The 72,089-nt window shown below is 35.4% G+C and overlaps 3 protein-coding genes and 1 pseudogene across 3 annotated transcripts; 3 read left to right on the forward strand and 1 right to left on the reverse strand.

Moving 5' to 3' along the window:
- Positions 1-6,935: 6,935 nt before the first annotated feature.
- Positions 6,936-28,787, forward strand: GLIPR1L1 (GLIPR1 like 1). Its single transcript, XM_054580236.1, has 4 exons — positions 6,936-7,112; positions 17,002-17,247; positions 21,147-21,247; positions 28,736-28,787. Exons 1-4 carry the CDS (start codon positions 6,936-6,938, stop codon positions 28,785-28,787), a joined length of 576 nt encoding a protein of 191 aa, XP_054436211.1.
- Positions 28,788-37,156: 8,369 nt separating this feature from the next.
- GLIPR1L2 (GLIPR1 like 2) lies at positions 37,157-59,554 on the forward strand. Its single transcript, XM_054580296.1, has 4 exons — positions 37,157-37,390; positions 44,159-44,404; positions 46,203-46,306; positions 59,440-59,554. Exons 1-4 carry the CDS (start codon positions 37,157-37,159, stop codon positions 59,552-59,554), a joined length of 699 nt encoding a protein of 232 aa, XP_054436271.1.
- Positions 48,727-49,444, forward strand: LOC129075968 (RWD domain-containing protein 1-like; annotated as a pseudogene).
- LOC129075969 (mitotic-spindle organizing protein 1-like) lies at positions 50,611-50,901 on the reverse strand. The gene has a single exon (XM_054580225.1). It carries the CDS (start codon positions 50,899-50,901, stop codon positions 50,611-50,613), a length of 291 nt encoding a protein of 96 aa, XP_054436200.1.
- Positions 59,555-72,089: the final 12,535 nt, after the last annotated feature.

Genomic DNA, 72,089 nt, shown 5'->3' on the forward strand with positions numbered 1-72,089 from the left:
GGGCCTCTACCCTTCCTCTCACTTCCAAGGTGAACAAAGTGGGCGGCCCAAGTCCCTAGCTGCATCCACGCCACCTGCTGCAGCCCACGCTCTCCTCCCCAAGTACGCGCGGCAAGACGCTGCCGCCCACTCACCGGTACTCACCGAAAAAAGGAAATCCTAGTAGGAGACTCGGAGGCTCGTCCCGGGTCTAGCTCTGCGACGCCTCTAAACCCCGGGGAAGATTGGAGCGGACTCACTCCGGAGAGCAGGGGAGGGCCAAAACCCGGCCCGGATCAATGGCAGCTGCATGATTCTTCCTTTAAGTGAATTCTACTGTAACATATTTTCTAGGGAATCTACCAGGTGTCAGGTCCCAGAATGTTTTTTCCTTTGTTTTTAGGACATATTCTTGGTCTTTTTTTATTGTTCAAATACATTTGTCTCCATTTTCCAGCCACCACTTTTCCCTGCCCCACCCACTCCCACCTCCCACCCGCCACTCTCCACCCTCAATCCTTCCCCACTTTGGCTTTGTCCATGGGTCATTAATAAAGGTTCCTTGATTTGACTCTTCCCCTTCTTTTCCCCATTACCCCTCTCCCTCCTTCCCTCTAGTTACTTTCAGTTTGCTTTTTCTTTCAGTGTTGCTGGTTATGTTTTTCTTGCTTGTTTGTTTTGTTGATTAGGTTCCACTTACAGGTGAGATCATATGGTATTTGTCTTTTTTTATTTATTGTTTTTTTAGGTTTTACAATATCATTCTTTTTTATTGTTGTTCAGTTACAATTGCTCCCAACTGTTTTGAAGGGAAAAAAATTTAAGCATGAACTCTCAAGCAATTTGCAATTATTTAAAAAGACAAGATTGCAGCATGGTATTATGTAGAGAGATATATAGACAGACATAAATATTACTTTAAATACGTGTGCACATATACACAAATATCTACGATCACTTACATATATGAATACAAATTAAAATACTGACGTAATAGGAACTTACCTAGGAATCAGGAAACCTCCATTTCATTCTTTGCTCTGCACACAGTGTCTTTAGGAGTCAACTGCTCTTCAGCAGCAAGAAAGGTCTGGTTTGAGGTATTTCTAAGGTTCCATTCCACACTGAGATGCCTAACTTTCCTGAACTGCACAAGCGTCAACTATTCAAACTAGAACTAAGAACTTCTGAAGCCTAGTCCAGTTCTCTTCCCACAAAATCAAGTCATTTACTTCTCTGCAGCCCCTTCCCCTTGCCATTGTGGCTCAGCTGGTTGGAACACCTCTCGTAAACTGAAAGGTTGCCCATTCAACCCCAGTCAGGGCCCATACCTGGATTGCGCGTTTATCCCCGGTCAGGATGCCTATGAGAGGCAACCAGTTGATGTTTTGCCGTCACACTGATGTCTCTCCCTCCCTCTCTCTCTCTCTTTCTTTCTCTCTCCACTCCACTTATTCTTTCTCTCTAAAAACAATGGAAAAATGTCCTCCGGTGAGAATTAAAACAAGTTTTTTTAAATAGCTCCCTTCAAAATGAATGTATTTAAATTTCCAGTTGGAGCCAGTTTAAGAATAAAAAGACAAATACATTTTTAAAGGATAAAAACAATAAAGTTAATGGGTATAAAGTAATGACTCCTGTTGCTTCCCTGCACACCATAAAATTCATCTACTCATTATCCCCACACAGGAAGAAAAGCAAAAATAAACTGAAAAGTAATAATGAAACAAAAATTAAACTTCAATTTTTAAAAATTTATCAGAGGCCTTAAAAATTCTAGTGCCCAATCAGTGTTGCCCATTCCACAAAAAGATATCCAAGAAAATAAAATATCCTACTCTATTTCTGGCACTTAGGTTTAGTACACATAAATTGCTTCAGTATTTCTGAATATGGTTCTCTAAGCCATTAGGAACATGGTCTAAATGAATCAAATCTACCTAAGCCAGATATTGTGTTCAAACATCTATATAAAAGCAATAATCTTGGACTATGTGTTGATTATATAAATTACACTTTTTTGCCACAATTCATTACTTTACAAAAGTTAAGCCAATTAATTTCTCTATACACAAAATGAAACTAAATTAACCAGTTAACCTATATATTTTCAGTATCAGAATAATTTGCATTTGAAGCTCAACAAACATCCATTGAACATCTACTATCTGAAAATATGTCCACGACTATAAAAAGTAAAAATACATAAGCCTGCTTAATAGTGTCTTTTATATTAAATCTAAAATATTTATTGAGTTACTAGCACATAACAAATGTATACAACAAATAAGACATAGTTTCTAAAGAAGCTTACATTTGTATACAACATCACTGGAAAGTTAAAGAGTGCTCATTTCCTCAGTAACTCATTCAACAAATTTTATTGCGGGCATAAGGGATCAGTACCTGATCTAGGTGCTACAGATATAACAGTGAAGCAAACAAAGCCAGTGTTTTAATGAAGGTTACAACCTAACAGATGTGACAAACATTAAATAAATAAACAACATGATGTCAGGTAGCAATAGGTAGGGAATGTAGTATAATCAGGTATGGCTTTACTGAGGGGAATTCTGAAAGCAAAGGAATAGCAGGGGTAAAAGTCCTGAGGAGAGAACATCCTTGTCAAGCTGGTGCATGTGGCTAAAACAAAGTGAGCCAGGGAAGAATGTAGGATAAGGGCCAGAGGTAAGCCATGGTCAGGTTATTTAGCGTCTGGTAGACTATAACTAGGATTTTGGATTTATAAGTATGATAGGAAGTCATTAGAGGGTTTAGAAAAGAGGGAACCTTATGTTTTCAAGGAATAATCTGGCTGTTCTATAGAAAACAAATTGCAATGAAGAAACGAAGAATACAGAAAAACTTGTTTGTTCAAACACCAGTCTAGATGTTTCATGAAGATAAATTTTAGATGCGATTAACATTTAAATCAATAAACTTTGAATACAGCAGATTATTCTCCATAGTATTGGTAGGCCTCATCCAATCAGTTGAAGAATTTAAGCTCAAAGTGCCGGTTGGTGTGGCTCAATGGATTGAGTGCTGGCTTGGGAACCAAAGGGTTGCCAGCTTGATTCCCAGTCAGGGCACATGCTGGACTTGAAGGCCAGGTCCCCAGTAGGAGGCGTGTGAGAGGCAACCACACATTGAGGTCTCCCTCTCTGTCTCCCTCCGTTCCCTTTTCTCTAAAAATAAATAATTAAAATCTTCTTAAAAAATAAACTCATTTTAAAACAATTTTTTTAAAAAAGAACTTAAGAGCAAAGTTTCCCAAAGAAAATGCACTTCTGCCTCCACAATGCAATATAAAAATTCTGCCTAAGTGTCTGGTTTTCAACTCAAATCCTCAACATCAACTCTTACCTGAACTTTCAGCCTGTCAGCTTGCGGTAGAGATTTTGGACTAGCCAGCCTCTCTAATTGCCTGAGCCAATTTCTTCAAAATCACTGTGTGTGTGTGTGTGTGTGCACGCGCAGGAATACATGTTCTATTGTTCCTGTTTCTCCGGATAACCCTAACTAATACAAGAGGAAAAAGATATAGGAATAAGATATAGGGACATGAATTGATTTAATCACAGGTATTCCTTCTAATTGGAGGACTTCATAAAAAGAAATAACATTTGATTAGAATCTTAAAGGATTTGTTTATTGATTAGTTCATCAAATATTGAACTCTGCTGAGTGCTGGGGATATGGTAGTAAAAAAAATTAATAAATAATAAGGAATCTGTGACTTATGGGTCTTGCATTCAATTGAGGGGAGAGGTGCTAACAATGTAAATAAGTAAATTACATTATATGTGAAGATGACAGTTATAGAGAAATATAAAGCAGAGAAAGGCCAATGGGAAGTGATAGGTGTATGATGTGTAATATAAAATACCACTGTCACATATTTTGAAAAGGTGTAACTTAAATAAATATTTAAAAGATGTTAGAAATGAGGTTATAAAAACATTGTAGCCAAAAGAAATAGCTAATGTCCTGAGACAGGAACATCTGGTTTTTTCAATAAACGTAAGTAGGAAAGAGAAAAAGGAAAGGAAAACAAGCGAAAGACAGGATCAGAGCGAGGCCCTGTTGTTTGGGGCCAGAAGGCTATTGTGAGGGTTTGGGATTTTGTTTGGAGCGCTACGGGAAGCCATCAATCGGAAGGTTTTGAGCAGAAGAGAACATGATCTGATTTACATTGAACAGAATCACTCTGGATGTTGTGTGGGGAACAGTATTTAAATATTTGAAAATGAAGGTAAAGATACATAGAGGCAACAGGTATGAGGTTTTAGAAATACCTTTATTTTCCACTAGATTTTTTTTCACATTTAAGTCTTAATTTGATATTTTATGTTAGTGTAAGGAAAAGCAAGAGATTAAATCTTACATTTTTCCATAGGAATTATCTGAGAATGTTATTTAAAAAGTCCAGGATGCCTAACTCATCAAAAATGCCATCTCTGTTGTATACAAGACCAGGGATGTAAACATGGATACTTTTTGACTTTTTATTCTCTTCATTTTATCTATTTCTTCATCAGTGGTCTAGTAGCAAAGACTTCATATCACATAGTTCATATTCTCTGATCACAAATGTAATGAAATTTAATCAATAACAACAAAACACATTTGGAGAAACTTAACAACATACTCAATAAGTCAAAGAAAAAGCCATAATGGAAATTATGAAATATTTTAAGTAAATAACAATAAAAGCAGTATCCTCTTGAACCTTATGAGTTACAGATAGCATCACAATTCAAGGGACATTAATAACTTTAAAAACATATATGAAGAAAGAAAAAGAAACCTCTTTCTGATTTCTTGACTTCTCTTGGATTAAGTATCCTTCATTTGTCATTTTTCCCTTTACTGGTTTTGTATCCCTCCTTCTTTTAATAGCTTTTCTTAAATCTTTAACAGTTGTGCATCACTTAACGAAGTCAAAGGTACTCAATATTTTACTCTTCTCCCTGCAACACAAGCACCTTAGAATAATTCGCCTATAATCAATAAGTTCTCCCATCTTCCACATGATGTTTGCCTGGTATTATGTTCTACCTTGCATTTAATCTCCTCTTTCCTTGAAGACTCTTCCTCTGGTATCCACATGCTTCCCTCTTGCATCCCCTTCAAGTATTTGCTTAGAAGTCACCTTCTTAAAGTTACCCACACTGATCACCCCGTTCGAAATCACAATCAGCAACCCCCACCTCTACACACACCCAGTGTTCCAAAACTCCTTAGCGTGAATTTATTTTGTCCATAGATATTTTCACCTTTTTATCATACTATAGAAGTTATTTATTATGTTTGCCATGTATCATCTGTTTCCTTAGGATTCTAATTCTAAGCACCAAAAAAAAAAAAAAGAAAGAAAGAAAAAAAAAAAAAAAGCCTGGTCCAGAGAAGACACTCGAAATATTTAAGTATACTAAAGACTATATACAATCACTCTGACTGCTGTCTTGTGACTAGAATACAGGATGGTCAGAGTGGGCGCAGGAAGTCCCTCTAGGGAACTATTGTAATTATCCATGAAATCAAGGAGGAGCCATTTCAAATGGGAAGCAGTAACCAAGGTCTGAAAATATAAAGCCAGCAGAATTTGCTAAAGGACCAAATCCTCCAAAGTTTGGGACCTGATAAGAGAATCAAAAGGATGGAGCTGCTATTAACTGAGGTAGGGAAGATTGGGGGAGGGCCAGGGTTGGGGTGTAGGTATCAGAAGTTCACTCTGCACAATGTACGCAATGTTAAAGTCACATACATTGCAATTCTCCATTAGCAGAGAGTAAGCCAGAAATATTTTCTCTGTTGTTCAGTAGAATTTCCACTAGGAAACGTACTTTTTCCCATTGCATAATTTAATTTTCCAGTTTCTACTAAAAAAAAATGATGAGTAGTTGCATCGAAGTCACCCCCTCCTGCCCCCATGTGGAGGTTAATTCCCTACAGTAGTCAGTACTTGTAAATATGTTTCCACTTGAATTATATGGCACTGTCAACAACCTCATTATCAAATAAGAAAAAATATATTTGAAATAGAAATACTGAAAAATTTCATTTAATGTCACAGAAAAATACTGATTTTGTAGTAAACAATATAAGTGATACCATGGATTTAAAACATTCAGCCAAATAAAATTGATTTGTATTACAATGTAAGCAAAATCAGCAATTAAATGCTCTCTGTCCTAGATTTTAGCCCAATTAAAGCAGTCTTTTATTTGAACTAAATAAACCAAAACCTAGTCACCAAAACCATAAGTCTGTTTCAAACTTAAATATCAAGGAGATTTTTGGCCAGAAGAATTAATTGGCTACATTTTCCACATGTATATTTTTATCTTTTTAGACACTCTCTTTAGATAAGAAAACAAGCAGCAAATTATTAAATTATTAAGTGTTTGACAAAATAGTAAGTTATGATGACACTGTGTCATAGAGTATATTCTAACTATATCCACAATCTTTGAGGAAAAAGGCAATCTTTGAAGTTTTTTTTTTAAACAATAAAAATAAAAACAATACACAGAGTCTGGGTCTATGAAACTAACAGCGGGTTTTGCACAGGCCTGGTCCACTGTCAGCATCTTCTGCTATATGATCCCTTTTATATAACACAGTGCTGCCTGCGTGTTGCAGTCTAGGTTGCCATCCAGACACCCTTCCCAGTGATTCCAGATTAGATCCACAGAAAGTGCATTCAAGGCGGTTTAATCTCTGCATCAGAGAGCCATTCGCAGCTTCCTCCTGTAGCCCATGGCTTTCTGGACGGCTACTCCTGCAGCTTGTTCTACCTCGGTTCTGGCCCCGCCTGCTGCACATCCTGGGCACTAGGCTCGAGGCTGTGCCGGAGGCTGGAGCCAGCAGAGAGCGTGGTCCCCAGGGGCCAGGAAGATTGGCCTAGCCGTTAGGGGTCCGTGCAGCCAGGGAATCCTTTGCGTTCCGCCATGGTTCTAAGGAATGAATTAAGTTGCTTTTGGACTTTAGGTTTCTGTCTGGTAGCCAGTAAATCGTCTCTCAATGTCCCATCCATCAAAGACCGGAGTTTCATAGACGCCTGTGTCGCTGCTCACAATGAAATGCGCAGCCAAGTTCAGCCCCCCGCGGCCAACATGAAATACATGGTGAGAAAAACCGGGCTGGGATCTTTTCAGGTTCATCCTAAGGTGTCTTGGTGATTCATTTTATGGACGCATTTGTATGAATTCACTCAGCATTCCCTTAAAAATCACACCTTGGCTGACCTGTCTCCTGCAGGGTGGCGATAGAAAGGAATGAGAAAGAAAATCTTGATGCTGATCCTTGCCTAGACTTAAATATGTGTGTGATTACATACAGGATAGGAATTTCTTTTTTTCTGGCATGGATTTATGTTACTTGGCTTTTTGATCCATTTGAGTCTTGTTTTTAAAATTTGTAAGGCAGGACAAAAGTAGTGGTTGAGGATAAGAATAATTATCTCCCTCTGTTAAGGAAAGATTCTTCTGAGTACTCTACACAATTCCCGAGATTCTGAGGTTTTCCAATATTGCTAGTGGGAAGAGGCAATATTCCCAGTATTGTGTAAGTATTAGGTCATATGCTTTTATCCTTTTGAATGGTTCATTCCTTGGCCTTGGGTATGTTCTTCATATGTGTGTGCTAATCCATAGTCTGTGAAATACTCATCTTTGAGCTTTGCCTTGGTGCAGGTCTCTCCTTTCTGGTGTTCTGGTACGGCCTGGGCAATCCCAGGGCTCACCGTGTTGGTTTCCCTCCTCTCAAAGATCACTGGTCTTTATTGCCTGATGTCATATGTCTTGACAACTGCTTTTTCAAACATGGATTTAATTTTTATTATTTCAAGTAAGAAAGTAAATTTAGTCCTGTTACTCCATCTTGGCCAAAATTGGAGGGCTAAGTCTTCAACTGTCACGAACTACTGAATCTTACAGGAAAACCAGGCACCTCATTTTATATCAACTTCTAAAATAGAAAAGATAGACCACAATGTGTTAACAAATAAACTTTGAAATCATGCGAGCTTTTTATTTTTGTTAACATATAACATTTTATTAAAGTATAGAACATAAAGATTTAATATGTGTGTATTGCAAAATGTTTACAGTAAGTAGTTAAGGTCCATTATCTCACATAGTTATATCTTTTTCTGCTTATAAGAACTTTTAAGATCCAATCTCCTAGCAACTAGTAAGTTTCAAATGTACAACACAGAATGGTGAGCTATACTAGCAATGCTATATTCTACTGCCATAAACTTGTTTACCTTATAACCAGAACTTTGTACATTTTGAACACCTTTACCCTTTCACCTACTCGTCACCCCCAGATTCTGACAAGCACCAATCTGTTCTTTGTATCATGAATTTTATTTTTTAATATTCCACAAAAAGGTGAGATCATACAGTATGTGTCTTTTACTGACTGACTTATTTCATTTAGCATACAGATAATTTTTAAAACAACACAGGTTTAGCATCTCACTCACATTACTCTCCACATCACCTGTTCTCTATGCAGTGCCTTTGGTTTGTTTACATCTTGGTTCCATCGTGTCAGCATTTGTTCTTCAAAGGCACCACTGAGAAAGCTAGAGGGCTGCACAGCAATTTTATGATCAGACTCAGAGGTGATTATGCCATTCCCACCTGTATCTCTCGGGCCAGAACTAGTCTCGTGACCCTAGCATGCTTACCTTAAATGCCTCTACCACGGACTGCTTTTGTGGTCATCAAATATTGTTTTATTCCTTTCCTTCCATAGAAAGAACAAATTCAAGGCCTCCGTCAAAGGATAAAACACAATATTGTTCAGTTACTAAATCAGAGTCTGATAACATTGAGTGGTATGCAACGATCTCTTCAGCAGGGTTGGTTGCAGATACCCTTGACCATGTGACCGTGTGTGCCCTTCACATAAAGAACATTTAATGCTAGCACAAAGACAAGACAACTACAACAAACATTTCTATTCAGGACGTAGAGGAATAGGACCCACACAGCACTCATTGTTTAAGAGCAATTTTGAAATCTTTAGAGTAGGCATTATGAAGATCTGCTAACCTGGATGTCAGGAAAGTTCTTTCATTAAAGGTGACAGGAGTTCTCTTGCCCCTTGCCTTTTTGTGGTCCCTATCTTCTCCTTCTAAAATGTTCGTCCTTTTCCATCATCCTCCTTGGCCCAATTTTCAACTGAAAAATTTAATAAAAACTTAAAACTCACTGGATGGGCTCAATAGCAGAACCAATATGACAAGGGGAAAAAAAAATCAGTGAATGGAAAATAGAACAATAGGATACCAAATCTGAACAACAAACAATGTGGATTGAAAAAAAAAAAAGGTGAGCAGAACTTCGGAGATCTATGAGACGATAACAGAATATGTAACATTCATGGCATTGGAGTTCCAGAAGGAATGGAGAAAGATGGGGAGAGGGCAGAAAAATATTTTAAGAAATAGAGAGACCATCCAAAATTTGGGAAAAGACAAACAATAAATTTGAGAAATAACCAAATATGATGAGCTCAAAGAATTTCATGACAAGATACATCATAATAAAACTTCATAAACTTAAGACAAAAAATATCTTAAAAGCAACTGAAGAGATAAAACACATTAGCTAAAAGAGAACAAATTTAATGTCATCAAACTTCTCATCGAAATCCATGGATGCCAGAAGGAAGTGACACAACATTTTGTATTTTGATTTCAGTGTCGATTTCAAAGAAGACTCATCTAAGAATTCTACATAGAGAAAGTATACTTCAGGAATGAAGGTGGAATTAAGATAAACTCATACTCAGGAACTAAGATAATTTGTCATAAGCATAACTCTAAAAGAATAGCTAAGGAAAGATCTTCAAAGAGTAAAATAATGATAAAACAAGGACTCTTACAACATCAGGAATGAACAAAAGGGCAAAGAGTAAAAATATGAGTAAATACAATAAACTATTCTCTTATGTTTTCTAAATTATGTTTGACTCTTAAAGCAAAAATTACACCATTGTCTTACATGGTTCTTATATTTGTAGATATTTCAGACATTTTTTTCTATTTTGTTCATTTATTTTGTTCTTTACATTCCACATATAAGTGAAATCATATGGTATTTGTCTTTTTCTGTCTGACATATTTCACTTAGTATAATACTCTTTAGGTACATCCACAAATGATAAAATTTCAAGTAATATTTCATTGTATATATGCACAACCTTTTCTTTATCCAATTGTCTATTGATGATTGTCTATTACAGATTGCTTCCATATCTTGGCAATTGTAAATAATGCTTCAATTAACATAGGAAGGCATATATATTTTCAAATTAGTGTTTTGAATTTTTTTGGATAAATACCCAGAAGTGGAATTCTGGGTAATAAGGTAGCTGTATTTTTAATTCTTTGAGGAACCTCTATACTGTTTTCCCCAGTGGCTGCACCAATTTACAATCCCAACTACAGTACTTGAGGGTTCCCTTTCTCCACATCCTCTCAAAAACTTGTTTGTTAATTTACTGTTGATAGTCATTCTGACAGGTATGACATGACATCTTATTGTAGTTTTAATTTGTATTTTTCTGATGATTAGTAATGTTAGCATCTATTCATATGTTTATTGACTAGCTGTATGTCCTCTTTGGAGAAGTGTCTACTCAGGTTCTCTGCCCAGTTTTTAATTAGATTGGGGTTTTGTTGTGGTTGATGTATGGGTTCTTTTTAAATTTTTGATATTATTCCCTTATCAGATGTATCATTGGTGAATATCTTCTCCCATTCAGTAAATTGTCTTCATTTTGTTGATGGTTTCCTTTGCTGATCAAAATCTTGTTAGTTTGATGTAGTTTCATTTGTTTATTTTGTTCTTTCCTTTGTCTAAGAAGATATTGTATGTCAGAAAAAAATTATTACTAAGTGAAATGTCAGAAAGTTTACTGCCTATGATTTTTTCTAGGAGTTTTATGGTTTTGAGTTTTACATTTAAGTCTTTAATCCATCTTAAGTGTATTCTTACATATATTATAAGAAGGTGATCTACTTCGAGGTTTGTGGGGGAGGGTTTGTTTTTTGTTTTATTGCATGTATCTGTCCAATTTTCCCAACACTGTTTATTGAATAGGCTGTCTTTACCCCATTGTACATTCTTGCCTCCTCTGTTATTGGTTAATTGGCCGTATATGCCTGGGTTTATTCCTAGGCTCTCTACTTTGTTCCACTGAGCTATGTGTCTGTTTTTATGCCAGTACTATACCATTATTCCTAGGCTCTCTACTTTGTTCCATTGATCTATATGTCTGTTCTTATGCCAGTACTATACTGTTTTGACTATTATAGCCTTGTAGTGTATGTAGTTTGATAACAAGTAGCATGATACCACCAACTTTGTTTTTCTTTCTCTAGATTGCTGTGGCTATTTAGGTCTTTTATGGTTCCCTATAAATTTTAGAATTATTTGTTCTAGTTTTGTGAAAAAATGTCATTGGTATTTTGATAGGGATTGCATTAAATCTATAGATATCTTTGGGTAGCATAAACATATTTTTAAGGAGTATATTTAAGAAAATTGTATTTTTGGTGGAGTGAATGGTAAAAGGGCCTAAATAGAAGTATAGTGGTCCCCCTTTATCTGTGAGAGATACATGCCAAGACCCCAAGTGGGGGTCTGAAACCAGGGATAGTACCAAACCCTTTATATTGAAACTGTGGATAGTATTGACCCACGATACACACACACACACATTTTCTGTTCATGTCTTCCATCCACAAATTTATTGCCTTTTGCATCTTAACTAAGCACTCATTACACACTGTGGCCATAACTTCAGAGTTTGATGTGCAGCAGAAAAATTAGCAAAAATTTCTAATTCTTTCTTCATAATTTCATAAACAGAAGATTGATTTTTACCACAGGTTTTAGCAACTTCAACATACAAATTTAAAGGAAACATTTTAGAGCTTCTCTTTGGTGCAGCCAATTGCCAGCATTACTACCCTTGCACTTGCACTTTAGGGCTATTAAGTAAAACAAAAGTTGCTTGAAACAAGCACAGCAATTTTGCAACAGTAGATCTGAAAACCAAGACAGCCACTGAGTGAGTCATGGGCAGGTAGCATAAACAGTATGAATATGCTTGACAAAGAAATGATCCACATCTCAGGATGACATAAGTTTCCATCAAGCTACTCAGAACATCATGCAATTTAAAACTTATGAATTGTTTATTTCTGGAATTTTTTATTTAATACTTTTGGACAATGTTTGACCAAGTAACCAAAAAAAGTGAAAGCAAAACCACAGATAAGATGTTCTACTGCAATATTTCTACACTCAGTCAAATTGGTGAAATGCTAACACTAGTAATTTGTGACTAGTTACATATATTATGTAATACCTACAGCTAACCTATATACTAGGTTTATACACTAAAACACCTATATAAAAATATATACCTAAAAACAACTATGAATGAGTCAAAGTGAAATTCTAAATAATAGTCAAGTAATTCACAGGAAGGCAGGAAACTGAAACAGGGATAAAAAATAGAGGGATTAAATAAAATGTTAGACTTACACACTAACTTATCAAAAGTTAAACAAATAAACACACAAAGATGAGCAAAAAAAATGCTATGACCTAGAAATTCACTTTAAATATGATACAATAGGTTAAAAGTAAATAGATGAAGAAAAACATGTTACGCAAACAATCAAAAGAAAGCAGATGTGGCTTTATTAATATCAGATAAATAGAATTCAGAGCAAAGAAAATTACTAGAAACTGAGAATGTCATTACATAATAATAAATTAATCATTCTATCACAAAGAAATTATAATAACATTTTATGTGCCCCACACAACACATCTTAAAAATATAGGAAAGCAAGCTGATATAACTAAAAGAAGAAATAGGAAAGTTCTCAAATATGTTTGAAGATTTCAAGACTCTTATCTCAACAACCAGACAGAAAATCAACCAGGATATAGAGGAACTTAATACTATTAACCAATAAGAATCTAATTGACTTTCATAGAATGCTCCATTCAATGTCCATAGACTACACAATCTTATCAAGTGAGTATTGAATAGCAACTAAGATTGACCATATTTTGAACTAAGAAATGAAAACTCAACAAATTTCAGAGAATTAAAATTATATAGAATATGTTCTTAGGTCAAAATGAAATCAAAACAGTTATCTACAGCAAAATAACAGAAACTTTTTAAGTACTTGTAAATTAAACACATTTGTCAAAGAGGAAGTCTCAAAGAAAATTTAAAATTATATATATATTAAACAACATATTAAAACATGCAATGCAGCTAAAGCAGTGGTGAGAGGAAAATGTGAAGCACTATGTGGTTACATTAGAAAAGAGGAAAGCTCTTAAGTGGATAATCTAAACTCTACCTAAAGAAAAAGAGAAAAAAATATATATGCAGAAGAAAGAAAATAATGAAAAGGAGAAGAAATCAATGAAGTTGCAAACAGAAAAAATTATGGAATAAAAGCTGATTCTTTAAAAAGACCAATAACATAGACAATGGCACGAATTACCAATATAAGGAATGAACTGAGGATACCATTAAAGACCCTGCATATGTATACTATGAATAACTCTACACATACTTGACATCAATAGGAAAAAAAAAGTGAAGTTTAACCTAAACTTTATCCTTAAACAAAAATTAACACAAAACAAATCACATATTTAAATTCAAAATATTACACTATAAAACTTTTAGAAGAAAAGGAGGAGGAAAGTCCTTAGGTTCTGCAGGTCAATCACCTTGAATAGACATGACCCCACAGCCACAAGCAACAAAAGAAAAAGTGAACATACTGACCCTCATCAAAATTAAAAACTTCTGCTTTCTAAAATACCTTGTTAAAAGATGAAAAGACAAGCTAGACACTAGGCAAAAATATATGCAAACCACTTATCTCAGAAAGAACTCCTGTCTAAAACATATAAAGAATTCTCAAAACTCAACAATAAAACAAAAATTTGATTTTAAAGTGAATGAAAGACTGAATAGACATTTCACCATGAGGATAGCGAGATGAAAAATAATCACATAAAAATAGGTTTAACATCCTTAGCCATAAGAGAAATGCAAATAAAAGAACACAAAGTGATATTACTACACACCAGTTAGAAAAGCTAAAATAACAAAATAGTGCAATACCAAACACTGGAAACTTTGTGGAGAAACCACATCTGTCATACTTTGCTAGTGAGAATGAAAAATGGTACAGCCACCTGAGAAAATAGTTTGGCACTTTTGTTCCAAAAAACTAAATGTACACTTACAATATGATCCAGCAATCACTCTCCTTGGCACCTTTTTCTTTTTTCCTAGAAAAAAGAAAACTTATTGTTGCACAAAGACCTGATCGCATATGCTCAATACAATTTACTTGTGTGCTAGTGTGCTAGGAAACATCCAAATTTCCATCAGTAGGCAAAGGATAAACAAACAGTGGTACATCCATACCATGGCATACAATTCAGCAAGAAACAGGAATGAACTAACAACACATCAAAGTGTGTATGGATCTCAAGGGAATTATGCCAAGCAAACAAAAAGCCAGTATCAAAATAGTTGCATACTGTGAGGTTCTATTTATATAAAATTCTTAAATTTATAAAATAATAGAAACGGAGAACAAATGAATGAATGCCAAGGTTTGGGAACAGGGTGGTAGAGTGAGTATGACTTTAAAGGATTAGCAAGAGGAATCATTTAGGTGATGGAAGAGTTATATGTATCTTGATTTCAGCAGTGGCAACTTCAATTTACACATGTAATCAAACTACATACACAAAAATATATGCATGTAAAACTATTGAAATCTTATGACCTGTTGATTGTATCAATGTCAATTTCTTGTTTTTGATTCTATTATGTTAATAGTTACATAAAACATAACCAACTGGGAATCTAGGTGACATTTATACAGAACTTCTCTGTACTATTTTTGTGATCTGCTGTAAATCTACAATTAGTTTAATATAAAAATATTTTTTAAACCACCTTGCCAATAATTGCTACATTAATAGCTACAATTATTAATAGCTATGATTTTTGTCAAAAATTGTTTCTGGTCTCTACACTCTTCTATTGAGCTATTCCTTGTGTTAATACTATAATTCTTAATACAGCTTTATGATGCCTTGATATTTGGTCAGGTCTTTTAACTTCATTTTACTCTTTAAAGGTTGTCCTAGCTATTGTTGGGTCTTTGAGTTGAATTTCCATATAAATTTTATAATCAATTTGCAAAAAAAAACCTCTACTTGAATTTTTATTAAAAGTGAATTAAAGAGCAAGGTTAATATTCTTTGCAATATTGAGTCTTTCAGACCATGAAAATTATTTATCTTTAGATTTATTTAAGTCTTTTACATTTTCTCTTAGTGATGTTTTATAGTTTTCAGTATAGGGATCTTTTTATATAATTCATTTATTTTATTTATAAATTTCATATTTTTGATGCTATCTGCTTCCAGAGTAACATGGAAATACAGTTTTGTATATCTTCCTGGTGTCTGGCAACCTTGGTAATTTTACTTCTTACAATCTAGTTTGTGTATTCATTTGAATTTTCTGTTATGCAGTTTTGTCATCTGGGAATAATCGTAAATCCCAATCAATCATTATGTTGCCATCACTAGTGAATTATTAATAAAGCAAAAGGGTGCAAAGGGAATAAATTGGGGAGCATGCATCTGTTTGCTTCCCCAGGAAGATACAGTTTCACACTCCAGGGGATTACAGCATTTCTATGCCAAGGAGATTAACACTCCTCCCTTCCCATCTCCCATACACCACTGCCTGGGCGGAGAAGGGGGAGGCAGAGACATGCACATTGAATTCAAAATGGTGCAAGGAAGGTGCATGACCAAAGAGAACTGTCAGTCTAACTAGAAGGTGTGAACACATCCAATGCCCACAAAAACTTGGGAAGTTGATTGGTGATTTTGAAAAAACACCCAGTCCATCTCAAACCCAAGCTAATTATCACCTCAGGGAGCTAAGAAGCTCTGTCTCTCCCTTGCTTATGACTGCCTCTTGCCCTGTGCATTTGCATCCTCTCTTGCTCTGAAGCGTGCAACCATGTGGGTATAGCATCTACTGGAGCCCACAGCAGATGGCATGGGCTCCAAAAGGACTAAGTTTTAATATGAAACAGAAACACTGGCTTTTGCTTTGCCCTTGTTGAGGACAGGGTTGGACTCTTCCCATAGCAGGAGAGACAAACATGGAAAATTGGAAACTCAGGGGGCAGCTTCTATGTCCACCTAAATAAACCATGCCACACCATAACCTCTCACATGTGGCTCCTTAGAATGCTTTCCTCACGGTTTCGTGGAAAACTAATTTCCACTGACAACAGCTAGACATTTTATATCTCTTGTCCTATATATTTATAACTCACATATTTTATATTACCTAAACTCCAATAAAATTTTAAATAGAAATAATTAGACATCTTCACTCCCAGTTTTTGGTGAAAGCTTTCAATATTTCACCGTTTTTTGTATTAATGCTTCCTCTAAGGCTGGATTTACCTATATATAGCTACTCTTGATCAAATTAAGGGAATTCTATTCCTAGTGTGCTAGGAAGATTTTCCCTTTTTAATTATAAGTGGGTACTCATCCTTTACTTATGATATGTTTGCATGTCTTCTGAATTACTAGGCTGTGAACTTTGACTTATTTAAATCACATTCAAATATTCGCTAACTGCCTAGACTGTACCAGGCCAAAAACGGACTGTCATGGAGTGGGTCACCAAGGGTTTCTGAAGTACAACTAAGAAGGAATAACTAATGGCGAACATAACAAATGACAAAGGAAAACTGTACTTTATTAAAGTGAAAATTTATACAAAATTTAATTGATTACAATAATTAGAATAACTTTAATGCAAAAAATGCACAATTATTTAAGGTTATCGTGCAATTATTTAATGCACAATTCAATTTAAATTATTTTTGTCTTTCAGACTTGGGATGAAGGTTTAGCAAAAGTGGCAAAAGCATGGGCAAACAAGTGCAAATATGAACACAACAGCTGTTTAAAAAAATCATATCAATGTCTTCCAGCTTTTGAATTTGTTGGAGAAAATATCTGGTTAGGTGGATTACCCATATTTACACCGAAATTTGCTGTTGCTTCTTGGTATAGTGAAAATAAATTTTACAATTATAGTAATCTACATTGTTCTAAAGTTTGTGGCCATTATACGCAGGTAAGTATTTGACATTTTATTCATTATTTCTTGTTTATGTACATTTCAATCACAAGACATGATTTTAGCATTTTCTTTTGAGTTTCTGTTGTATATCCTAAAAATTCACCTTTGTTTGAAGGATAGTTTTACTGGGTGTAGGATTCTGTGGACCTTTTGTTTTTTGAACTTTAAAGATTACTTTACTGTCATCTCAATTCATTAATTCCAATAAGTAATCTACTGTCAACCTTTCATTTATTCCTGTGTACATAATGTGTTTTTTTCTCCTCATTAACTTTAAAATTGTTTCTTTATAACAAGTCTTGAACAATTTCATAATGTACTGAAGTTTTCTTCATATTTTTGTGCTGCAGTTTACTGAGTTTCTTTGCACTGTAGGTCTATAAATCAAATTTTGAAAAATGTTGGATATTGTTTCTTTTTTTATAAATGCAAGCTTAAGTTTCTTTTTTTAAAGATTGTATTTATTTATTTTTAGAGAGGGGAAGGGAAAGAGAAAGAGAGGGAGAGAGAAACATCAATGTGTGGTTGCATCTTGTGCACCCCCTGCTGGGGACCTGGCCTGCAACCCAGGCATATGCCCTACACTGGAAATAGAACTGGCGACTCTTTGGTTCTCAGGCCAGCGCTCAATCCACTGAGCCATACCAGATAGGGCTGGATATTGTTTTTTGAAATATTTCTGAATAATCTGAATTTAAAAATCTCTCACTTCTCTCTTTCCAGAGTGCAGTCACCAATGTAGAAGGCCACTTGAATTTTCCTATGGTTAATTGATGTTCTCTTTTCTTTTTCCTTAAATTTTTTAAACTCTGTGATTAACTTCAGATAACCTTATTTCTTACCTAAGTTCTTATCTAAGCTCACTAATATTTTCTTTTCTATTGTTTAATATACAGTTAATGACATTTAGTTTATCTTTCATCTTAGATGTTAAAGTTTGCATCTCTAGAAGTTCGATTTTTGTCATCTTCATGTTATCAGTAATTACATGTAGAATATTTGATCTTTCATCTAGCTTTTTAACCACATGAGCTAGTTACAGTAATTATTTTAACATTTCCTCTGTTAACACTAACATCTATTTTAGTTCTGGGGTAGTTTCAATAGATTAATTTTCCCTCTTCATTTTAAGTCAAATTTTTCTGCTTATCATATTGGGTATGTTTTATTTCCCAATTTTGTAAATTTTGCCTTTTTGGAGGCTAGATTTATTTATATACCTATAATATTCTTAAATTCTCCTCTGGGATATAGTTAAGTTACCTGGAATTTGTTAGATCCTTTTCATTCCTGCTTTTAAAATGTTAAGTGGAATCAAGGCAATGTTTAGTTTGGGCTAATTATCTCTCACCAGTGAGGCAAAACTCTTCTGCATACTCTACCCAGTGCCCCAGAAATTATGAAACTTGCCAGACTAGACAGCAGGAAAGGCTCCATCCCTGGCCCAGTGTAAACCCTGGTACTCCTTCCTGCAGTTTTTATAAGTGGTTCTTTCCCAGGTGTAGGGTGGTTTATTCACAGACATGCTCTGTTTAGTACTCTGCTGAACTGATGATGGGGACCTCCTGAAGAGCTCCATAGCACTGTCACAGTTAGATTTTCACCACTGAAGTACTACTTCACCTAAACTCCTGCCCCCTTGGTCTTCCCAGACTCTCTGCTGTCTCTCGACTGTGTGAATCCATTGAGCTTCTCCTGGTTTCTCCACCACCACTTCCCCACCAGCCACCGCCTGGAAACTCTCCCAAAGCAACAAGCTGAGACAATTGCACAGCTCACAGCTTCTCCCCACCCCAACTCTCAGGGGACATTATCCTTTGTTGTTGTATGTCTAATACCTTGAATAACTTTATTTCTATAATTTTTCCAGTTCTTTTGGTTGTTTCAGGTGAGAGGTTTTGGATGAGAAATGGAAGTCATATTTTAGCCAAGCTCAACTTAGATATGACACTAGCTCCTAGGACATCCCATTTAAGCAAAAGAAAAAAACTCTCTTCTCCAAACTCACCCATTTGTATAAGTTGAATTAACATATAGCGTCTGAAAGCATGTCATTTTTATCAGAGGTGCACTGAACAAGAAAATAGCAGCTTTCATGCTCCTATTCTGTTAATCTTTGTCCAACAACAGGATGATGTAAATCAGGAAATCTTTCTCAGAGCAGATGTTTTATACAAAGGTTACAGTTTGGCTATTGCTAAGAAATAGACAAAATGGGCTCAAATGTCACTGATAACAGAAGACTGTTAGCATGTCCTGATAACAGGAAGAATGCAATATTGATAACAGGCATAATGCAATATTCCTAATATGACATCAAAGCTGAGTCATGGCCTCTATGTAATCCTTTGCTTCCTTTTTTACTATAAGGGAAAAATAACCTGTTTTCGAACATCCCTTGTCCCTTAACAATGCTACAGCAGAATCCAGAGCTCATTCCTCATTGGCTAATTGACACATATGTTTAAACAATTCAGAATAGGTCCATTCTTCTTATTGGTTCAACATTTCTTGTCTTTGTATCTTGTTTAGTGTTCTAAAGGATATGTGGTAAAAATTTCTTATTGTTACCATCTGAAGATATTTGTACTGAAGTTACAACCAAAGTTCATATTTTTGTTACACCTAGTCCTTTTAATAAAAGCAAAACATTTTAAACCTATACATAATCAATATTTATCTTTACCATTCCAAAAGCAAAAAAAGCCACAGTTTAAGTACACTAAGAAAATAAAACTTCATGATGTAGTCAGCTATTCATAAACCAAATTTTTAAACATGATGTTCTTGAAAATATATATACATGTAGTCGTATAGTTCATTAACTTTCTAAAACATTAAAAAAGAATGGGGTATTTTAGGAATCTAGCTTAATCTCACTTTATTAAGTGGCAAACTAGCTCAGAATTGACTCGCCATTCTCCAAAGCCACACACATGGTTAGAGGAAAAACCCATCTCTTTTCTGTTCAAAATGTTTTTATTGTACTTTGCTGCCCCTCAGGCAAACAAAGAGGAATTAAAATATGTTTTGTAAAACTGTTGATTACAGCTACACCCAGGCCATAGGAAATAGTGACTAATTAATATATCAGTTTATAAATTGTGTCAATACGTTTTGTTAATTGGATTGTTAAATGAATGGATTCAGAAAATCCACTTGTGTTTAGAAAAATCTGTATCAATTTTCCTGGTTATTTTGTTTTCCAAAGTAGAGTATTTTTCCTTTTGTTCTTTGGGAATTGGAGGAAAACTCCATTCTATCCTTGTCACAAAAGAATACTAATTTTTTCATCTCTTTATCTCTCTCCCCTATAGACAGTTTTCCATAGAAATCTTATTCTTTTGAATAACTGCTATTTTTTACAATGAAACAAAAATATTCACCACTCTTATGGCAGGCATACTTTTTGCACAAACCCAATATGTTCTTAGTCGCTATAGCTATCTGTCTCTTGTGGTTTGGCAGAGATAGGAATATGGTTAAGATCACAAAATTTGAAATGTGATCATAAACTAAATAGAATATTTAGAGAAAAAGAAATAAAAGTTAATAATTGTTTTCATTTTAAGCATTGATTTTGACATTGTATTATATACCTATGGAGAAAATAAAAACATTTCATAAATCATCTAGAAAAAATTATTTTCCACTATGTATTATATCTTTTGATTTTTGAGAATTATCAATGAGGGAAAATTAGTTAGGTATCCCTTATGAAAGCAGTCTTTTAAAAATTGTTTTAAACTAAATGTTAGAAATTAAGAAAAATAGTCAATAAAAATTAATGTATATTCATTTTTATGGCATGACTAAGATTATAGTAATTCCCACAGTGCAATGTAGCATAGAGTTCTTCTGCATATTTTATTTAAAATTTTTTTTCCTTATAGGTAGTTTGGGCCAATTCACATAAAGTTGGTTGTGCAATTACAATTTGTCCTAAACTTGGGAGAGCTGAAACTTCAATATTTGTATGTGACTATGGACCTCCGTAAGTTATTTTGCTATTAAAAATATTTTATATTGAAGTAAGTGTTACAGATTGTTTCCAAAATAAGGTCTTACACTAAAAAGACAGTTATACATTTAATAAATAAAACCTCCCTCTATAATGCTAATCAAATGAAACAACTGAAAATAGAAAGTGGTGAGAGAATATTGCTATTGCCTTGTGTAAAGAATTATACCTGCCATGAAATATTTAAAGTTCAAAGTGAAAATGATGAACACTGTTGGTTAAGAAAAAAAACCCAGATACCTAAAATACATTTCTACACTAAATACTGGAAAACAAAAGAGGCTAGCAGGTGCTTTCCTAACATAATACAACAACTGGAATGAGCAAATGATTCAGAATGATGGTAGAAAGTACATTCTCCTAAGGAAAAAAATGCCATAATTTTTTATTGCTTTTTTGATAACTGTACATCTACTTGGAAATATAACATAAACCTAACGAGAGGCTCCAAAAATGAAATTCTGTAACTCTAACCCTAATGATCTGTACAAGAAAGAAGATAAAATCCTTTTACAATCCAACCATTTAACAAACAAAAATATTAAAATAAAATATACCAAAGGTGAAAACACAGGCATAAAATAAATATACAGGAATGGCTAAAAAAAAACGGAGATGTGCCAAAGTTGCTATGGAGAACAAATGTGTATATCTCTTTCTCTATCTCTCCTACTCACTCCCTCGGTTAGCAACCGAAATAAGTAAGACAAAAGTGTAACAAAAAGAAGAAAAACAAAGGACCAATGAAACAAATAGAATAAATAAGAAGGTGATAGCCTTAATCTTAACTATGTCAATACTCACATCAAATGTAAGTGCTACAAACACCCAAATGAAAAAGCAGAGATTGTGAGATCAGAAAAAAAAAATCAAGAACCAATTACATGCTGCCTACAAGAAGTATACTGTAAACATAAAGACACAAATACTTTAAATGTAAAAGGACAAAAAAAGCTTTACTATACTAACATTAGTAAAAAGTAAAGCTGCAGTATCTATATAAATATCAGATCATGTGAATTTCAGAGCAAAAACTGTCACCAGGAATAAAGAAGGCAATTACAAGTAATAGTGGAGTTAATGAAGAGTCAACTTGGATGAAGTGAACAAATTCCTCAAAAGACACAAATTACAAAGGAGAAGTAAAGTGAAAAACTAAAGTGAAGAGATACAGAGTAGTATCTCTTATGAACATGGGTATTTAAATTCTAAATAAAATTTAACAATTGAATCTAATAATATAGTAAAAGCACAATACACCTTGTCCAAAAAGAGTTTATTCCAGAAGTGTAGGCCTGGTTTAACATTCTAAAATCAATCCTTGTAATTAGCCGTATCAGTCAGCCTAAAAATAAAAATAAAAATCATATGATCATCTCACTACTGAGAAAAAAACATTCATTCATTCCTGATAAAAGTTCACTGCCAACTAGAAATAGAAGGAAACTTCTTAAACCTAGTAAAGAACATCTTTGAAAAACCTACATGTAATGTTATACCAAACAGTAACAAATTTTCTGTAAAGTACCAGACAGTACATTTTCTGTAAAGTACAGATAGTAAAAATGTCAGTCTTTGCAAAACATATGCATTCTGTTGCATATTTATCTTTGTGTTTTTTATTGTTTTAAATAACCTTTTAAAATATTAAAAAAAAATTCTTAGCTCACAAACCACAAAAACAAACCACAAGCCAGATTTAGCCTATGGACCATACTTTGCCAACTTCTGATCTATAGATTTATATAGAAAATCCAATAGAATTTATGAGAACTGTTCTACAACTAATTAGCAAGTTCAGAAATTTTTCAGGTTAAAAAATCAAAATATAAAATGCAATTACATGCCCATAAACTAGCAACAAACAATCATAAGTTGAAATAAAAAGACAATACCATTTATAACAGCATCAAAAACGTAAATTATCTACAGATAAATCTGGCAGAAGATATGAGTGACCTGTACACTGAAAATTACATAATATTCATGAGAGAAATTAACATATACACAAATGAATAGAGAGATATACCCAGTTAATAGGGTAAAAGACTCTATTGAGATGTAATTTTTCAATAAATTCATCTATAGATTCAGTACAATCCCAGTAAATATCCTGGGAGGTGTTTATCGTAAAAATTGACAAGACTTAATTCTAAAATTCATAAGGAAATGCGAAGGACCTAGAATAGCCAAAACAATTAAGAAAAAGAACAAATTGGAAAAACCGACACTGTTGTTTTCAAGAATTATTATAGCTAGAATAATCACAACATTGTGATATTGACATAAAGTTAGACAAACAGATGAGTGGAACAGAATAAGGAGACCAAAAATAGATCCACACATGATTGATCATATATGATTTTGCATAGATACACAAAGGCAATGCAGTGGAAAGGGATATTTTTTCAACAAATGCTGCTGAAACAATATATCATCCATATATAAAGAGCAAAAGTAAACTTGAATATACACAAACTACAACCTACAAAAATAACTCAACAGATCTTAGGCCTAAATGTAAAACCTAAACTATAAAACTTGTGGAAGAAAACATAGATAAAAACTGTGTGACCTTAACATAGCCAAAAGTTTTTAGGTACCACACCAAAAGCATGATCCATAAAAAACAAATTTACAAGTCGGATCACGTTAAAATTAAAAATTACAACTATTTGACTTCCTGTCAAGATGGAGACGTCAAAAAAGATTACAATTATTCAAAGGCAATGGTAAGAGAATGAAAAGATAAGCTATAAACTAGAATAAAGTTTTTGCAAAACCTATCAGAGAAAAGACTGTACTGAGAATCTAAGAGGAACTGTCACCATTCAGTATCATGAATATTTAAAACAATAAAAATGGATAAAAGGTTAATAAAGGAAATATGCAGATGGCAGATAAGCAATGATAAAACCTCAATATCATTAATCATTTAGAGAGCTACAAATTAAAACCACAATGAGTACTGTTACACAGCAATGTGAATGGCTAAAGATTGGCCATTCCAAATCCAGAGGAAGATGTGATGGAACTAGAATTCTCAACCACAGCTGGTGGAAATATATAGTGTCAAACTATTTTGTAAAAATAATGTGGCAGTTTCTTAAAAAGTTAAATATGCACCAATCACATGATCTATTTATTACAGTCTTAGATATGTGTTCACGAAAATGTATGTCCATAAAAAGACACATATAAATGTTGAAAATATGCATAGCAACTCTGTATGTAAGTAAAAAACTGGAACAACCCAAATGTCCATCAGCAGATGAATGGATAAATGAATTGAGGTTTATTCTTTAATGGAATGTTGATAATGTTAATAATGTTTTTCTTTGTGTACCTTAAGTAATACTTTTTAAAGTCCACAGGCACAGAGAAGGAAAAAAACCCCAGGGTTGTTAGAATGTAGAAGCTGATATTATTGAAAAGCAGGCATAATATCTGCCAAATGATTGACCAAATGGTATCATTTTTTGATACATAATGAAACAGAACTAGATAAGGACTATGGTATTGTGTTTCCATCTGCAATTTAAATTTTGCTTAGTTCATTTATAAAATACAGAGATAATCTTAATGTTTTACAACAAAAATAAAATCTGTGGCTGTTACATACATAATTACACTGGGTTCACATCTAATTTGTGTTCTATAGAATATTCAAGAATATATTGCCCTGGTCAGGTAGTTCAGTTGGTTAGAGTATCACCCTGACGACATGCCAAGGTTTCAGGTTTGATCCCTGGTCAGGGCCCATAAGAGAATCAACCAATAAATACATAAAGAAGTAGAAAAACAAATTGATCTCTCTCTCCCTTTCTCTCTCTACCTCCCTACTTTCTCTCCTTCAAAAACAATAAATAAAATTGTCAAAAAGAATATAACTTACTTTTAACAATACGCTGTAAAGTGCAGTTTTAACGTTTCTTTTTACAAAAGAAGTAAGCATAAAATTGGGACAGAAGTTATTTTCCTTTCAAAATTCATGACTTAGTAAGCAACCAAAAAAACTTACATAGAAGAATGGACAAAGTTAGAGAAATAAATAACCATTTGGCTACTCAATGTGTTTTTTTTTTTACAGAGGAAATTACCTAAAGACTCTCCCCTATATTAAAGGAGTGCCCTGCTCTTTGTGCGGAGGAGAAACTTGCAAAAACAAGCTCTGCCGTAAGCAAAAAGGGGAAATGAAAAAAAAAATGTAGCATTCTATTTGGAAAACAAAGTTTCCATAAATTCATTATATTTTCAAATGTAGCTCTCCTCAGGTTTATAGAGAAGTTATAAACAGGATTTGATTGCTGCTATATGGTGATACAAATCATTTGTGATAAATCTTGTTCCAGCTTGGTTGATCCCTCCCTTCTTTACTGAATGTTTTTCCTCTCAGGCTAAAGGGCAGAAAGAAGTGAGTTAGAACTTTGATCGAGTTTGCTGCTACACGGTATATATTTGCTGCTATATAAAAGACTATCAGTTGAAGTGTTTACTAGTATTTGCCTCCATTCTCCTCCTTTTATTAATTATTATTAAAATAGCAATAACAATGAAGTCTGAGGCCTAGTAGGTCTTCTCCCAACTTGTTCCTTTTCCAGAAATTATTTGGCTACTCTTGGCCCTTTGTTCTTGCAAATTAATGTTATGATAAGCTTATCAACTCCACAGAAGACCTTGAAATTTTGGTTGGCATTACACTGAATTTCTAGATAAAGTTAAGAAGAATTAACATCTTTACAGCATTGACTATATTAATAAAGATTGTTTATTTGGGTTTTTAAACATTTTTCAGTTAAGTCTTGAAATTTTCTTGCTAAAGGCCTTGCACATAAAATTAGATTCCTTAGTAACATGTATTTGTTGTTATTAAAATAGTATTTTAAAATTATATTTCCTAATTGATTTTTGCTGATTTATAGAAATATAAATTATTTTATTAGTCTACTATCCAGGAATATTACACAATTCTTTTGTTAATAGTTTGTTAACCCTCTTGGATTTTCTAATGTTCTCTATAAAAAATGTAAGTTTGTTCTGTCATCTAACCTGTATATCAGTTATTTATTTTACTAATATTAATAGTCGGTGAATCTTCCAGTGCAATATTGAACATAAGCTGAAATACTGACACCATTCTCTTGTTCCTGACTTTAAGGACAATGTTTCACCAATGTTTAAGGACAATGGTAGTTTTCTCTTTTCCTTATTTTACTTTGAGCTTTTATCTTAAAAGAATATTTAATTTTATCAGATTATTTTCTGCATCTCTTGAAATGACACCACATTTTTTTTCCTTTTATGTCTTCATGCTGTAAACTACATCAAAAGTAGTACTTTATGATTTTAATTTTAAAAAACTTTACTTGTGCTTTCAATTCCTCTTGAGTAAATACAATTTTTAAAAAACTGGTTTAATTCACTAATATTTTCAAATTATTGTAAAGAGATAGGCACATGGTGGTTTTTAATTTTTTAAATCTTTTATCACATCCTGTTTCCTTTTTCCATTTAGTTTATTGTTTCCCTTGTTCTTATTTTTTAAACTTTATTGAGATATGATTGACATGCAAAAGCTATACATATATTTAATGCATACAACTTAAATGGTGAAATTTATATTTTCATATAGATACTGGGGGGTAAGTTATGGGTAGAAATCCAATTTAAACTCTTTGAATCCCCAAATAAATCCAAATTGGTCATAAGGTTTCTTTTATAGGTGACTAGATTCTTGTTAACATTTCACTTATAGTTTTTTTAGACATATCATTGGCCCGAAATTTTCCTTCCTCATTTCTCGTATGATTTTGACTTCAAGGTTAAAGTACCCTCATTAAAAAAAGTTGAAAGTTGGGAGCATTACCTTTTTTAATATTTTGGTTACCATTTGTAAAAAATTCTGATTATGTTTTGAATATTTGGGAGTCTTCTGTAAAACAATCTTGTTCTGGGTTGTATGTGTTTGTACTTTGTAAATTACTGGTATAATTTCTTTAAATGTTTTATGATATTAAGGTTTGGTGACAAAATTAGCAAATTTCTGTTTTATATAAGTTTTAATGAAAATCTCTCTCATGTTTTTAACTGTGCTCCATTTGTTACTTTATGATTACATAAGTCCTATGATTTTTTATTTGTGCATTCTTTCTCTCTTTTGTTGTTGTTGCTCAGTTACTATGAATGCCAGCTTTTAGTCTTGTTGACTTCCTTTTTGAGAGTCAGGATATATAGCTTAATGGATAAATGCATAGGCCTTGCAGTGGGATGGCAACTCAGGAGGTGATTCAAAGCACTTAAGTATGATAAATAATATACAGTGATTTGAGCCCAAAACAAAGTAGGTTCTTAATGAATTTTAGCTATTACTTTAATTAAGTTCCTCATTATTTTCTCTTTTGGTCCAATTTATTTATTTATTATTTTGTAATCCTTACCCGAGGACAGTTTTTCGTTTCTTTTTAGAGAAAGGGGAAGGGAGAGAAACACCGACATGAGAGAGAAGCATCGATTTGCTGCCTCCCATATGAGCCACCCCAAGATTTTATGTGCCCAGGCTGGAGATTGGACCTGCAACCTAGGCATGTGCCCTGGCCAGGAATCGAAGCTGCAACCATTTGGTTACAGGATGACGTTCCAACCAACTAGGTCACACCAGCCAGGGCTGGCCCAGTTTATTTTTTGCATAATACTAATCATGCTCTGAATGATCATTTTTACTCATGTTTATTTATTTAGTCCATTTTTAAATTGATGATACTTTTTCTGTAAGGGAAAGAACTTTTGTTTTTCCTGATAACCATTATATCCATATCCAAAGGCTGGAATCATGCTCAGTACACATCAGGCACTCAAAAGAATTTATAAATGAAAAAATAATAATAAAATAAATGAGTCCCTAAAAAATTGCAGTTTACTGATAGAATGGTAAATAGGGGAGAAATATTTGATGGGGAAAAGATGTAGAGCAAGGAACCCTACAGAAATGAGCAAAATATTTGATGGAAGGCTCTGGGTACCCAAAATTCAAAGCGAGAGACTACCTTTATCAGGGACTTTAAATGGGCAATTCAAAGTGGCAAAGACCAAGTTACCTAGTGCTGGCTATGTTTGACTTCCATGCTCTCAACACAAGAGGCATTCTAGAAGTATTTGTGGACATGACATTGTTGTCAGGGAGTATCATACAGATTTTTAAATTTTAACTACAATGGGATTTGGGGAGGAAGCTTTCATTTTCTTAAGTTAAAAAGCTAAATTTTGTTTTTTGAATTGGTTATCTTATTCTAAAAGCCCTAAAATCAAATAAATGCTTTTAATTATATATATATTTTTTTCTATTGTAGGAAATAAAGAGCGTGATAAGACTCAAAGTACGTACCAAAATATTTGAGTATTGATTTAAATATTTCATTCCCTTGAAATTACATTGAGCTCTTAACTCTTGTGTTTTATTGACAGCATATCCGAATTCGAATATTCAGAGGAAAGCACCTCAGTGGAGAGCATGTAATCTACTGTGCCTCGTTTGTGTTCTTCTGAGGATGTTTTAAGTTTCATTTATGTACAAGAAGAATTCTCAGACATGACAATAAAGAATTTATGGCTAAATGTTGGGAAACGCCCTGTCTAGTTCCAGAAACTGTAACCCCGCCGACAGGCTGAAGGGCCCCAAGGCTGGAAATAATCAAGGAGGCCTTGGAGGAACAGGCCCCGGAGGAGGCATAACCTGCCCCGCTTGGCAGGGGCGTAGCTTCTGCCTCTCTGCTTTGCTCTATGATGGTCACTTGTTGATAACGGGTACGTTATCTCATGCAGAGATAACAACCTAAGTCAGACATCAATCGGTATGGGAGGCAGACTAGAAATTGAGGGACACGCAGAGAAGGCAAAAAAGGCCCACACCCCTCGGCTTGGCTTGGACTTGGCCAGAGTCCTCATTTTATCCGAAAGAAGTCTCCGTCTCTTGGTGGCTCCCTCCCCCCACCTGGCTCAGGCTCGAAACAATACCTGAGATAGTCCTAAACCAGATCTGGTGGTTCCCAGGGAAACCAGGCCTAATAGTAAATTCTTTAAAGTGTGCTTTGTTTTTCCCTCTAAAGCTATAGCCAGCTCCTGCTGGGAAGGAAATTTACATTATTGACCGACCCTAAACCTATATATACCCTTGTGTATATACCTCACTCTCCTGTTTAGTCATTTCTCTTGTTTACTAGTCTCCTCTCGGACACTCCCCCCCCCCCCCCCAATAAATCGGTGTGTTCTTGCCATTTGTTTTCTTCAAAACATCACCCATTCTCTGTGAACATTAACATACTGATGTAATGAGATAACCTGTGCATTTCTGTTACCTGGTCCCACTGATAACCTTTTCAATAAAAGCCTTTGAACAAAGGGACTCTGGGCCTTCCCCGCTAGAGGAATGTGCCACGTCCCATCTCTTGGCAAACAGAAGTGTTTGTGACGACTCTTGTTTATTCCCGCTGATCCGTGACACCCTTGGGACACGCTCTGTGGGATTCAGAGTCCCCGATTCCGTATCAGCAGGCCCCGGACAGTAACCCTCAGATCCCCGAGTGCCGCGCTCCCGGTGACGTGCTCTGTTATTTTAGCTCTACATTACAGCTAAATGTAAGTCTCATCAGTTTAATTATTAAAATTTTTACACTCTTGTCTGTTACCTAAATTTAATATCTGGTTTCAATTCAAAAGATGTATGTCAATATAGAAGGATAGCAGTTAAAAATATTTCAGCTTATTCATTTTAAATTACAATTTCATATGCATCGAGTCCCATTCTCTAATATTTTAAAGTCATTGTAGTTACAATAGACCTCCAGAACTAAACATTGCAGATATTAGATATTTTTACTATATGCCGGTAGTTTCCTTTAAGAATACTATCAATATTTTCAGAAAAAAAATATTATTAAGGTGTCATGTCATGTTATATTATTGTCATATATTTGTGGAAATGGATGAGAACAGAATATTCAAAAAGGGAAGTCAATTACATTTTAAAACTTTGATATGTAAAATTATGTTCTGAAAATTAAAATCAGTCTTAAGAGATTTTTAAAAAATAGGTCCTGTATAACTAATGCAGATAGTATAACTTTTAAAACCCTATAAAAAAATTATATGTACTATGCATATAGTTAACAACATCTTTACAAACCAAAGAATTGCTCAATTCTGGCATTTCACCTGAAAACAAAAAAATAAAAACCCACCTTATTATTTCATTAATACAGTTTTAAAAATCTTTTATGTTGAATTGTTGACTCTGTAACGGGGCACAGCCAGGGCCCCCACAAAGGGCATTTGTAACAGGGTCCAGAAAATGGGGTGTCCAAGAAAAAATATATTCTCCCCACCCCAGGGCAGGCCGCCATGGGGAATGGGAGCCTTGAGCAGGGCCATTTAGAGTCAGTTTGCATGTCAATAACAGGATAGCTTCATTCCTCATATGCAAAGAGGGTTATTTTGAATATCACCAAAGCTAATCAGGAAGGTTTAAAAGACTTAATACAGAATGTAACTGGAGACGGAAGGAAGAGACACAGGCACACACAAGAGAGACAAAGGGACCCAGACTCTGGGTAATAGTGTGAAGACCACGGGGAAAGCAAGAGGGGAGGAAGGACTCTTGCTACTGGGCCAGGAGAAGGTGCCACATGGTTATGGAGTAAGAGTTGGAGATTAACGCGACACAGTGGATGGTGCTGAGACCCGCGAGAGGCCTGCCTAGCCGAGCCCTGGACTTCTGTTCTTTTTCTTCTGAAGGACGGTACCCCTGACTGGCCTGACTGGGCAAAGGGGGAGAGGCAGGACTGTGCGTGAGCTGGTGATTGTTTTAAAGGGATTTTGAAGTTTAAGGGTGACATTTAGCCATTAATCAAACCTGTATAACTTCTGAATAAATAGTTCCTTTCCTTTTCACCAAACTGTGCCATTCAGAGCCATAATTCTAAGGGCGGCGGGCAAAGGACCTACAGCAGAGGGACCCCACGGAAGGGGAGTGTCAGTTTTGGTAAAAGCATCTGGGCACCGCCCCCTTCCAAGGGTCAATTTGTTTGGTAACAACTCCACCAACTTCCCTCAGTTATAAATATTAAAAATCACTTTTAGATGTATTTTTAACTGAGAGTTATTTAATATACATTGCCAAATACCTAGGCATTTCCATGTTCTCGGTTGATTGATGCTTTGTTAAAAATGAAACCAAGTATTTCAGAAAACCACCAGGGGGAGGTGGAGAGAGAGAGAGAGAAAAAGGGTGGAGGAGAGATTTTAAGAAATTAGTTTACATGAGATGGCAGCTAGCAAGTCTGGAATCTGTAGAACAAAAGGGCAGGATGGAGGCTCAAGTAAGAGTTGCTATTGTATTTTTGAATCTGAAGCCTGGAAAATAAGGCATAGTTTCTATTTTGCAATCTGAAAGCACTAATCCTTCAGGAAATCTCTGTCTTTGCTCTTAATTGATTGGACCTAGCCCATCCACATTACTACAATATCTAGACTAGTGTTTTTGATCAAACACTAGCCTCTATAGTCTAGCCACATGGATACATAAAATTAACACTGCTATTTGGTATCATGTAAATGAAGTCACTATCTTTTAAGTAAACTATTGCTATTTGTTTATCTATTACATTATTAAAATTTTAATTCATAATTACTCCTTAACTAGCAGTTTGAAATAGCTATAGGTAAATTAACATATATGGAATATACTTTTCTATTTTGTATTGTCTTCATGGATTTTTAACTAAACCTTTTCATTAATAATTAACATAGCCTCTGATTTTGTATAGAATTACTTCCTTCTTCAGACTCCTTATTTATCCAAGTACATGTAAGTTATTTTTATCAGGTTAACTAAAATTCTATAGGCCACATGAAAACTGAATTTTTACAGAATTATATTCTCTGATTTTGAAGAAATATTTGTCAAAGAGTATTAAATTGACACTGCTACAAGAATGAGCTAGCAGTGACAGTTCTCAAAAAATGGGTGTCCACTTGCACAGCGTTGTATCTACACTTAAGCTGTGAGCAGAGGCCTCTGCCTTACTACTGGAGTTTCCCTTCATTGACAAAAGGGGAAAATTTTGGACCAAGGAGGTATCTTCTCTTTCTTGTGATCATAACAACAGACTCTTGACAGGTTGACAGGATGTCTTGGGAGGCCTGGTATCACTTGGAATTCTTTCATTCTGAACAGATCTTATCCTTAATAGTGACTGTAAGTAACCCTCCTATTTGACTCACGTTGGATTCATCAGACAAACTGGTCTGGGCTTGGCCTTTTCAAATAAAGGAAGGCAGTTAACTCAGGGTTTGAGCAGTGTGATTTTCTAGGGATCTTTTTGTCCTACTAGACTTTGTTTCAAATTCCCAGAAATTGCCTAATTGCTTGGAGATTAAGTGATCAGACCTGTCAGTCTTAGCTCGGCCAGATTTATCCCATTCTTAACACTTAGGAGCAATGGTGAAGACGTGGTTTAATACAGTCCCTGTAGTCCTGGCCAGGTCGCTCAGTTGGTTGGAGCTTCGTCCTGTACACCAAAAGGCTGCGGTTGATTCCCAGTCAGAGTACTTATCTAGGTTGTGGGTTTGAACCTCGGTACAGGCACCTATGGGAAGCAACCCGTAGCATTAAGCGCACATTGTGTATATTTTTATAACAGAGCAAAATACACAAAACTTAAACCTAAAAAGATGATATAAAATGAATTTAAAAATAAGTGTAAAATAGATGTTTATGCCAATGATTGATATTGTTTGCTTGTACTTGCATCTTTACCACTACAATCTGCAATATTTTTTCAATGAATTTTGCAAGACATGATCGTTTTATGGTACTCGGCTTAGTTAAAACTAGGTAATATAATCTGCGTAAATGTACCCAGACTGACACACCACAGTAACAAAACAAACGAATCCCCTAACCATTGCTCCTACTGGAACTCACATTTTCCCTCAGGAAAGTGTGCTCCCTAGTCAAAAACACAGGGAACTCAACTGGAGTTGTACACATTGGATTTGCATCTTGAAGCTAGTGAGACAACACTGATTATCATTAGAATAATCCAGTAGGTATGTATTGAGAATGCATACTATTCTCACAAACGGCTAAATGTTAAAAATTTATTTTAATTCTTTTCAATATAAATGAAAATGAGGTATAATTTATTAATAGTATTAATTTTAAAATACCTAATAGTAAGTAATGTTTAAAATGTGCCAGCACTAAGTGCTTCATATATAATAATTTATATAATCCTCTCAATAATTCTGTGAGGTAAATGCTATTACTTTTTATTCCTTGAGCCAGTAGTAGACTTTAACATGTTTTCTTAAACTGAACTTAGATTTACTAATATATTTTTTAAGAGTTATTACGATAGTCCAGGAGAATGCTGTTCTTTTAGGGAAGATATCTAGGAGTTGCTGCATATATATATTACCTTACTGAATAAATACTGAGCTCAAGAATGCAAGAGTAATGCAAATTTAGGAGTCAGTATTTCATATAAATATTTCCAGATTTATACTCAATTTTATGGTTTGACTTTGGGATAGAGGCGGACTGTTGGGTAGTTCCTGAGACCACCTCTCAGCACATTATTTTTGGCTTTTTTTTTTTTTTTTTTTTTGTCCCTGTTCACCTCCTTCATTCGTTTTTCTAATGGTGCTGTATATTTTCTTGGGAATTTTAGATTTTTATTAAGTGTGCATTAATGGCACATTATATTTTAATAAAGTAAGTTCACCATCCTGTTAGGTAGGAGAGGTGGTGAACTAAGGCAGGGAAGAGGAGGGAGCCATGTCTCTTTACTCAGCAGTCCTGAGCCTGGTCTAATAAGACTGCCAGGGGTCCCACACATCACAAGCTGGGGTAACACAGGAGGAAGGGAGTCCTCGAGACCCTGTGCTGGGAAAGGGAGCCTCTGTAGCAATTTCACTAAGACAAAGAGTCTTTACTAACTGAGAAAGAAAGCTTTTGCAGCTGTGAATTATTCCCAAAGTTTAGAAGGGGAAGGAGGAGGAACCTAGGAATTGAACAAAGTATATAACCTCTGAACACCAATATAACTGAGTGCCCATTTATGCCTCAGCTCAATTGTATAGTGAGGTAGGCTCTGTCCTGCAGCGTTTTCCCAGATGCTGCTGGTGAAGAAATAAATTGTACCAGATATGATTTGTCTGTCAGGAAAAGGGGGTTCCCTCTAACGGAGATTGCCCCCAGCCCTTCTTTGAAGTGGCTTTTATTGAGAACAGGAATGCACAGAGGTATACAGCTTGCCTGCAAAGCTTAACAATACGTATCAAAAGGCTATCGATATTTAGATCGGGGTCTGTCAGTCTTGCGGGCTCAGGCAGCTTGTCCCTGCTGTGAAGGCAAACACCTGGTTTTTCCTTATCAGGGCAATGCAAAACAGAGCAAGCTTCAGTAATTATATAGCATTCTTTAGTCCAGATCTCCCAGGGTACCCTCGGTGTCAGTATCGGGTCACGCCAGCTTCCAGCGTTCCTAGTTTTCTAGTCGAGGCTTACAGGGCCTTTTCAAGTCCTAACTCACGTGCGGCTACAGTTCCCGATACCACACTAAGTGGTCCCCAACAGTATAGAGCAAACTTACTAACAACTTTATTTCCTCTATATGTGGGGGATTCAGACTATCTGGGTGCCTGCTTGCAGCTTTGTGCTCGTTAGGTGTTTCATAAATTTGCTGTCTCATTTCCAGTATATGCGTTTGTCTTTTGTTTGAATTCATCTCTTACAACAGAAACAAGGGCCGAGGTGGGTGGGGAGTCAGTCCCCTTACTCAGGTTTCCCCCAGGAAATTCCCACTTTTTCTCAGTTTTTCCAACTGTAAAATGGACATAATAATATCTGTTCCTTAAAGTTTTGTTCTTTAAATGAGTTCATATTTTCCAAGCATTTAAAACAGCACAGGAGAGTCAACGATTATACAGCACTGTAAATGTAACTGCCACTGAATTTTACATTAAGTACGGTTTAAATAGTTAATTTTGTTATGTATATTTTACAATAAAAAAAATAAATAAAACAGTTCCTGACACATAGTAAGGATTTTTGAAATAAATGTATTATTTACTAGTTTGTATTATAATTGTTTGATGATGGGTCTGGAATACCTTTAACTAAAAGCTTCATGTGGATAGATATATCTAGCTTGTTCAGCATTTGTAGCTCTGACACAAAGGGGATCCTAAAGAAATACTTTCTGAGTGAGGTTTCTAGCATTGGAATGGCCTGCCTGAGAGACGGTGACTTCATTGTTAGCGTAATTTTTAAAGCAGAGGATATAGTGATCACGTATCAATGTGTCAGAGAATATGTCTAATACACAGGACTAGTAAAAGTGTCTAAAATTTCTTTGTAGTCTAAGATTGAATTAGTCTGTTTATCTCATGCTTTACTGTAACAATTTTCATAATCTACAAACAGTATCAACATAATAAAGAAATTCCATCTTTCAGCGCTTGCCATCTTCACCCCTGAAATAGGCTGTGGTCATAGTAAAGCACTCTTAGCCTTTTCCACTCTCCTGAAAAAAAGTATCACATGCTTTTTCCTTTATTTAAAATGCACTATTTCACCTACCTGTGTTCTTTGCTTTCTTGATGTCACATTCTCCAGAAAGGCTTTGTATAAAAGTATAAAAGTTACCAATTTTCTAGGTCTCTAAACTGTAAGCTACTTAGAGGAGGGTCTAGGTCTCATCTATTGGTCTTTCTCAACCCTGTAACACATTCCCTGGTAATAAATATTTACTAAATGACTAAAGGCATGAATGAATCCATCTTATGAGGTATACTGCTTTCAGTTGTATACACCACAGATAATTTTAAAAAGCACATTTCTTTTTAGACATTTTGGCCAAGTGGTTACAATGCTTTCTTCATGGCAAAATTCTGTCCCTGTGTTAACGGTTTTGAATATCTCCTTAATTCTATCAAGCACAATATAGTATATGTAAATAGGACCCCCCCCAAACAAACGTGCTTTTATTTTGTGCCTAGAATTTATATTCTTCAAAGTAAGTTTTCTAAAGTGAAATGTTTGGAGGGAAAAAGCACAGGCTAAAATCTACTAGAACACCAGTCATTTTTGTCTGAAAGAAGAAATGAAAACAAAAAATAAGTTCTTACCTAATGTGAACCAATTCGTCAAGAGAAGTTTAATATTGATATTCCAGACTGTCCATAAAGTGCTGATGAGAGAAAATACGTAAATATTTCGAGCTTATGAGAATCTGACGATCCCTAGTTTAACCTGTAATGTTGAGCTTTCCAATATTCCATTTATTTTGTGGTATCCCACAAAAAATGATTAAAACCCTGAGCAGAAACCTCAACAAAGTCCACCTTAAAGAGCATATTTTTCTGTCCATGATGAAAATAAAGGGCACGTCTTGCATTAAATTCCCAACAAGTAAGGATGGAAAGATAATTTTCAACAATATCACAGAATAATTGTTATGTACCCTTGCATAATTAGGCGGCTCCTCAGAAATGTTATCCAGCAATTGACATTTACTGTACAGAGGGCTTATGAATAAATGATGATGTATCCTTTGGTATCAGAAATCAATCTGGATAATATCCAGCTACATTAATTAGTTTAGTGAAGAGCCTGCGCTCATTTGACTCAAGCCTTCCTGAAGTTCCACGGGCCAACAGCTAGGACCAGCTTTCCCTAGGATACTGCGCAGGCTTCCCCTCACGCTTTCCCTTCCTTTCCGAGAGGGGAGGGGCGGGGAGGGGCGCGGCCAGACTCAGTTTGGCAGCCCCATCCCCCGGGGGCAGGCTGGCGCATGCGCACTGGCCTGTCCGCGGCCGGTGTACCATGGAGGGTTCAAGGTCCTTAGCATTGGACTGGTATGTCCAATCGCTGCCTAAGACGCGAGGGGGAGATTTGAAGCTGTGGCTCTGTGAGCTCTGGCTTCTACTGCTGGCTTGTGGCATAAGTGCGAATTTTTTGCCGCACGAAGAGGACGTAAGCTTTATCAATGAATACGTGAACCTCCACAATGAACTCCGAGGCAACGTCATGCCCCGAGGGGCTAACTTGCGCTTTATGGTGAGGCCCTGAGGCGGGTGTGCCGAACCTCTCAGCCAGCCGGTGTCCCGACTCACTTGTTCGCCTTCACAAAGCCTGGGCCTCTGCTCTGAGGCTTAAGGATTGCGGGCAACCGCACTTTTAGTTGGGGTGTACACGTAAGGTTTATCCACTCAAGAAATAAAAACCTCTGTCTCTCTAACCTGTTTATTAACAAGATTTTGCACAGGGCGGGGACTAGGGTGAGTAGGGGTCCTCACCAGACGTGCAAAATTTAAGGAGGTTTCAATGAGAGAAAATGATAGTCGAATGCAATATATATATACACATATATATTTAAAATCAGTGCAAAAAATGTCATTGGTGAAGACAGTATCAATTTAAACAAGATCATTGGGCTTGAATTAGAAAGGCAAATGAGGCCTTCAGTATGGTGCAAGTGAAAAGTAAGATCTTGTTTTATTTAAAATTTTGATTTGTTTCATCATGGATTTTTTTACATTAGTTTTGCTTTTTAAAAATATTACTTATCTTGATTATTGAAATTTTTGGTATCCACCCTAAATTTTGTTCCCGAGGGAGTGTTTCAGTCACATCACCTTTGTCCAACCCTGATTTTGCATTCCTTTAAATGTTTCTTTCTTCTTTCCCATCCTCCCTCTGTGCATTTCTATTTAACATCTCATCAACTGTCTCCTTGTTGCTACAGTCTTCGTGATTGTCATTAAAAATGACTGCAAAATGTATTGAAATAACTATTATCAGGCAATTAGGAGCTCCCAATTAACTTTATAAATGTTACTGGAAGACTATCTCCGTAGACCTGAGTCTTTTCCTTCTGGGTTCACGTCTTAGGACGAAGTCCAAAGATGGCATAAATAAAGAATGTGTTATTTTTAATTTATGTGACACATAGAAATTGCTGCTCTTAAAGGGTTGTGCCAAAATAAGCAAATTCCAGTGGTGTATAAATGTTCTGTTTTTACCGCATTTGCACTGGCGTGGGGTTTTCAACCATCTGATAAACTGATAAATTGTAAAATGGTACTTCATTTTAATGTTAACTTTAAAATACTATTTTGATTGATCATTGATCATACTTTAGTTTTTTCTTGTTCATTTTCTTTGTCTTTTGTATTGTCAGTGTTTCCTCTTCTGTTAATATATTACTGAAATATATTAGGATTTTGCACTGTTGCTTAAGATAGTTATTTCCAAGCCAATTTTTGTTATGAATATCAGGGTATTTGGGGATATTTGAGAGTTTAAGCTATGTACAACCCCTTTTATGAGTAATTTTATTTTTTTCTAAGTTTGAAGATTAGCCTTCCTTCTGATAATTAATACACATACAATAGTTTATAGTACAACTTTTTATAGGTTATGTATCTCTAATCTCTATTATATTTCAAACAAAGTATAGAGAATAATATAGTAGACACTTGTGTACTTGAAATATATATCTTAACATATGAATATTTTAATAGGAATATTATATTGGAAGCAGTTTAAAGCTCCAACCTTAATTTTTACCCCTCTCCTCTTTCTAAAAGTTGGTGTGTTTTCCATTGATTTTGCTAGGATGTAAATATTAACTGTAAAGAGCATAATTTATTGTAATAGTATGGTCTCTTTAAACTTTTCCTTGAGAGATTTGAAAACCATACATTCATATTCATTTTTATTAGTCATTTCTTAACATTTTAATATGCATATAAGTTTACAAAGTCTAAAGTTAATCAACATCTCCTTTCAAATATAAAAAGATCTTGCAGCACAAATTCTGTCTTCTGCCCATGTCCATGCTGTTGTTGTCATCTAGTGTTTTTCTTCTACCTTGTTATTAAACTTAAAAAATTTAGTTTTTATTATTGTCGTAATATGCATAACATAAAATTTACCTTTTCAACCATATTTTAGTGTACAGTTCTGTGGCATTAAATACATTCACATTGTTGTGCAACCATTACCACCGTTCATCCCCTCAACATTTTTATCTTCTCCTATTGAAACTCTGTACCTGTTAAACACTAGCTCCCCATTTCCTTCTTCCCCCAGTTTCTGTCTACCACCATTCTGCCTTCTGTCTCTATGAATTTGACTACTTGATGTACTTCATGTAGGAATCATATAGCATTTCTTCTTGTGAATGGCTTGATTTCACTTAGCAATAATGTTTTCAAGGTCCATCTATGTTGTAGCATGAATCGGAATTTCCATTTTTTTAAAGATTTATTTACTTTTAGAGAGAGTAAGGGAGGGAGAGGACCATCAATGTGTGTTTGCCTCTTGAGTGGCCTCTGTTGGGGACCTAGCTCGCAACGCAGGCATGTGCCCTGACAGGGAATCAAACTGGCTGCCCCTTTGGTTGGCAGTCGGGCACACAGTCCACTGAGCCACACCAGCCAGGGCAGAATTTCCGTTTCTAAAGCTGAATAATATTCCACTTTGTATATATGCCACATTTTGTTTATCCATTCATATGTCAGTAGACACTTAGTTTGCTTTCACCATTGGCTATTGTGAATACTGTTGATATGAATATAGGTGTGTATACAAATATGTGTTCATTTCCCTGCTTTCACCTCTGTTGTTCATATACTCAGAATTGGAATTGCTAGAACATATGGAAATTCTATGTTTAATTTTTTGAAGAACTGTCATTCTGTTTCTTATATTGGCTGCACCATTTCACATCCCCACCAGCAATCTACAAGGGTTGTAATTTCTCCACATATTGCCAACACTTGTTAGTTTCTGGGAGATTTTATATATATATATCCGTCCATCTTAGTAGGTGTGGGAAGTGGTATGTCATGATGGTTTTGATTTGCATTTCTCTAATGTATAGTTATGTATAGCCTCTTTTCAGGTGCCTATTGGCCATTTGTATATCTTCTTTGGAGAAATGTCCATTCAAGTCGTTTGTTCAATTTTTGGTCAGGTTTGTTGGTGTTTTTGTTAGTTGAGTTGAAGAAATTCTTTATATATTCTAGATTTTAATTCTTTAACAAATATATGGTTTGTACATTTTTTCTCTCATTCCATAGCTTTCCTTCTCATTGCGTTGGTAGTATCCTTTGATGCACAAATATTTTTAAATTTGATAAAGTCTAATTTATCTATTTTTCATGTTATTACCTGTGCTTTTCAGGACACAGCCAAGATATCATGCCAAATCTAATGAAGCTTTTCCCCTTTGTTCTAAGAATTTTATATTTTTAGGCAACAGAGACATGAAACATGCTCAATATGACTAATCTTCAGGAAAATACAAGTCAAAACCATAGTGAGATGTCACTTCACACCTATTAGGATGTCCCATGATCAAAAGGACAAGCAATAACAAGTCTTGATGAGGATATGGAGAGAAAGGAACTGTTGGGAGCAATGTAGACTGGTGTAGTCACCTTGGAAAATATGTTGTGTATTGGTTTGATATGATTTCAATTCCACTTGTATATGACAAAAATGAAGTTGATTTAAGAGTAAAGTTGTTTTGACATGAGAGTGATGTGAAATGTGTTAGGATGTCATCATTTCATTGGTTGTTTTTGCTAAGCACCTTGGAGTTAAGCTAATAAAGGGTACTGCTGGAACTTATCGATAAAAAACACCTGAAGAAACAACTATGAAGGGGACATTTAGACTATAAATAATAGAGAGTTTCAGTCTGAGCAGGACCACTCTTTGCTGAGATGAATAGCTTCTTGAAAATCTTTGGGGCATCAGCTGTGACCACAGTAAAGGCTACTCTTTTACTAGCAGCGGCCAAAGCTGTGCAGTGGCCCTGTGAGGATCAGCCTGCCCATCAACACCACGACCATTGTACCCTAGCTACATGCTCTACCAACAAATGACTTTTTCATTTTCATTTTGGCAGCTGGACACCAGCTCTAGGTTTCTTAGCTGTATCTCCTGAGTACCAACTTGTAAAACGTATACCTCAACTAAATTTGAACTTTATTCCCTTCATCTCCATTTGCTTGGAACAATAGTGTAATTAAGCTATCATTACTTTAAAGTATGTTATTTTTACTGGCTTAGTAAGAGACATTATCATGTACTCTATTGGCTTATGAAACTATTATAATTGCCACAGTGAACCTGTGTTAAATACTGGCAAAACAAACTCAGACTCTGAGCATAGTTTTTCCACCCAAAACAAAACATGACAGTTCCTCAAAAAATTAAAAACAGAATTGCCGTAGGATCCAGCAATTCCACTTCTGAGTATATATCCAAAGGAAATTAAAAACAGGATATTAAAGTGATTACTACACTCCCAGATTCATGAAGTATTATTTACAATAGCCAAAATGGAGAAACAACCTGAGCGTCCATCATTAGATGACTGGATGAAGAAGATGTGGTGTATATATACAATGAATAAAATTTAGCCATGAGAAAGAAATCCTGCCATTTTCAACAACTTGAATGTACCTTGAGGTCATTATGCTAAGTGAAATAAGCCAGAAAAAAACAAAAGCTGCATGGTATCACTTATATGTGGAATCTAAAAAAAAAATTCTTTTAAAGCCTGAGTCATGGAAGTAGTAGAAAAGAAAGTATTTTCCAGGGGCTGGGGATAGGGAAAATAAGAAGTTGGTAAAAAAGGTAGCGGCTATAGTTGAAAACACAGTATTATATAATAAAAAAAAAATCCTGTCTTCAACTGGAATTTTATTCAAGGGTGAGCAAAGGAATTTGTAAATATCGTAACTTATTTTGCACATTGTCATGGAAAGGAATGAAGTAAAATACTTACAAACTTGGAGTTGAGAGTTAGACCTTCTGGGTTTAAATTCAGGCTCCACAGTGTATTGGCTATAAGTGGCTACAGGTAAACTACTTGTTTGATTTTAGTTACTTCCTTTGTGAAACAAAAAATAATAATTATGCATGCCCCATAGGGTTATTCTGGACATTAGGTGAAATAATGCATAAAAAACAAAACAGTAACTGGTACATAATAAGCATGGTATGTGTAAATAATATGCAAAATAAGGTGGTAAAATGTGGTTCATGGAACATTGTAAATGAGAAACAGTCTAAAAGGTCATTAAGAATGGAATGACATTTATTATATGCTATCCATACTATGCAGAGATTGCAAAAGTTAAGTAGAGCTAGTTGTGCTAATATGGAACAATCTCTCTAAGAGAAAACTGTAAGTTACCAGTCAATAGTGCAAGGAAAAAAAATCACAAAATACCCATTTCTTAAACAATGTTTACCTTTGGGGAAGGAAGTAGTGGGAGAGGGTATTCTAAAGGCCTGATTTGTATATTTTCTATAATACACTTTCTATATTGTATACAATGGGGGACCTCAAAATACGGAACTATGTTCTGGAGGGTGGGCCCCCTGTCATGCTGGCTTCCCCCACTAGGTAAGTGTTCTAAGAACCCATCTGTATCGTACCAGCAAGCATCATTGTGAGAGGCTGCGTTGGGCTTCAGTGAATTTTTTTTTTAGGACTTTCAACACCTTCACCCTTTTCATGAGGGGTGATTTAGGAGCGCACCTGTCCACACCGCACTGAGTATTCACCAGCTGTTGACCAAAAACGGCATGACCCGGTACCCCAACCTCCCTATCCACTTGATCTTGCTCCAAGTGTGTGACTTTTTTTTTGTTTCCACAATGAAAAAAGTTCCCAAAGGGAAATGTTTTGCCGACGTGGAAGAGGTGAAACAAACAAACAAAAAATGGCAGAAGCACTAAAAGGCACCAAAATCAAGGAGTTCAAAAACTGGAGCAGTGGAAAAAAGTCTTGATAGGTGTTGCATCAAATGGAGAGTACTTTGAAGGTGACTGAAGTTTAAACATGTAAAAATACACAATTTGTTTTATAAATAAATGTCAGGAATTTTTTTGGATCCCCCTGGTATGTGTATAATCCATGAAGTTAACTGAGAAAACCCTAAGGAAATCTTAGTATTAGTTTTCAGAAATGCTTACTTTTAGATATACTGTAACATATGTACTTAGCATTTTGGTTTTACAACTATTTTGTTGATTTCTCTGCGTGTGTTCTTTTTGTTTTGTCCTAAACTAAACAATGAACTTAATCAGGCTCTAAATTATGACAAAAGTACACATCAGTGGATATTTCCAGAGAGCGGCCTCTAATGAAATTTTCTCACATTTCTGGGAACATCATAAAACTTTATGTTCCTCTTTTACAACATTTATAAACTACCAACTGTGTGTGTATATGTGTGTATATACACATATATGCATACATAAAAAGTACCCCAAGTTATTATCTTACAGTAAGCAACTGGAGCACTAAGTTTATACTTTTTATGCATAACTTCATATTTTATTCCTCACAACAGTATTTTGCATAAAATCAGTGCTCAATAAGTAGTTCTTAGATGAATATTTTATATTATTGTCTTACTATGAATAAAAGGCATGAGATTAAAAACATACTGAAGAGACTACATATGAGTATTATACATTATTATACAGTTCTGAACAAACTACATGGAAGAGTATCACAATCATTTGCATCATCTAACAATCTCACTTTTTAATTACAAATATATGCATAATCTTTTGTCTCAGGAAATAGTTGTTTCATTTATGATTATCTTTAAAAAAATTTTCTCACAGAAATTCCATAAGCACAAGTAAGACCCATAAGCACAAAGTTAGGATTGTTTTTCTTAAACCTCATTATGAGAACTCAAGGAAAATAATTCAGAGCACACACACCAAAAAAAAAAAAACCCCAATAATTACTATTTTGTTTTCTTTCCTTTTCGCATTTTTTTTCAGACTTGGGATGTAGCTCTGTCACGGACTGCTAGAGCATGGGGGAAAAAATGTGTATTTGAGCATAACACTCATTTAGAAGAAATGAAAATGGCCCATCCTATATTTAACGGTATTGGTGAAAATATTTGGGTCGGCCCTGAAAATGAATTTACTGCAAGTATTGCTATCAGAAGTTGGTATGCAGAGAGGAGAAGGTACAATTTTGAAAATGGCAGTTGTTCTGGTGACTGTTCTAATTATATGCAGGTATCTAATTTTTATATTATTAATTCAATAGACTTCTTAATTGCCTTACTATTAAGTTTTTATTGATTTTTTCAGTTTTATAAATAAATTCAAATGGTAAAATTATTACTTCTAATAGAATCAAATTCTTATCAGTCCTGTGTCTTCAAAAGGTCTGTAATTTCATCTATTATGTGAACTATATAATTAAAACATTCTTTTAAATAGAGGAAATCTAATCATAACCAAAGATGAAAGGTACTTTTTTAAAAATAATAAACACTGGAAAAGGAAGTAAAGAAAATAGAAACAAGAAACCAAATTATTGACTATAAACATACTGTAAGTAAGACTTGATATTTTTTGCACAGATCAGTACACATACTGCAACATAACTGATGAGTTAAAACATTTAAATGCAAATTAATAGTAGTATTTCCCTACTTCATGTCTAACAATCTGCCCTTATACTTTATACTCCACCCTTATACTTTATACTCCAAAAATATTGAACCACTTGTTATTTCCTATATATACATTTACTATCACACATATCACATTGTTTAATAATCATCCACATGTGATACTACACTAAGGGCAGAGATCTTGTTATATGTTTATTCTAAACACAACAACATCACATAGTTTCGGTCTTCAATAAATATTTGTATTAGGGTGAACTCCCAACCTTATTTAAAATATGATTATTTTTCTGTCAATAAACTTTAATATCAGGTTTTATGTACAACTTTAAATACTTGAAGTTTTTCATGTCGAAGCCATATCTCTTTCATCAAATTAATCATGTTGCAAAACTGTGTGTTCTGTTTATTCTTATTCTGTGTAGTTAGAGTGATTTTCCAGTGTCTTACTCATATCAAAACTAGTCTCCTTAATATGAATTCATACTCTCAGTAAACTAACAAAGTCTACTCCCTATACTTTGTACTTCTTAATCCTAGCATCTTAGACATTTTTGTTTCCTGCATTTGCCTAAACTCTAATTTAACTGTTGCAGACATTCTGTTCTCTATTCTTTTCATGTATCGGTCTATTTCTTTAAGAATCACGCTTTTAAAACCACTAAGGCTTGGAAGAAAAAAAAAATAAAGCAGTAATGGTTCCCTTTTCTCCCACAGAGGTTAACAAAACAAAGCAAGTATTCTTTTGGCCCTTGAAAGTATTACAATTTTTAAAGCCATACAGAGAATTTCTGGAATATCTTTAATTATTCTTATATCATCACTCCAATTTAAGACCTACTTTTCCTTTTATAAGAACAAGGTCCTTTATTCATTTTTTAAATGAAAGGCTCAGACTCTATTTTATAATGGAATTTCTTCAACAAAAATGTTAATAGCATTCAATTACTCTCTATTCTTGCATCACTTTTCCTTTTCCTCTAAAAAACCTTAGTATCTCTCTTTTTCTCCCCTTTATTTACAACTTTTGTTCTTACAAAAACTTTTCTCTTTCCCTCTTCCTCTAGAACTCTCAGATCCAACAAGAAGATGCAAACTGATTCAGCAGATGGACCTTTCTTTGGCTCTAAAACATTATTCTGGATCAGTGTTTCACAAACTCTTTATTCTAAGAATTCTTATTGTTAGAATATTTTAAAGTTTTTCTCTAAATATTGTGTTGCAAATGCTTCCCTAAAACCATGATGTTTCTCTACCTGTACTCAGATGAATAACAGTTCATATTTATTCAATTGTGTAGTTAAAGGTTCTAGATGAATTGAATATATTACTGTTTATAATATAGCAAGGTAAATGTTTAGAATTAAATTTCATGTTTTTTGAAAATTTTATTTTAGCTTGTTTGGGACAAATCTTACAAAGTTGGCTGTGCTGTTACTCCATGTTCAAAAATTGGACATATTAACTATGCAGCAATTTTCATATGCAACTATGCCCCAGGGTAAGTTACCTAAAATTTTAAAAAGAATATGAAAACAATTAAATTGGGGTTTTTTATTTTAAATTTTTCTAACTTTCAACATATTTCCATAAATGCTTTTGTGTGTCCTAAAAAAGAATTAAGTATAAGATATTAAAGATGTCATACTGAAATGTTTTCAATTCCATAATGAATCAATAAGTCATAATTTGGGCATATTTATTATGTATAGACTAGCCAAGTATTATTTCCTAAGTGAATCTTAACTTTAGTATTATTTCACAATATCTAACCTAATTAGCATAGGATTTAAATTATTTTTCAAGATAGTTCACTCTCATACTATGAAAAAGTCAAAAGAAAATAAGGTTAGATGTGTTAAAATGTGTGTTGTAGGAGTTAGTCAGGAGTGCATCAACTTTGTAACATGAAGGACACTTTTATTTGACTATTTTTTGGAGACTGCATTATTAATTGAGGCTAATATACATATAAGAAATTGTAGTATCTCAGAGATGAAAGAGTACTTTAAAAGTCTTCCAGTCAAACATTCCCTATGAAATTTGAGTTCCAGAAAGATTGTACCAATTTATTGTTCCCTGACATGTGCAGAGTATCAGTTAAGCTTCTCCATATTCTCAAGTGGATGGGTGGAAAGAGGTCATTTATTTTGGTTTTTCTTCAATCACTTCAATTACGAGTGAAACAATATCTTTTCATTTGGCCAGTGACCATTTTCTTTTCAGGAAATAACCTCTTTATATCTTCTGCACAGTATTCCCCTGGGTTGTTTCTTTTTCTGATTGGTGTGAATTCTTTGTAAATTAAGGCAACTAACTGCCACATATCCCACAAATACCCTTTCCCAGTGTACTGTTTTTTCTTTGGCTGTGTCTATGATATCTCTTTAGCTGTAGTTAGTTTTAATTTTTATAGGATCAAATATATACATATTCTCTGGATTTTTACGTTCCACTCGGTAAGGCCCCACGCTGTTTTCCAGCAGCTCTCCGTTGTGGCTGGGCCCAGACTACAACTCTGTCTTGTCAGCACTGTGCGCTTTCTGAAATCTCTGTGCAGGTCTTCAGCCTCCAAGCAACTCCAAGATCCTTCCGGAACCTTGCCTTGACATGAGCAGCTTAGGAATGAGCAGTTAGGAATTGTCCAAGGACCCACGGAAGATACTTACAGACTTTTGGGGGTCCTTCTTTGCAGCTCCTGCTCTTTGGGTTCCTGGTTCTAAATACCAGATTCCTTAACATCAGTAAACACCAATATCTCCTTTCCCCCCAGAAAATACACATTCTTTGCTTGGATTTTGTTTCTCTGGCTATGTTTGGAGAATGCCATCAGAGAGAGAGAGCAGACAGACACAAGGTTCCCACTGAGTTATTTTTTATTTGCAAAGGTAATAACCCTGCATTGGTTGTTTTCTAATGCCTGAAAATAGTTATTTTACATATCGGGCTGGGTGGGCAAAAAGTAGGTTATATTTCTAGCCATTATTAGCTAAAAGATAAAACATACGTAAGGATATGAGGTAATAACAATAATAAGACAACAATAATACAAATGATTAATACAATAATTAACAAATAAAATAACACAGGAATAAACTCTGTTTCACATGCTCACAACTGTAAACCTACTTTTGCTCACTCTCTGTATACTTTGTCCAGTGTTCATCGTTATTTTTTAATTTTTAAAATTTTATTTAACTTACTCATGGAAGTAAAGCTCATCATATTCACTGTCCTGGAAATTATGCAAGGCATGAATACCAGTGGTGGGAGATCTTGTGGTCAGTCTTAGAATTCTGCCTACTATAGTATAGAAATTGTTGAAATGGGTCAGTTTCTGAATATGTTATAAAGGTGAAGTTCATAATACCAATTGAAGAATTGGATTTTAGGGTTAAGTGGAATAGTATAAACTAGAATGATACCTATGTCTTTACTTTGAACAATTGGGTAAATGATACCATTAATTTAGGGAAGATCAGTAGGTGTGTTTTATGTTTGTACACATTAGGTAGAGATATTAATATGGGAAATGTAAATGGATTATGAAAAGAAACTAGATAATGAGGTCTGGGATAATTTTCTAAGTAGAGGGAACTTCTGGTATAAAGACGCTGAAGTAGAAGAAATGAGTCAGACTTGAATGAAATCACCTTAGGAGATAGTGAGTATGAAGACTTCATTTAAGAACTAAGTCTCAGAGCCCTACAATAGTATTTCAACCTCAGGCACAGGAGCTAGCAAAGGGGAAAGAGAGGCTAAGACACAAGGGAAACCGAGAAGTTTGTGCAAGGCTCTTACTTCGACTTTTGGCCCCTCACCCCGACGCCGGGCCTCACAGCAGGGACTCTGCTGTCTGTGACCCTCCTGCATGCCAGGGCCTGGTGTCTGGGTGATCCAAAGGCAGCAGCGAGGTCCAAGATGACAGATTACAGCGAGGAGCAGCGCTAGGAGCTTGAGGCATTGGAATACATCTACCCCGACTTCCCCAGAGTATTGCCAGAAAATCCTCCCAGTTTCCCCATTACTCTGAGAGCGGAGGCTGGGGAAAGTGAAGAAACTGTCCACATGACCCTCAACTTTACATACAGTGAAAAATACCCAGATAAAGCCCAACTTTATGAAATACTCTCTTAGGAAAATCTAGAAGATAAGATAATGAAATCTCAGGCATTTTAAAATTATTAACGTTACAGGCAGAAGAAAACCTTGGTATGGTGATGATCTTTAGTGACAGCTGTCCAAGGAAAATTAAATGAAATAGTAGGTTAAATAAAAACTAGAAGGTAAGATGAAAAGGAACAAGAAGAAAAAGAAGCAGAAGAAGCCGAAAAGCAATTATTTCATGGCACTCCGGCTACTATTGAGAATTTCTTAAGTTGGAAAGCCAGGTTTAATGCAGAACTCTTGGAAATTAAAAAAACAAATGAAAGAAGAACAAGCAGGAAAAAATAAGCTAAGTGGGAAACCGTAATTTGACATATTATAAACCATGATCTTGACATCTGATACCCAGCGCTTGGAGGATGCTGGAAACACTGTGGAGGTAAATGAGTCTTTGTTTCAGGAGATGGATGACGTGGAGCTGGAGGGTGATGAGGATGATCCTGCTGACCCAGCAAGTGACTTGACCAAGTGATGAACTATCCCAGTCTGCAGAGGGTCTCGACGGCCACAGCCATCTGTGGCTATGCTGAGAGGGTGTTGAGTTTCCTTTCTTTTTTCCTAAGATAAAATAATTTTCAGGAGATTGTTCTTTTAATAGCTTTCATCATTTAATTTAATTAACTGATTTTAAAATTTCATGAAAGAAGCTAAGAGGAAATCTAAAACAACTCTGATAAGAATATTTGGAAGCCAAATGAAGAAGGTACAGCAAGATGCACAAACTAGCAACTGTAGGAGATGCTCCTGAAAGAATGGAGAAAATGAGGGAGATGACAATTCCATTTAATGAAGTGTGCAGATGATGTTTTGTTGAGTTGTACACTTGAAACCTGTTTGGTTTTGTGAACCAATGCCATGCTAGTGAATTCAATTAAAAAAAAAAAAGAGATGGGGAAGAATTGAAAGAGCAAGTTCTATCTGGAAAAAGGCAAGAGGAGAGGATTATAAGAAGAGAAAATGTAGAGAAATTCTTTTTTTAATCTATGTTTTAAAAGTTTTATTTTACAAAACCAATCTGTTTCACACAATTAACTGCCGGACAAACTTTGTTTAAAAATCAGATATTCTTTGTAGGTTATAACAATTTTTTGTGCTCTTAAAAGATTCTGATATACATAATGAATCTGAATCAAAATTCACAAATGGTGATTGAAATTCTGTCAGCTTTGAGCCCAATGCAACATAAAATCCAGTTATCTTGCATAAACAATTTAAAATTAAAGTTTATAATAGAAATGCCAGCAAGTCATAACTACTACATTACTACTAATGAGTTCCATTATACTTCAAACAGGCACAGCAGATGTGCACATCTGATAGACAGAATGCTTAGAAAATTAAAGTGATCAGATCTATAAATAAGGAATACATAAATATAAACACTGTAATAATGCCAAAGCATTAGCGCTGTTTAAAAAATTAAGATGTGACATAAACACATCTGATCTCTGTAAGCCACTTTTCATTGATTTATAAAGCTATGGTTTTATAATTCTTTTAAAAAGGAAAAAAATGTTGCTACACTGCTGTAGCAACAGTAACATGAAACGCAGTAATTTCATTACACATTCTTGACTACAATGTGATCTTCGAATCCTCTTGCAGTGCTTGACATCTTATTAGGATTTTTCCAGAAAGTCAGCTTGTCTTGTTTTCAGCAGCCTTTAGTGCTTCAGTAGCCTTGCGAATTTCCTTCATAACTGATGATAAAGCTTCTGGGTTAATTCCTTGTTCACAAAGCCGTACCCAAATAGACAGAGTCTCCATATATAAGCCAGTATTTAAAATTCTTGAAATCTCAAGCAGAACGTCCATGGTCTCCCTCACCGCATTCAGGTTCGGCGTCGCTGCCACCGCCGATGCCCCAGCGCCACTACTCGCCTGAGAGATTGTTAATAGTGAAATTTTTCTTCCTTTAATGGGGCTCATGGAAGTTTAATGTGTTTTATTGATATTTCAAAAGATTTGTACATTTTATCTTTTCTCATTTTTTTTGTTTTCTATTTCATTATTTTGAGATTTAATCTTCTAAGTATTTTTAGGGGGAGGGGCCGTTTGCTGTTTCTGTAATGATATACAATATTCCTTTATCTTTATCCCTGTTTAATATTGAGCATATCTACAGTTATATCTGATTACAATTGTTGCTGGACCTTACGATCTTATATGATACAGTCTCTTCCTTGTTGTTATTTATGCATTATATTTTAGTTCAGTTCAATAAAAAGTTTAATTCATTTTAATTAAACATTTAATACATGATGCATATTCATGATAGAAAATTCAAAGAGAAAGTAATGTTTCCATACCCTCCCCAATATTTTACCCTAAAAGATATATTCTGTGTATATACAAGAGTATATCAGTCTACGTGTCTGTGTATCTTCATAATTCAAATAGGAGCACATTATACTTCCTGTGGTGCTAATTATTTTTACTTAATCATATGACTGGAAGTTTCCAGATTCTTTTCAAGACTTTCACAGTGTTTTTTAATAAGTGTGCAAACAATTATTTAAGTAATTCTCTCCTTTTGATGGGCACTTAAGCTATTATTTTTATTACAGCCATAATTGTCCTGGTAGACATGTAATTCTCACATGAGTTAATACCTATAATGCAATTTGATAGTCATGGAATTACTAGGTCAAAGATCATATCTACCTTTAATTTGGAGAGATATTATTAAATATCTAGCCATCATGGTCACAATATTTTTTTATTACAAAATTATTTTTACATTAACATATGAGACTATTTTTCAACTCCTTTGTTAACATATTTTCAAACATTTTGCTATTTATTACTTTGAGTTCAGTATATTTTTAATTTTCATTTTGTATTTTACAGGAATTTAGATATCTTTTCATATGTTTCAGAATATTTGGATTTCATTTTCTGGGAGTTGACTGCTTGTATACATTTACTATTTCTTTTTTCTTAAGTTGTTGGATTTTTTCTTTCAATTGTCAGAATATTTTATATAAGTAAGAAAAACAGCTCTATCATGTTATGTCATTTACCATTACTTTCCCAATTTGATGTTTAACTTTTGACTTTATATACATATAAATAGACAAAATAGAATTTTTTATTATAGAAAAAATATCCATACCTTTTTAATGAGTTTTGAGATTTGTGTCATGCTTTTACAAGTTTTTCAAAAATATTATTGGGTTGACCAAAAAGTTTGTTTGGTTTTTTCCATTAGATGGCTCTAGTAGTGCTTAGCTGTCTTTAACTTCATTCAAAACAATTTTGTTAGGTTGTGTTTTGACAGCTGTCATATCAGCAAGCATTTAAAAAAACATCAAAATTGGTGGATTTTTGTGTAACCATTTTAATATTGAAGATGGAAGAAAATAAGCAACATTTTTGGAATATTATGCTTTATTATTTTAAGAAAGGTAAAAATGCAACTGAAACGCAAAAAGAAAAAGATTTGTGCAGTGTAGAAAAGGTGCTGTGACTGATTGAAAGTATCAAAAGTGTTGTGTGAAGTTTTGTGTTGGGGATTTCTCACTGGAGGGTGCTTCATGGTCAGGTAGACCTGTTGAAGTTGATAGCTATCAAATCAGGACACTAATTGAGATCAATGTTATACCACATGGGAGATAGCTGACATACTCAAAATATCCAAATCAAGCATTGAAAATCATTATCACCAGCTTATTTATGTTAATTGCTTTGATGTTTGGGTTCCATAAAAATTAAGTGAAATAAACCTTCTTGACCATATTTCTGCATGCAATTCTCTACATAAATGTAATGAAAACATTCCATTTTTAAAACAAATTGTGATGAGTGATGAAAAGTGGATGCTTTCCAATGTGGAATGGAAGAGATTGTGGAGTAAGCAAAATGAACCACCACCAACCACACCAAAGGCTGGTCTTCATCCAAAGAAGGTGATGTGTATATGGTGGAATTGGAAGGGAGTCCTTCCGGAAAACCATACAATTAATTCCAGCAAGTACTGCTCCCAATTAGACCAACTGAAAGCAGCACTTGACAATAAGTGTCCAAAATTCATCAACCAAAAGAATGCATAATCTTCCATCACAATAATGCAAGACTGCATGTTTCTTTGATGACCGGGCAAAAACTGTTACAGCTTGGCTGGGAAATTTTGATTCATCCACCACATTCATCAGACATTGCACCTTTGGATTTCCATTTATTTTAGTCTTTACAAAATTCTTTTAAAGGAAAAAGTTTCAATTACCTGGAGGACAGCAAAAGACACTTGAAACAGTTCTTAGCTCGAAAATATAAAATGTTTTAGGAAGATAGAATTATGAAGTTGCCTGAAAGATGGCAGAAATTGGAACAAAATGGTGAATATGTTGTTCAATAAAGTTATTAGTAAAAATGAAAAATGTCTTTTATTTTTACTTAAAAACTCAACGAACATTTTGGCCAGACCAATATTACCTCACATTTCATTTTAGCAGTTATTTTTTTACTTTTTAAAAAGATTTTATCTATTTATTTTTAGACAAAAGGTAAAGGAGGGAGAGAGGGAAACATCAATGTGTGGTTGCCCTTTGCACATCCTCCACTGAGGACTTGGCCCAAAACTCAGGCGTGTGCCCTGACTAGAAATCAAACCGGTGACCCTTTGGTTCACAGGCCAGTGCTCAATCCACTGAGCCACACCAGCCAGGGTGCAGCTCTTTATTTTTTAAAACTTTTATTATTTGATACACTTTACTTCCGGATGTCATGAAAGCTGGTATAAGGATTAGTCTCTTGCTTAAAATAACCATGAAGAAGGGTACTTTTCCTCCTGGAAAAACACCTTTTACCTTTCCCTTACCTCTCTTCTTCCCCTACAGGCAAGCATCTCCTAAACTCTAAGGGACCCCAGGAAACTTGCAACCAGGGTAGCAATGGACAGTGGCAGCTTGTCCTGGGCTAACCCCCTGAACATGTCTCCAAGACCCTATTTCTCTGACTTCTCAGTGAGCTGAAGTAGCTCTTCCTAGACTCTCCTGTTGCTTATTCTATCCTAAGTCCTTCCTTGTTTCACTGTTCAGAACCCAAATAAACATTCTAAAAATAAAAAAATTAATAAATAAATAAAACTTTAAAAATTAAAAAATAACCATGAACACTGGACAAAGTATACAGAGAGTGAGCAAAAGTAGGTTTACAGTTGTGAGCATGTGAAACAGAGTTTATTCCTGTGTTATTTTATTTGTTAATTATTGTATTAATCATTTGTATTATTGTCTTATTATTGTTATTACCTCATATCCTTACGTATGTTTTATCTTTTAGCTAATAATGGCTAGAAATATAACCTACTTTTTGCCCACCCAGCCCGATATGTAAAATAACTATTTTCAGGCATTAGAAAACAACCAATGCAGGGTTATTACCTTTGCAAATAAAAAATAACTCATTGGGAACCTTGTGTCTGTCTGCTCTCTCTCTCTGATGGCATTCTCCAAACATAGCCAGAGAAACAAAATCCAAGCAAAGAATGTGTATTTTCTGGGGGGAAAGGAGATATTGGTGTTTACTGATGTTAAGGAATCTGGTATTTAGAACCAGGAACCCAAAGAGCAGGAGCTGCAAAGAAGGACCCCCAAAAGTCTGTAAGTATCTTCCGTGGGTCCTTGGACAATTCCTAACTGCTCATTCCTAAGCTGCTCATGTCAAGGCAAGGTTCCGGAAGGATCTTGGAGTTGCTTGGAGGCTGAAGACCTGCACAGAGATTTCAGAAAGCGCACAGTGCTGACAAGACAGAGTTGTAGTCTGGGCCCAGCCACAACAGAGAGCTGCTGGAAAACAGCGTGGGGCCTTACCGAGTGGAACGTAAAAATCCAGAGAATATGTATATATTTGATCCTATAAAAATTAAAACTAACTACAGCTAAAGAGATATCATAGACACAGCCAAAGAAAAAACAGTACACTGGGAAAGGGTATTTGTGGGATATGTGGCAGTTAGTTGCCTTAATTTACAAAGAATTCACACCAATCAGAAAAAGAAACAACCCAGGGGAATACTGTGCAGAAGATATAAAGAGGTTATTTCCTGAAAAGAAAATGGTCACTGGCCAAATGAAAAGATATTGTTTCACTCGTAATTGAAGTGATTGAAGAAAAACCAAAATAAATGACCTCTTTCCACCCATCCACTTGAGAATATGGAGAAGCTTAACTGATACTCTGCACATGTCAGGGAACAATAAATTGGTACAATCTTTCTGGATTTGGCAGCATAACAAAAAGTTTAAATATACTTACCTTTGATCTTATAATCTCCTTATTAGGATTTTTTTATTAATATTCTTGTGAAAGTTGACCAAGATATAGAAACAAGGGCACTCATTATAGCATGTTTAAATAACATGAAACTGAAGTTTACAAAAATCAATGACTCCAGTAATAGGGGACTGAGCAACTAATTTACTGTACATTAGTACATAACCTTTGAAAAGACGGCTGTCTTTCTCTATGTATGAATGTGCAAAGGTCTCACTTGTTAGACGAAAGAGCCTGATTCAGAACAACAATAAGTAAAATTAGGTCTCTTTGTTACAGCAGCTAACATTACCAGGAAATGGAGTGATCCAAAAGGCTAGAAGTGAGAAATTTCTGTTTGATGGGGAGCTCTGTTCCATTCGTCATTGAAACACCCAGGTTGCTCCCATCTTGTTTCTTCACCATCCCCAAGTTGCAGATATGAGCTGGCTGAAGCTTAGAAGGGAAAAGAAACATGCTGGCGGCTTGACCATCTCTTAAAGCACCAGTTAGGAAGTGGGGCACAGCACTGCTACCTCTCTTCTATTAGATAGGAAATTGGTTATATGGCCACATCTAATATGCAAGGGAAGTTGGGAAATATAGTGTGGGAAATACAGCTTGCCATTTATATACCAAGCTAAAATACTTTTCTTTCAGTATTTCAAGAGACATTTAAATTTACAGCCAGCAGTCTCTATCACAAATATGTAAGTACTGAGAGAATTTTTGTGAAGAACTTTTTTTTTTCTGAAAGGAATCATAGAAGCTGTTAACAGAAGTTTTCTGTGGGAGACAGATAAAAAGTGTAAGATGGAGACATTTTTCCTATTTAAGCTGCCCTTTTCTGCTTCCTGCATCTACCATATATACTTACACATATTATATATGTATTATTTTATTTTATTTATTTACTTTTACAGCAACCGAGAAAACCTAGAATGATACTGGAGATGTTTTTAAGTCATTTTAGAAGGTATAAATAAGAAGATTTGTAATGAGAGACGAGAAAGAGCCAAGGAAGATTCTCAGATTTATGACTAAATCATAAATAGTATCACCATTAACTACAATGAGGAACACTAAACCTTTTGGGAAGGAAAGTGATGAGTTCCATTTGGGACATAATGAATTTGAGTTGGCTGAGAAATACACACTTTGAGATGTTTAGGGAGCAGGTAGTTATATGGATCAGAAGTTTGTGAGCGAGGCATGGCATAGAACAAATATTTGGAGTGCCAGTGGTAATTGAAATCATGGCAGTAGATGGATCATCTGTGAGGCAGTACAGAGTGAGAAGGGAAGGGGACCTCTAGACTATCATGCCAACATTTGAGGGCAGTTAGAGGAAGAGAAATGGCAGGGCCCACCTAAGAAGACTGGCTAGACAGATAGAAGAAAAAAACAAGAAGAGTATGATATCTTAGTAGGCCTGAGGGAAAATGTTTTTAGAAGGAAGATTTGTCTAACATTTCAAATTCTAAGGGGTCAGGCAAAGTAAAGTTTTAAAAATATCAGATTTAAAGAGGAGTTCATTGATTAACATAGGAAGAGCCCCTTATGTGGGGTAGAAGAAAGTGATGTCAGATTGGAATGAATCAAGGACTGTTTTGTTCCTTTATTTTGTTTTGTTTTTGAAATGGTAATAATGTGAGTATATTTAAATATTGACATGAAGTATCTAATATAAAATAAAAGTAATTGTTTATAAATAATAAAAGTATAGAAGAGATTAACCTCAGAAAGAAGGAGAAGAAGTTCTTCGGTTTTATTAGAAAAAAAGGAAAGATGGGGTGGGAATATTTGTCATAGTCGATGACAAAAAATTCCTCAAATTCCAATCTAAAGGCCATTATGTTTCTCTGCGAAGGAAGACAGATGATGTCCTCAGAATAAAGGGGAAGACAGCGAAGCTGGAGTTTTGAGGATTGGGATGGTTGGAAATAGTTATGGAAAATGAGAGAGAAATCTAAGGAACCTCGTGTAATGATTTTTCTCCAGCAGCACCCAGTCATCCTGAAGCAGACAAGGAACATTCAGACAGTAAGGTGCCTTCCTGTTTTCCAGCACTGGGGTTTAATCAAGTGGATGTAAAGAAAAAATAGTACAAAGGAGTTTCAGGTTTTTAGCTGAATATGCAAATATGAGAATATGCAAAGACGTCATTGAGACAGAGAAGAGACAACAGGGTGCATTGGAAGAAAATAGACTTGCAGACAAGTAAAGAAATGAGCCACCTGGAAAGACAGGAAGTTGCAGTCAATGAAAGTAATGTGTGATTTTTGTGAGTTCAGAGATGGAGCAGTTTTAGGGGATAACAAGGTCCAGAGTATTGCTACAAACATGACAATTACAGAGGACTTAGAAGTTTTGTGATGGTGAAGATATCCAGTGACAGAGAGACCAGGTTATTGGACAAATCGCCTGTAAGCATGTTGCAATCATCTAGGTCCCAAAATCTAAGACAACAGCAAACCTTTGACTGAAAGGGAACTAATGAGCCAGGCACCAAAATAAGTAAGAAGGCATGATCAGAAAGAAGATAGTACCTCAGGAGGATCAGAGGATGGTACCGCAAAATAATATCAGCCTCAAAGGAGATTTGTCAAGGTTTAGCTGCGGTCCCTAGCCATTCAGTTCCAAGATATGGAAGAGGAGATGTGAGCAACGGAGTTTTACCGAAAGTGATACAAAGTAACATAGCTTTGCATATAAAGACATAATCTGAGGCAGAAAACCAAAAGATCCATGCTTTCCTTGATCTTGAATAAGTCTAGGAAGTAATCATAGAGTTTTGACAAAGACAAATGTATTAGATGTAACAAAAGGAGAGCCAGATAGGCTCTCTAAAGTAATCTTCCTCGATGTTTATTGCATTGTATTTTTCTCTAGCTTACTGGGATAAACTCTTTAAATCTTCTTGGGAAGCCTGTAGATGTCCAGATGTAAATGAGAAGCCAGCAATGCGGTATTTCTCAATGATATATAGAAGCAGTGAAAGTGAAAGTGGTTATTGTATGTGCAGTGCAACTATCCTATAACTTATTAGATGGGAAGCTCAACGTCTGTTTGATCTTCTGTTGCCATTGTCTTGTGGACAATGTACAAACTATGTGAGTCGGTATGTATAAACTGTGAGAAGAGTCTGCTTACAAATTATAATTGCTAGATTGTCAATCCATGGAACTGAATTACCTCCTTCATGAACAAAGCGGTGGCAGAAATGGGTCTAGTGTAAGCCATTAAACTTCCTCCTCCTGGAACAGTATAGTTCTATTATAAAATTTGAAAAAGGGTTTTCCAATGGACTTTGGGTTGGACATGGGTATATTACCCTTTAGGCAAGCCAGGCAATATGTCCTTGTCTAGGGCCTGGGCACACGTCTTGTAAGTGGCAGTGTGCTGGAGGTACGGCCAGATGATGAGTTTAAGAAAAATTCCAGAGACTTACATGCCTAATGTTTGTTTTTATAGCTTCCAATACACATGGAGTAAATAAGCAATCCTATTTAAATGACCAGTATTAATGACTCTCCCCTCACTCAAAAATATCTTTTCCCTACCCTACCTATCTCTTCTTTCTTATCCTATGTGTTTTATATAAGCTTCCCAGATCAAATCTACTTTTGGGCCTCTTTTCCTTACTTAGTTTTGGGCAATTGACATAATAATTTCTCACTTCTCCCCTCTGCTCTGTACAATGGTTAAACCAACTTTGTAAAATTCCATTTTAATTTATTTGCTTGTTTATGTATTTATGTATTTTTCATGTAGACCTTGAAGTAATAATCCATGCAACTAGGTCTTTGGGACGATAAACATTTCAGGATATTGCACAGTCTTCAGAAAATTAATATATCATTTCTTCAGAACTTTTTATACATTTGTGCCAACCGGAAAGCAGTTAATTATAAAACATCCTATAACATCCATTTCTAAAGGGAAACTTTGCTACAAAATAAGATGAAAGATGCTTTAAAACCTAATCATTCTTAAGTTACATTATTTTGTTTGAAGGATGTTGAAATTAGTTTCAGAAGAGACTTTTCGGGGGGAAAAAAGAGGGGAAAGAGTGCATCTCCAATTTAAGTACTTCTTTGAGTCCTTGATCTTAATCACCTTTATAACCTAACCCAAAATTGGTAACCATATTATTTAAACAATATACAATTTGAGACTTTTTCTAACTAAATGTTTTCTGCTTTTTTGTAGAGCAACTCGGACAAGGAGGCCTTATATACCAGGAACAGTTTGTACTCAATGTAGCAAAGATGACAGATGCACAGATTTTCTATGCAGTAAGACAAAGAAAATACCTTTAACATGAAAGCAATCCATAGGGCATAGAGTGACAAGACAAGTGAAGTGCTGAACACTAATTTTTATTCCTTTGACCACAATAGTGTCACATTACCAAAGAGCATTGAAACAGTATCATCTTTAGATTTTTCTAAGCTGCAAAGCCTTTTCTGCCCTCTCTTACCTCTATTCCTGCTCCTAAGGTCATACCAGAATGTCTGAAAGAAGAAATGAAAACTAATAGATGTACCATGAAAAGGCTGCACAATTAAATTCCAGAAATAGCAGCTTATTTGAAAATGTTCTAAAAGATAAGATGTTGCAAGATATTTATAAAGAGAAAAGAAGTAGCAAATGTTTAATAGTTTACTTTTAGTTTTTCTCCCCAAATATTCAAAGATAAAAGTAGAAAATATGTTTGATTTAATTATTTTTAGTTTTTCCAAACATAAGAGCATAGAATCCAAAAGTATAATTACCTGGAATATACGATACTTAGAGGAATGGAAGAGGCATATTGTGTTTTGTGTTAAAGAAACTAGTGGACAATTTTATCATAATGCCACTCCTGGGGTGACTCCACACGAACGTTTCTGCCCTTGGTTCACTGAATCAAAGCTCAGAGTCTTGCTCTTCCTCTCACCCTTTTCTTTCTCTTCCTGAAACATTCAGTCCTAAGGCCATTAGGTAGGTCCGAATGAGGAGACAGGCTTCCACACAGAGTCCAGCCAGATGTGACAGGTTAGAGCCTAAGGAGGATGACAGGGAATCTGTGCACAGTGCAGTGGACACGTGGGGACAGCCTAAGCAGGATGAGGATGGTGTCCGCGTGGCAATGTGGTCTTGTATGAGAAGTCAGAGCCCTCGTGGAGTGAATCAGTGACCCTGTGTGAGGTCAGGCTCAGTCTATCAGAGACAGATCATGATGAAGGCGTGTTCATGCAGAGGTGGCCCAGTAGGTAGTATCTGAGCCCAAGCAAGGTGAGGACAGCATCAGCGTGGGGTGGGAGGGAGAAGCTTGGCATGGAGTATCAGAGTCTGAACAGGTAAGGAAGGCATCCATGGAGGGATGGTCTGGCACTGGTTGCTAGAGCCCAAGCAGAATGAAGAGAAGATTCATGTGAGGGTGGCCTGGAAAGACATATTAAAACCCAAGCAGGTAAAAGGGTGTCCATGTTTAGGAGCAACTTCGCCTGAGATGTCAAAGAGCCCAATCTAAGTGAGGAAGGTTTTAATATGGAGTAGGTGGTCTGGTATCAAGAGAGGTCAGAACCCCAGTGGGGTAAGAAGCAAATCCACACTTTGGAGAAGTTCAAAGCAGGGTAGAAGGGGAAACAAGCAAAAGATCAGATTATAGGTTGCCAGGTTCAATACAGGATGCCAGTTAAATTTAAATTTCAGATAAATGAAAAATACTTTTAGTATAAATATATTTCTAAAAAATTATTTGTTTTTTGAAATTCACATTTAGCTAGGCATCTGTATTTTCATTTGCCAAATCTGGCAACTCTTCCAGCCTGGTGTGGCATGTCCAAGCCCAAGCAGGATGGGCGAGCACCCAGGGAGGGGAGAGAGTACAGGAAGCGATGGAAGATTGGAAGCGTACTTAGCTGAGGGAGGGCTCTGTCCCGCCGAGCCTCCGGGTCACCACAGATGGGGAAATAAACTGTACCAGACACACAATTTGCCTGTCAAGAGAAGGGGCTGGCGATTCCCTCCAGTGGAGAATGCCCCGAGCCCTTGCGCAGAAGTGGCTTTTATTGAGAATGACATGTACAGAGGTACACAGCATGCATACAAAGCCTATCAATCTACATCAAATGGCTATAGATAATAAATTGAAAAATACAGAGGTTTGTCTTAAATCAAGGTCTGTCAGACATGTTGGTGCCAGGTGCTCATTAAGGCACAGTTTTGGGGGCTCAGAAATTACCTCCTCGTGGTGAAGTGAAACACCTGGTTTTTTCCTTCTCAGGGCAGTGAGAAGCAGAGCAAACTTCAGTAACTATGTGGCATTTTTTAGTGGGGCTACAGTTCCCAATACCACACAAAGTGGTCCCCAACATCAGTACTCATTAGCTTGAGGGCATTCTTAGCAAAGTAAGTTTCATAGGATTTAATGCATTCCTTTTCCAGGCCTAATTGTTCCTGGGAACTGCCTGATCCAGTTTAGGGCTGTATCTGCCTTTAGTATTGTTTCACTGACCCAGTCAGGCATCTGGGCAGAGAAGCCAAGATATAAGGAGACTTCTTTCAGTTAGAATGAGGACTCCAGCCATGACAAAGCGGAGGGGTGAGGGTCTTTTGCCCCTTCTCCGTGTCACCCAAGTCCTTCCTTGATGTGCGACTGTCTTGGTTGCCTCTGCTGTCAAAGGGTCTTACCCATCATTGACTAACCAGCCATCCTTTGGGGCCAAGCAGGGTGATGTGAGGAAGGTGGGGGCTGTGCCCCTGCCAGGAAGACAGGTTTTGTCTCCTCAGTGGCCTATTTCCCCAAGACTTCCTTGCTCAGCCCCAGCCTTGAGGCCCTCTCACCTGTCGGTGAGGCTACAGTTCCTGAAACCAAGCAAAATGGTTCCCAACACCAGGGGATATGTAAATATGTAAAGACAATTAGCATGAATCTTGTGATGGATTGGAATTAGAGGTATTGGAACTTAAGAATTTCAATAAATATAAGTAAACTCAATGTAAATATTCCCTTGCTCTGAGATGGCCTTAAAGCAGAGGCCCCCTCAAACCCCAAAACAATGAGCACAGTTAACACACAGATCTTGGTTTCTAAATTTCAGCCTGCACTCAAAAGGACTAAAGATCATTGGAGGAAGGTTGGATTCCAGGGTTAGGTCAGAAGAAATATAAAATAAACCCAGGATATCTTTTTATACCTGAAAGCAAGAAAGTGCTCAAAGAGTGATGAGACATGTAACAAAAAATACATAGAAGGACACAGAAGCCATCTCAAAGGGTTCTCACTGGTCAAATCTGGGACAATTTGAGCATGGAAATAATGATAATAGTAATCAATTATAACTCATTGGATAAAACAGAAGAAACTATGATTCATGATGATATGAATAAGTTAAAGTTTGGTGAGGAACAGTGTATTTACTAATTCCAAAGTAACTGCCCATAAAACACTTTAACTACTAAAGGGATAGGAGTGACTTCACAATGGAGAAGCCTGCCAGAAACCACCCTAATCAAGCAATCAAAGTGAGCATCATCAATAGTAGAGCATTTCAAAACTACATGCCACTTGAGAGATGCAATCAGAAGAGCACAGCAGCACTTCTATAGTATTCCTGCCAAAGACGCATAACCAGATTTAATCACAAGGAAGTATCTAATAAGTCTAAATTGCTCACTTGTTTAAATATTGAGGATTTATATACAGAATAACTGTCTTATTATCTTCAAAAAATGTCATAATTATGAATGTCAAATGAAGAATGAAGAATTGTCCCAGATCAAAGAAAATAAACACATCAAAACTAAATGTAATGTATAATTCTGAACATGATGTTTTTGCTGTAAAGGACACTATTAGCACAATTGGGAAAAATTGAATGAGGTCTAAACATTAGATGGTAGTAATGTAACAAGGTTAATTACTGATTTTGATGGCTGTAGTATGGTTATATACAAATAATCTTAGGAAATACTAAGTACTTTGGCATGACGAGGTATCAGATTGGCAACTTGCATTAGAATGTTTCAAAATGTAAATTATTTGTACTGAATAAAAAAGTTATTTGTACTGATTGAAACATTTGAGAGTTAGGGATTCTTTTAAGTGTTTAAACATTTCTTAAAAATTGCAAAATCTAAGGAAAGCAAATCAGTTTGAAGGTTTTTTGTTATAGTCCAGAGGAGAGATGAGGCTCATATTGGAGCAACAGTTTAGAGATGAAACAAATTTGATTAATATTCATGGAGTAAAATAGCAAGTCTTAGAGTCTAATCTTATATTATGATGAGAAGAGAGACTAATACAAATGTTAGGTTTGGGTGAATAATGGTGCAATTTATGGAGATATGAATTCTATGAAGAGAAGCTATGGAAAATAGATAATGAGTTCAGTTTTGGTAATTATTAGCTTTATTTTTTGTATTTGTTTTTTATTTTTAAGTATATTTTATTGATTATGCTATTATAGTTGTCCCATTATTTTCTTTCCTTTATCACCTTCTGCCCTGCACTGCTTTCTCTTCAACATCCCCGCTCCCCAGTTCATGTCCATAGGTCTTAAATATAAGTTCTTTAGCTTCTCTATTTCCTAGGCTATTTTTAATTTCCCTCTGTCGATTTTGTGCCTACCAATTATGCTTCTTATTTCCTGTACCTTTCCCCCATTCTCCCTTTCCCCCTCCCCGCTGATAAACTCATTGTGATCTCCATTTCTGTGATCCTGTTCCTATTCTAGTTCACTTAGTTTGTTTTTGTTTCTGTTTTTTAATTTTTTTAGGTTCAGTTGTTGATAGTTGTGAGTTTGTTGTCATTTTACTGTTCATAGTTTTGATCTTCTTCTTTTTCTTAGATAAGTTCCCATAACATTTCATATAATAAAGATTTGGTGATGATGAACTCTTTAACTTTACTTTACCTGGGAAGCACTTTCTCTGTCCTTCAATTCTAAATGATAGCTTTGCTGGATAGAGTCATCTAGGTTGCAGGTCCTTGCTTTTCATGACTGAATATTTCCTTCCAGGCTGTAAGTTTTCTTTTGAAAAATCCGTTAATAATCTTATGGGAATTCCTTTGTAAGTAACTCTCTCCTTTTCTCTTGCTGCTTTTAAGATTCTCTCCTTATTGTTAATCATGAGTAATTTATAATTATAATGTGTCTTGGTGTGTTTCTCCTTGGATCCAATTTCTTTGGAACTCTCTGAGCTTCCTGGACTTGCATATTTAGTTCCTTCACCAGATTGAGGAAGTTCTCCTTCATTATTTTTTTCAAATAAGTTTTTAATTTCTTGCTCTTCCTCTCCTTCTGGCACCCTTATGATTTGGATGTTGGAACATTTAAAGTTGTCCCAGAAGTTCCTAAGCTTCTTCTCATTTTTTTCAATTCTTGTTTCTTCATTCTGTACAGGTTTAATGTTTATTTCTTCCTTTTGTTCCAAGTTGTTGATTTGGGTCCTAGTTTCCTTCCCTTCGCTGTTAGTTTTCTGTATATTATTTTTTTTTATTTCACTTTGTATAGCCTTCATGTCTTCCTTTATTTTGTGACTGTAGTCAGTCATTTCTGTGAGCATCCTGATTACCAGTGTTTTGAACTCTGCATCTGATAGGTTGGCTATTTCTCTGTTGCTTAATTCTTTTTCTGGAGTTTTGATCTGTTTTTACATTTGGGCCATAGTTCTTTGTCTTGGTACACCTGTTACATTGTAAGGGGTGGAGCCTTAGGTATTTCCCAGGGCAGGGCAACCCACTTGCAGTGTTGTGGCACTGTATGTGGAGGAGGGGTCAGAGAGAGAACAATGCCACTTGCTTGGCTTTTGCCCCTCCTCTAGTCACTTCCCTCGGTTCCCACAAGCAGATTGTGCCCTCTCAGGTGCTGATCCCCAGGTGGGTGGGATTGTGTGCATTCTAGGATCCCATGGGCTCCTCCAACAGACTCTCCTGTAAGACTGGGAGTTTCTCCCACTGCTGCAGTCCCTGCAGATTTTTAGTCAGAGGTTTTGAGGCTGCAGCTTCCCACTGTGGAACCCTGGGTTGCGCAGTCTGTCTCACTCCCCAGTTGTTCCTCCCAGCTTATCTGCACAGAAGAATGGTATAACATAGTTTGCCAGCTGCAGCCTTGTCAGGCATCTTCACTGACCTGACTGCCCATCTCTGCCCCTCCTACCAGTCTGGATGAATGTTTCTTCTTTAACTCCTTGGTTGTCTGACTTCCATACAGTTTGATTTTCTGGCAGTTCTGGTTATCTTTTGTTTTTAAATTGGTTGCTATCCCTCTTCTGGTGTATAAGGAAATGAAGTATATCTACCTATGCTTCCATCTTGGCCAGTTCCAGATCATTATTATTAGCTTTAAATACCTGTTTAATATCTGCATAGATAAGACTAGTAAGTTTAAGGTACAGATCAGGGCTGTATTTTAGAATTATTAGAATATCGATGAAACTAAAAGTATATAAAAAAGGAAGATCTTACCCAGGTGCAACACAGAGACAAAAATATTATACCACAAATGAAATCCTGAGGGAGGATGAAAAATATGGGGAAAAGAATGGAGGAAACAGTAGAATGAAAGGAACAAGGGCAAGGGGGTACTCTATGCACGCATTGAACTGGCAGCGTACAGATCAACAGGGACCTGACAGAGATTGCAGAGGACTAGTAGGATAGCAACCAAATTTCCAGGGATTGAAAGTGAAGGAGAAATATCTACAGTAATACCACTCTGTCACAAAGCTTGGTTAACGAACTTCCAGTTTAAAGTAACATCTTACTCGTAGATTCCAACAAAACTTCTCTTAATTTTCCTTTAAAATGCCAATCAAGATTCTTTTTATTTAAATAATAAAAAACATTTATTTAGTAGTAACTGTATGCCAGACATTGTACCATGCAGTTGAGGGTGGGGGGAGTGGATAATGAGAGAGACATAATTCCTGTCCCCTTGAATTTACAGTCCAGCAAGAAAGGTAGGTATTTAAAATAAAAATATTATAAAGGATAAAACTATCATTTTTAAATTTCTTTTAAAGTTCTGTGAATTTTAATATATGTATAGATTCAAGTCATCTTCAATCAGGATACAAAACAGTTCAATCACACCAAAAACAAACAAACAAACAAAAAACTACCTTGTGTTATCTCTTTATAGTTACATAATCCGCTGAACCCTAATTCTGGCAAGTTCCAAGCTGTTCTTCATCACTTCAGTTTTGTCTTTTTGAGAACATCCTATAAATGGAATCATCATACATACAGCTTGTAACCTTTGAAAATGGGCTTCTCTCACTTGGCAAGACCCTTTGAGACCGATCCAGGTTGTTGTATATATTAATAGTTAGTTGGTTGTTTCTTTGCTGAGTAGTATTTCGTTATATAAACATATCACAGTTTGTTGATCCATTCATTCATTCACTGAGACCATTTGGGTTGTTTCCAGTTGGGGCAATTATGCAAAGAGCTGCTATAAACATTTGTGTATAGGTTTTTGTGTGGGTGTGTTTATATTTCTGTAGGATAAATATCCAGAAGTGAGACTGCTGTGTCATATGGTACTTATGTATTGAGCATTATAGATAAATGCCAGATTGGTTTTCAAAATGACTGTACCATTTTTCATTAACTCCAGGAAAATGTATGGGGATTCCAGCAGCTTTGTTTTTTTCATGAACACTTGGTATTGTCAGGTTTTTTGGGGTTTTTTTTAGGCATTTTAATTGGTGTGTAGTGGTATCTCATTTTGGTTTCAATTTACATTTCCCTAATGGCTACTGATGTAGAACATTTTTTCATATGCTATTTACCTTCATTATATCCTCTTTGGTGAGGTTTCTGTTCAAATCCTTTGCCCATTTTTTAATTGGACTGTTCATTTTATTTTGAGTTTTGAGAGTTCTTTCTATATTATAGATATTGGAGGGAAGCAGAATTTGTGATCCCAAAATATGTCATTTTGGAATATTTATTATTTTAGGCTGGTTAACTTTAAGAAAGAGTAGACAAGGGAGAAGCTCTGAAAACCAACTAGAAGTTATCCTTTATAAAAAACATTTACATTTGTAACAGAAATCTCTACCTGTAATGGTGTTTCCCTGGCTGTACCAGGACTGCTTTCACTATCAATGGAGAAGGCTTTGGCCTTAAATCTGCATAACAATCTTACACTTCTTTACTTTGCTTTGCACGGTAGCCTTCCATAACTGACAGTTCATCCCCAACGTCATCCTTTGCCTTTAGCTGAAGGTAGTATTTACAGTGATTCTACTTAGGAGAATTATTCCATTTTCCTGGATCTCTTCCATGTAGATGGGAGATGTCTATGGTATTAAAGTTGAATTTATTTTTCTCCTTCTAATTTGTCTCATGTTAATGTATTAATCCAGCCAGAAGAACTTTGAAAATATTTTCTTATAGTCTGTAGCTTGTCTTTTCATTCTCTCAACACTGTCTTTCATGAAGCTAAGTTTTTAGTTATAATCAAATTCAACTTATCAATTTTTTTCTTTGACCGATTGTTCTTTTTTGTTTTTCACTCGTCACCTGAGGACATGCCCACTGACCCTAGATAGGGGAAAAGGGAAGGAGAGAGAGAGGGAGAGAAATGTCCATGTGAGAGAGAAACAATGGATCCATTGCATGCCTCTGGTTCACCCCTCTAACTGGGGACCAAACTGCAGCCCAGTCATGTGCCCTGACCAATAATCGAACCCACAGTCCTTCAGCCCTTGGGACAGCACTCTAACCAATGGAGCCTACAAGTCAGGGATTCTTTTTTTGGTAGTATGCCTACAAATTCTTCAGCTAACCTCAGCATTCAAAAGATTTTTCTCTTATGCTTTCTTCTAGAAGTCTTAAGGTTTTACATTTAGATTTTCGATTTATTTTGAGTTAATTTTTGAATAAGATGTGAGGTTTATGCTGAAATTCTTTGATTGATTGATTACACATGGAAGACAAAGCATTCCATCACCATTTGTGGAAAAGACTGACCTTTCACAATTAAATTGCTTTTGCACTTTTGTCAAAAATCAGTTTATTCAATTTGATGTTTGGTTAGTTTCCTGAATCTGTGTGTTTTCCAAACTTGAGAAGTTTTTAGCCATTATTTGCTCATTTATTTCTTTTAACAACTTTTTCTCTTTCTATCTCCCCGGGACTCTGATGACATGAATGTTAGGCTTTTTGTTGTTGTCACACAGGTTCCCTGAGGTACTCTTTATTTTTATTTGTTTAATATTTGTTCTCTCTGTCTTTTAAATTGAATCACTTACATTAAGTTCACAGACTCTTCCTCTGTTATCTCTGTTTTGATACTGAGTCCTCCAGTGAGTCGGTTTTGGTTTTGGCTTTGGTTTTGTTTTTGGTTTTGTTTTGGTGATACCCTGAAGTGGAAAACACAGCTAAGCCATGCCTGAACTCCTGAGCATGGAAACCATGGGGTAATGAATGTGTGTTGTCCTAGTCTGTGGTAATTTGTAACATAGCATAGAAAATTAATACAAGTAATGCTGAAAAAGTTTGGTACATGACCTATACAAAAAAATTCCAAAAAAAATAGAAAAACAGAAAGATGGCAAAATAAAATATTATACTGCCATGAAACAGAAAATGAGAGCAGGTATACCATCTTCAAAAATACAAGTAATGAAGCAGCTTAAAACAAGAGATCAAAGGAAAGACAAAGGTCAAGGAAAATATCACAAGACAACAGAATATAAAACTGCTGGTAGATCATAAGAAAAATGTGAAAGAAGAAAATAAAACCATTGCAGAAGAGAAGAGTACATTGAAAATAGCACAAGGAACAAAAAAGTGCTGGAAAGCACAATAAGGGATATGTAGATCATGACTTGGAAAGACAAGTAAAGAATTTAAAAGACTGAAGAGAAAATTGTAAATATATGCTGATAAATCAGATTCAACATGTGAATAATTGGAGGCCCTGAAGAACAGAACCAAAATAATAGAACAGAAATAAGATACAGATAGATACACAGGTATTTAAAGAAATAATTTTAAAACTTAATAAATAAACATTGAAAATACATATTATGGAATGTAAATTGGTGTAGCCACTATAGAAAATAGTAGTAAGTTTCTCAATAAATTAAAAATACAACTACCATATGCTCCAGCAATTCTACTTATGCATACTTATCCAAAAAAAAACCACAAACAATAACTTAAAATTATATATACCTCCATGTTCACTGCATCTTTATTTACAATAGCCAAGATATAGAAACAACCTAAGTGTCCACTGATGGATGAATGGGTAAAGAAACTGTAGTATAAAAAATGGGATGTTATTTAGCCATAAAAAATAAAATCTTGCCACTTGTGGCAACATAGATGGACTTTGAGGGCATTGTGCTAAGTGAAATAAGTGAGTCTTAGCTTAACTTGTTGGTATTTTTTCAAACTTGAGCTATTCAGCTATTGAGCTTTTCAGCTATTTCTTTATATATATTTTTTCAACACCACATTATTTCTCTTTTCCTTCTGGGATTCTGTTGACATGAATGTTAGTCCTTTATGCAGGACTGGCAATTGCCAACACTATTCCTACTAAACCAGTGTAAAGTCAATTCTGTGTTGTAGAGCTGAAACCAGGACTAAGTACCTTTCTGTGAATACAAGGGAAAATTCAGGTTGGTCTCAGACTTTTCTACAGTAACAGTCAGTGCTAAGAAACAGTGGAGTGATGCTTATATTCTTAATACAAGAAGTGTCAACCAAGAATTTACATAGAGCCAGCCCTATTATTCAAGTATAAGCAAATAGACTCATATTATGAGAACATGCAGAAACTTGTGTTGTATAACTCTTATGAGCATTTCCTCAATAAACTCCTAGAGGATGACTTTCACCAAAAAAGAAGAGGTGAATAGAAAAGCAAAAAGCTGCGCTGAAAGAACTATCTATAAGCATTGAAACTTCATTGATAGACAAACACTAAAACAAATCTGAAGCTTATAATTATAAAACAAAATATAAATATAGTAAGTTTTGGTAATATACAAATGATGTAATTTTAAAAACTTGGGAGGAGAAGAAAGTGATAAGAACATGTCCTCATATTTTAGAGCCAGAGGCCAAAATATATTATTTAGAGATGTAAGTTTAAGTGTATTTAAATATTTAATCAAGTGCAAAAGTAAAAGTATAATCAATAAAAATTAGCAATGGGAAATGAAATGCAAAAAAGAAATGTATAATTATACCATTGCTTATTCAAAGGGATTAATGGATACACGTACACAGAATGAAGTAAACAATATATAGACTATGTGGTAAAAGACTTTTTCAAGGAGCTCTCTTTAAAATAAGAATAAGCCCTGGCTGTTGTAGCTCAGTGAATTGACCATGGGCCTATGAACCAAAAGATTGCTGGTTCAATCCCCAGTCAGGGCACATGGCCTGGGTTGCAGGCTGGGCCCCCAGTGGGGGATGCATGAGAGGCAACCACACATTGATGTTTCTCTCCCTCTCTTTCTCCTTCCTTTCCCCTCTCTCTAAAAATAAATAAATACAATCTTTTTAAAAAATAGTATATATTTTTTAAAAAATTTCATAAAATATGTAATAATAAATATGACCAAGCACAAAAGGCAAAATAACCTCAAAGATCCGTCTCTGATCTTTGAAGAATCAGTTCATCTCTGAAGTGCCTGAAAAGTGATTTCTAAATTTTCCTCTAAGGGTTTTATCATTGCAAGACAAAACTCCAGGCTGCCATTGGGCTCTCCATGTGTGACAATTCATTTATCCTCCCACTCCGTCCTACTGGAGTCCAGGAAAGGTTGTCTGGCCTTCTCTGCCCAAGTGAGCAAAGGAAAGAAAATTTATTTCCTAAAATGCGTTAGGATAGCATTGGACTAGATAACAAAAACAATGAATGCCTGGCTATAGAGTTAACTTTGCCACCTAGGAAATTGAAGAACAGCTGAAAGCTTCTGAAAATAAGGATTAAATGAGGAAAGTAAGTAGAGTCAGTAGATTAATTTGGAATGATCACCAGGGAAGAGAGAAGAAATAGATGTTACAGAACCCCAGAAAGCTGAAACTGGAACAATGTTTAGAAGGCAGGTGTGAAGTTATTTGTATAAGTTGACATAATGATTTAAGACAGAATACACATCTCCGCACCCCTGTGCTTGCATGCCCCTTCTAGCATCCCAGAGGAGAAGTCAAAGATAGTAGCATGATGCCTGAGAACTGGAGAACGATGTCATTATTATTGGAAGAATTATCTTATATGCCAGAGAAAGAAAAAAATTATGTAATTCCTTATGGACTTCTTTTTTTCTTTCTAGGTAATGCAGATCGTGACCAAGCCAAATGTATGTATTGTTGTCCTTTATTTCTTGAACAATTTAACTACGTAACGTGAAATCCTGCTTTCAACTGCTTGTTTATTTACAGATTATCAATTTTGGTATCCAAAATGGGAAGTGCCCCGGCCACTTGTGTGTGATCTACTCTGCATGTTTGTTTTATTGTTGAGAACACTATGTTTTATGCTATGTACCACAATTGTTTTGATAATACAGTCTCATTTTCCAAATATATTATTGGAAGAACAGATGATATTCACCTCTGAAGTAACAAAAGTAGAAGAAGAAATGTTGGAGGAAAAAAAAGAGGAGGAAAAGGAAGGGGAAGGAGAAAGGGAGGAGGAGGAGGAACAGAAAGAAGAGGAGGAGAAGGGGGAGGAGGAGGGTGAGGGTGAGCGTGAGGGTGAGGATGAGGGTGAGGGTGAGGGTGAGGATGAGGGTGAGGGTGAGGGTGAGGATGAGGGTGAGGGTGAGGGTGAGGATGAGGGTGAGGATTAAGGAGATGAGGGGTAAGATATACCACCACCATAGGACAAAATATA

Source organism: Pteronotus mesoamericanus, unplaced genomic scaffold (genome assembly GCF_021234165.1).
Source record: "Pteronotus mesoamericanus isolate MK-2021 breed Mesoamerican mustached bat unplaced genomic scaffold, CSHL_Meso_final contig_56, whole genome shotgun sequence".
Classification (NCBI taxonomy): domain Eukaryota; kingdom Metazoa; phylum Chordata; class Mammalia; order Chiroptera; family Mormoopidae; genus Pteronotus; species Pteronotus mesoamericanus.

Bases quoted from the DNA above. Each gene is read 5' to 3' on its own strand.
- GLIPR1L1 (XM_054580236.1), top strand. From the start codon at position 6,936: ATGGTTCTAAGGAATGAATTAAGTTGCTTTTGGACTTTAGGTTTCTGT. The intron at 7,113-17,001 runs GTGAGAAAAACC...TTTGTCTTTCAG, and splicing joins CGGCCAACATGAAATACATG to ACTTGGGATGAAGGTTTAGC. The intron at 17,248-21,146 runs GTAAGTATTTGA...TTTTCCTTATAG, and splicing joins TTTGTGGCCATTATACGCAG to GTAGTTTGGGCCAATTCACA.
- GLIPR1L2 (XM_054580296.1), top strand. From the start codon at position 37,157: ATGGAGGGTTCAAGGTCCTTAGCATTGGACTGGTATGTCCAATCGCTG. The intron at 37,391-44,158 runs GTGAGGCCCTGA...ATTTTTTTTCAG, and splicing joins GGGCTAACTTGCGCTTTATG to ACTTGGGATGTAGCTCTGTC. The intron at 46,307-59,439 runs GTAAGTTACCTA...GCTTTTTTGTAG, and splicing joins ATATGCAACTATGCCCCAGG to AGCAACTCGGACAAGGAGGC.
- LOC129075969 (XM_054580225.1), bottom strand. From the start codon at position 50,901: ATGAGCCCCATTAAAGGAAGAAAAATTTCACTATTAACAATCTCTCAG.